General features: G+C 46.9%; 2 protein-coding genes and 1 long non-coding RNA gene across 7 annotated transcripts; 1 reads left to right on the plus strand and 2 right to left on the minus strand.

Annotated features, from left to right (window-relative positions):
• Window positions 1-1,008: 1,008 nt before the first annotated feature.
• PITPNM1 (phosphatidylinositol transfer protein membrane associated 1) lies at window positions 1,009-33,446 on the plus strand. 5 transcript variants are annotated; one of them, XM_028737901.2, is made up of 24 exons: window positions 1,009-1,143; window positions 6,158-6,250; window positions 6,439-6,653; window positions 6,784-6,905; window positions 7,476-7,697; window positions 12,935-13,246; window positions 13,987-14,082; window positions 15,106-15,213; window positions 16,280-16,338; window positions 16,511-16,752; window positions 17,443-17,632; window positions 18,081-18,188; window positions 18,540-18,721; window positions 19,769-19,968; window positions 20,059-20,229; window positions 22,643-22,795; window positions 24,584-24,732; window positions 26,027-26,137; window positions 28,225-28,341; window positions 28,812-28,960; window positions 30,678-30,827; window positions 31,634-31,817; window positions 31,998-32,126; window positions 32,275-33,446. In XM_028737901.2, exons 2-24 carry the CDS (start codon window positions 6,173-6,175, stop codon window positions 32,527-32,529), a joined length of 3,702 nt encoding a protein of 1,233 aa, XP_028593734.2. In that variant the 5' UTR covers window positions 1,009-1,143; window positions 6,158-6,172; the 3' UTR covers window positions 32,530-33,446. The 5 variants fall into 5 exon arrangements, with proteins under 5 accessions (XP_028593734.2, XP_028593714.2, XP_028593724.2 ...); XM_028737881.2 differs by lacking the exon at window positions 1,009-1,143 and adding an exon at window positions 1,198-1,718; XM_028737891.2 differs by lacking the exon at window positions 1,009-1,143 and adding an exon at window positions 1,856-2,086.
• Window positions 33,447-34,345: 899 nt separating this feature from the next.
• Window positions 34,346-46,578, minus strand: LOC114600990 (uncharacterized). The gene is made up of 7 exons (XR_013393875.1): window positions 46,074-46,578; window positions 44,768-44,888; window positions 41,207-43,233; window positions 40,084-40,284; window positions 38,631-38,705; window positions 36,794-36,915; window positions 34,346-35,636 (listed from the first exon to the last, which is right to left on the minus strand). It is a non-coding gene; the product is annotated as an uncharacterized LOC114600990 (long non-coding RNA).
• A 785-nt stretch (window positions 46,579-47,363) lies between these two features.
• On the minus strand, window positions 47,364-51,894 carry LOC144327809 (uncharacterized). The gene is made up of 4 exons (XM_077929016.1): window positions 51,758-51,894; window positions 51,495-51,699; window positions 48,490-48,618; window positions 47,364-47,823 (listed from the first exon to the last, which is right to left on the minus strand). Exons 1-3 carry the CDS (start codon window positions 51,892-51,894, stop codon window positions 48,511-48,513), a joined length of 450 nt encoding a protein of 149 aa, XP_077785142.1. The 3' UTR covers window positions 47,364-47,823; window positions 48,490-48,510.
• Window positions 51,895-52,842: the final 948 nt, after the last annotated feature.

Raw genomic sequence — 52,842 nt, forward strand, 5'->3', positions numbered from 1 at the left:
TACTAAATATGCAAAAGGCTGGATCTAAATTGAACCATGCCTAGAAATGTAAGTGTATTTATTCTGAGAAGGGACTTGCTGTTAAAAGAGTTGCCCATTACCAAACTGGAATGCTGTAGTTCTGAAATCAGCTGAACCGGCATTCAGCGGAGGTTAAAATAATGTGCTTTTGTTCTCTATTGTCCCCAACAATAATAGGAAGGTGACTGAGAAGAATATAGGCTTGTTATTTTTCTTTTTAAATAATTGCAAAAAAGAAAAAGAAAAAAGCTGTACTATATGGTGGGAAATATGACAGTAAGTTGTATGGCAGCCTGTTCCTTCATCTGGCATAAACACTGGGGACATGGGATATATTGGACATGGGATCTATGTCTGAATGCTGGATTAATTTTGTCCTATGGAAAAAGTGATATTTCTGTTACTTACACAACAGTATGTGTAATGCTTGTTTTGCTAATCTTCTACAACCTCTCATACACATAAACGCTGCAAGGCTTATTGGAGACCTTCAGTGCACTCAGTGGGATGGAGGGGCGCTGTGATTCTAAGCAGGCAAGGGGGTGTGCGGGGCTTTGTCAGAGCGATGAAAGCTGCATCTAAAAGTCAGCGAGAGAGACAATCTGCTGGCGATCAATTCCGTTTTGACAGTTCGAATGTGGGTCTAACGCAAAAGTCTTCCAGAGCTGAGTGCGGCTTAAAAAAAATAAGCCATGGGGTTTTTTTAAAAAAATATAATGTCGATCATTGGGGAACTTGCGCACAAATATGTTCTGGAGCCTTCTTTAGCCGCGACGCCGCTCCACAGCTGCCCGTTCCTTTGGGTTATTGACGTCACCAGCATCTTGACGTCACTGGCGTTTCCCGGGTAATGAGCTGTGATGTCACAGGAGGAGGAGTGGGAGAGAAGAACGCGCGCGCCGAGTCCCCCCCCGCCCCGCCTTCCGAGCTACGGGGCGCAGTTTCTATGGAAACCTCCGCCTGTGCTAAAAAAGGACTGGGTTGGCAAGCGGCCTCGCTCGCTCCTACGAGTCTTGAATCCAAAGGCTGGAGGGAACCCCGGGGCTTAGGCATCCTCCCGCGGCCCCCGCCTGCGCGCTGCTGGATTGCATTGCTGCTTCGCGACACCTCCTCGGCTGCGCGGTGTGTGCTTGCATCCCAAGCTCTGCGCATAATAAACGTGACTCTACCGCCGCCGGCCCCGTCCCCTCTACCTGGAAAGATCCCCGCCCTCGAGGCGCCACACTGCAACTGCTCCCCCCCCCCCCCGCTTCTCCGCCGCCTTGCACGGAGCCTGCCTCCTCCCGCTGCCCCCACCACCTCTGCACTCCTTCACACGAGCCGCGTTTCCTTCCCCTCCCAGTCACGCTTTCTCCTCCCCCCTCCTCCCCAAGCAAGGACGGCGAGACTGCGGCTGAGCGGGCGCGCTTCTCTGCTGCGGCGACGCGGACGGCTCGGCTAGCTTCGCCTGTCCCTGCCCGGACGAGACCCCCGCCTGCCTCCCGGGCCGCCCCCATCGCCCGCCCAGCCCCACACCATGATCCCGCCGCGGGAGCCGATGCTCGGCCGCGCGCGAGTAGCGCGGGGCAGCGCGAGGATGGGAGCGGGGGGGCAGACTCTGTGAGGCCGGCGCTCCCGGCTCCTTCGCCCCCCGAGCCCCGTCGCAGGCAGCATACCGCTGCTCACCCCGCCGCCGGCAGCCCTCCAAGGAGCCACAGGTCTGGTCCCGGGAGCGGGTGGCGGCCGTGTGGGTCCACGCAGGGCAGGGAGGCGAGGGAGCGGGGCTGGGAGCCCGGGGAGAGGCGTGTGCATGATTGGGGTGCAGAAGGAGCGCGGGGAGCTGCAGAAGGCGTCATGGGGGGCCCCGCAGGGAGAAGTGGGCGCGTTGCCTCCTGGGCCCCTGAAAGTGAAACCATGTGGCCCAGCGCGTCTTCCCCACATCTGGAAACCGCTGTAGGGTAGGATTGGAACTCAGTGCCGACCGCTGTGTGGGGCTTAGGTGGCTCCGTTCTCCCGCGTCTGGGAGGATATCTGCCCTGCGTGAAAGGATGTGGCGCTAAACGACGTACATTCTCTGGCTCTCCCTGTGAGTTTGTGGGCTTTGCTGAGGCTTGCCTCGAGCCTTGGTTCAAATGTTTGCTGGAGTTTCGCCACACGAAGCCTAGGCTTAACGGAATCTTGGCTGCTGGGCGGGGATGCGCTTGAACTGCTGCCTCTTGAGTTGCTCTGTCAGGTTGCCATCATGTGCCAAACCAGCAGGGCTCCTGTGCCTTGTATGTCGTAAAATGAACGGAGGAGCTGAAGGCTTCGCAAGCGGTTGGGTAAACAGCACCTTCTAACTTCGACTGTGCTAGGATTACTGAAGGTGTCGCGGGAAAGGGATAGCAACACTTTATTTTTTTGGTCAGGGCAAGCATATTGAAAACCCGGCTGTTAGGTGGGAGTGAGCTCAGTGTTTCTTGAGGCGAGTGTGCTTTGTGGCAGCTTTGCTTCCGTTTTCCTTCATGAGGAGAAAAAACATCAATTCGGAGCTTAATACGCCAAGAGGCAAACAAAAATTCATAGTGTCCTGAGTTTAGGGCTAAACTACTGGAGACCCTGCAATAAAATCCTGCATATGTTTACTCAGAAGTATGTCAGATGGATGCTAGTGTAGACTTTCCCCCAGCAAATGTGCTTAGTAAAACTCTGCAGTTCTGCAGCTGAATCCCAATGCATAAGTAATGTTGCAGTCCTAACCCCTAACTCCACTTACCTGGGTGTATACTGCTCGGGATTGAGCGGACAGGGTGAAGATGGCACTCCAAGTGTACCTAGGATTGAACCTTAAACATATTCCATCCTGTTATCTATCATCTTTCTACTCACCATTTAAATGCTGACAGTTATTTGGTCTGGATAAAAAGAGCATGTTCCCAACAAGTGTGTGTGTGCATATGTGCATGTGTAGGCTGGAATTCGAACTGCTGAGGCTGGGAGATTTGCAGAAGAAAACAAGATGCATATTAAATGCGTAGCTGGCCAAGGGGATTGCTTGCATCTGAGACATGAGAGTGCTTGGGCATGAAGTTATTGCTGGACATGACTTTATAAGGGAATATGAAATTCAGTTAAGAGGCATGCTGGTACAATTCGTGGGAACAAACCAACTTCATATGAAACATGAATAGGGCACTGTGTTCACTCTTTAATCTTTTGACTCAGGCATGGTTCCACCCCATTGTCCCCCAAAACAATAATTTCTCTCCAAGGTCTCAAGTGATCACAACTGGAGATGAGAATATTGTGTGAGATGCACATGAAGAAGTTTCTCTGGTGATACTTCAGTGGAAGGGTTTTGTTTTCAAGCTCAGAATCTTACATACTGAGCCTTGGAAGAAGCACGCTTGCAAATGATTATTGGGTAGTGAAGGAGCCTGGGGTAGGATGTCACCTCCCCTTGGAGCGAGCGACACAGCAGGCATGCAGGGATGCCTTTGAGCTGCCTCCGTGTGTTATGCTCAGCCCACCTTTTCCCATACAGACATCTCTGGCAATGGTACAAGTTGCTGACTAGTGCTTATTGCCCATGCTGCGTTATTTTGAATACGATGGTGGGCAGTCTTCTGACAACTCACAGCGCTGTTTTCAGGATCTGGAGTGCAAGGATTTGTGAGGACTGATGTAGTGTAGCAGTTAAAGTGTGAGATGTGAGTCAAACACCTCTTCCTGCAGCCTCAACTCTTCGTATGCATGGGGATTATAACACTGGACAGCCTTGCAGGGCTGTTGCTTAGATTACTGAGATAATTTATGTTATATTTTGAAAGCTTTAAATGTGCTACATGAATGTTTAAGTATTCTTAAGGAAAGCTGAGTGTTGGTGCAAAGTGCAAGGGCCAAGAGGCAGAGCAGGAGGATGTGTGGGCATGGCAGGGAACATACAGGAGACCTGTCCACTATTAAAGTTGCAGACTTTTTTTCCTGGCAGGACTCCTGTGCCTTTAAAGGTTTCATGCTAGGCAGAGATTCAGGCAGCACACACACCCCTGCCAAGAATCATGGGAACTTAGTTTGTTAAGGGTGCTGAGAATTGTAGCTCTGTGAGAGGTAAACTATAGTGCCTGGGATTCTTTGGAGGGGGAGGGATGTGATTAGAACAGGGGTCAGCAAACTTTTTAAAGAGGGAGCCGTTTCACCTCCCCTCAGACCTTGTGGTGGGCGGACTGTGTGCACACACTCGTGCATGCGATGGAGGGAGGCATCTCTCTCCCCCCTCCCCTCCCCCTGCTTTCCTACCTCCTCCGCCACTCTGCCTGCGGTTGGGAGCCAGTGGTGGTGGCGGCACCCCTCCTTTCCAGGCCAGATTTCCCAGGTGCCTGGTGCGGGGCCAGCTACACCTGTTTTATTTCTGCCTGCCATGCGGTTGTAAAAGGCATAGGAGGAGACAAAAAGATGGCGATTCTAAGTCTTTGCCAAGGTGGTTTACAACGTGCCACAAAGCAAGAACTTGAAGTGAAAGGTCTGGATTTGTAGGGCAGTCCTATACATGTTTTAACACCACTGGGATAGTTCAGTCAGTAGAGCATGAGACTTTTAATCTCAGGTCATGGTTTTGAGCTCCACTTTGGGCAACTCTACAATTCTATGATTCTAAGATTTGCTCCATAATGAACATGTTTACAAGGTACATTTATGACTTGAGCAGCTCCATACTGAGTGGGACCCCACTTTCTCTAAGACCCCAGCCTTAGAGAAACAAGCAGTTTGAAGTTTGCTGATGTAGTAACAGAGGTAAACGTAAGTGTAAGGGCAGTGTGGGGATGCATAGGTGGGAGGAGTGGAGAGTGTGTTGGATCTGCCTGTTGCATAGGCAGGGTAGAGCAAGTTAGGTGGACTTCAAACCTATGGGATCTGCTGTGTTTTTTACTAGAACCCCAAGATCCACCAACCAGTGCCAGGTACAACTAGTGGCTCAGCCAGGTGGACATATGCTAAGGATGGAGGAATAGGGTGGTTTGTCTGAACGCATGCTCAGCATAGGAATTAGCAATCAGTACCAAAACCTAGCACAGAAGTCCTTTCACACAAAATTCCACCCCTCGGTCCCCACATAAACAACTACCTGACTTTTAGAAGACATCTGAAGGCAGCCCTGTATAGGTTTTTAATGTTTGATGTTTTACTGTGCTTTTATCATTTGTTGAATGCTGCCCAGAGTGGCTGGGGCAACCCAGTCAGATGGGCAGCACATAAAATTATTATTATTAACATTAATATCCAAGAACCTAATGTAAGGGTGAGATGAGGGACTTTTTACTTCTTGCTATTATTAGACAACTGTGAGTCAGAAACCTTTGCCAGTCAACCACAGAACTGGCAAGTGCTGCTGATATGCTCTCTGCTCACCCTGGGGTTAAAGGACTCCAGAGTCCAGCAAGGAGTGGAGCATCAAAATGGTGGCACTTCTCTCTGGCTCCCCACTGCATTTCCTTTCCAGTGTGTTGAAACTCCCTAGCCTCTCATTGGCCTACAGTTACTATGGAAACCTACCCAGTGGGTTGTAGTTTGGAATAAGGTCAAATGGGGATTTCTTTCAGGCTTCTCTCCTTCTGAGGAAGCGAGAACATAGTTAAGCGCTGCCACCTTTTGTCAGAGAATCCTTGTCACCCTCATATGTAGGTAGTAATTCATCTCAACACATGCCTGTTTCCTCACAGGCTGAACTGAAGCAAAACAAAGCTCCTGTGTGGGGTTCATAAAATTATTCAGATAGGTGAAAAAGCAAAAACATTGACACAGTGCATGGGACAAAATGTCCCCTCAAAAGAAAAAAGATCCCTGTGGTAGATGTTCTGGGAGGCACTATTGTTCACATCTCAGTTGCCTTCAGCTGCCTTAACCTCACCTTCCCAGTTGAACCACACCTCCTCTATAGGAAGCTGCCATACCTTGAGTCAGATCATCAGACCATTGCTCCATCTAGTTCAGTATTGTCAACACTGACTGGCAGAAGCTCTCCAGGGTTTCAGGGAGGCCTCCGAGCCCTACCTGGAGCTGCTGGGAATTGAACCTGGGACCGTAAATAGATCCCTCAGTGCACAGTGGCCACTCACATAGCTCTCCCATCTCTGTCCTGGCTGCGTGTACTTATTCCCTGCTCTGCTTCGACTCACAGGGCCTGACTGCCAATATGTTGATCAAGGAATATCACATTCTGCTGCCCATGAGCCTGACAGAGTACCAAGTGGCTCAGCTCTACATGATTCAGGTAACCTCGGTGTTGAATGAGGTGGTGGGTGCCTGCGCCAGATGGGTGTGGCTCAAGCCCTGGGATCAACAGGGCTGCGTGGGTGGGAGTCAGAAGCTGAGCAGGACTGAGGGATGTGAGAGTGGGGTTGCAGGGTGAGGGACATTGTGGGGCACAGGCTGAGCAGAGCTGGCTCTCGTGCTCCCTAGAAGAAGAGCCGTGAGGAGTCGAGCGGCGAGGGCAGTGGGGTGGAGATCCTGTCCAACCGGCCCTACAGCGATGGCCCAGGCGGCAGCGGTCAGTATACACACAAGATCTACCATGTGGGCTCTCACATCCCTAGCTGGTTCCGTGCCCTCCTACCCAAGGCAGCTCTGCAGGTGGAGGAAGAGTCCTGGAATGCCTATCCCTACACGCGCACCAGGTAAAATGGGGGCGAACCTTGGCAGGGGAGGGGGAAAGCTGAGGGGGCTGTATCCTGACCAGAGGCTGGGGCCTGAGAGCTCAAGGCAGGTGGGGGCAAGGCTGCCAGTTTCACCGCCTTCCCCCTGCAGATACACCTGCCCCTTTGTGGAGAAGTTTTCTATTGAGATTGAGACCTATTACCGACCAGACGCCGGGAAACAGAACAATGTCTTCAACCTGAGTGCTGTGGAGCGCAGGCAAAGGATTCTGGGTGAGTGTTCAAAGACGGGGCGTCCCCTCCCCTTTTTGTGTTACGGAGGATGTTGCGGGACATGTTGGTGCTGCCATGCGGAGTACCTGGGGCAGGTTAGGTGGGTGAGGCTAGTGAGGGATCTCTGGTGATGTTTTGTGGTGAGGCGATTCTGGTTCAGGTTTAGGTCATCACATGTAGTGTGTCTTTCCTGTAGGGCGTGGGTGGGGAACCTCCCCTGCCTCGCCCCACCAGGTTTGCTTGGGGGAAGGTGGTCAGCACGTACAAGCAGAAGACAGGGCTAAATGCATACGCAAGTGCACACTCCGTTCTCACTGGCTCTCACACTCACACGCCCCATTCATGTGCACACATGTTAAGAATTCAGGACCGGAGGGGGGGAAACGGGACTCCTAACAGAAGGTGTACAGGAGGAAGAGGCAAAGAAATGTCTTTGCTAGGGGTCTGAGCAGACTCTGGGACTTGGGAGGGAAGGGCAGGCTCCACATCAGAAGGAAAGCTGTCTTACTTTCTGACGGAGGCCAGGGGCTTGCTTCCAGCTCACCCCCCCCCCACTCTGCTTACCCACAGACACAATTGACATTGTGCGGGACCCCATCTCACCCGGCGAATACAAGGCGGAGGAAGACCCACGGCTTTACCACTCAGCCAAAACAGGACGTGGGCCTCTGGGAGATGACTGGCTGGAGAATGCAGCCGCGGGACCACTCATGTGCGCCTACAAGCTTTGCAAGGTGGAGTTTCGCTACTGGGGCATGCAGTCCAAGATTGAGCAGTTCATCCATGATGTAGGTAAGCTTATGAGGATGCTCCCCACGTTTCCGTCTGCTGCAGACTTTTTCAAACGAGTGGGTTGGGCTAGGGCAGCAGTGGGGAACCTGTGGACCTCTTGAGGTTGCTGAACTCCCATCACCCCTGACCATTGGTACCATTTCCTCACACTGGCAGCATTCAGTCAGTACTTCTCAGCTGAACTGTCCCTTCTGTTCACACTGTTTTGGTGTGAAATTAGGTTTAATAACTGCCCAAAGATCCAGCAGCAATTCCAAGCGTCTCTTGGAAAACTTGCAATGAAGGAGCAATTTGGGATGTTTCAATATTCAGCGTAATTTTGTTTATCTGATGTGAAAAGGAACGATTGGATTGCCTGTTCTTTTCAAAGGCAGCATCCTCTCCATATTCCTCTACTAGTTGCAAGGGATAATGCAAGTGTTTATTTGTGGCCCACACCTTCTAAACCAGGCTTCCTCAACCTCGGTCCTCCAGATGTTTTTGGCCTACAACTCCCATGATTCCTAGCTAGCAGGACCAGTGGTCAGGGATGCTGGGAACTGTAGTCTCAAAACATCTGGAGGGCCGAGGTTGAGGAAGCCTGTTCTAGACAAGTGGGAACCATAACTGCAATACCTGTGGTCTCCGTTGAGATGGGCTGCCTTTCTTCACATCACTGCCACAAGTACTGGCCAGTCAGCCTCTGCCAAAGCTCTGGAGTTAGCCTCAAGATCTGGCTGAACTAAGTGCCAAGCGAGGGATCTGATTTGTTCGCTCTTTGGTGTGTGGGATGCACTTCCTGATGCTGCTGTTCTCCAAGTGTTGTGCAGCCCCAGCCCTCAACAAATTGGATGTGGTATCCCAGTGAGCTGCTCATGTCCTGGGAGAAAGCAGGCAGGTAGTTGAAGAAGGACATTGTGAGAGAGGCAGCAAGAGTACCGGTGACTTGGAGAGGGAGAGAGAGAGAGAGAGAGAGAGAGAGAGAGAGAGAGAGAGAAAGAAAGAAAGCCATGCTGACAAAAGAGGGACTGGTGCCAAGAGCACAATTAAAGTAGGTCTCAAAGTGCAAAAGTCTCCAGGAAAGGTGGCGGGACAGAGGTGCCATAAAATAGTAATTGGCTATTAAGCTCAGACACAGTTTGTGGGACCCTTGCTTAGGTCATGCTATGGGATATGCTATAGGAAATCTCATCAAAACTGTGTGGTAGGCTCATAAAGGAAAACTGTGCGTAACAAATTAAGCAGAGTTAGAATCTGCCCTTTTTTAGAAACACTGTGCGAATTAGTTCCTGGCGTGTCCTGAATTTGAATTTGTGTTGAATCTTGCACCAGCAACTTCCAGCTTTGAAGTGGTGCCTAATCTTGCGCCAGCAAACACCCCTCTGCTTGCTTGCTTAGCTTGGTCCCTGCATGCTACAATGATGTTAGTGGTGTGAAGAATTATGAGGGAGGCAAACTGTCTCCATGGACTGCGTATAGATTTTTCACTTCTTGGTTTGGAGCGCAGAGCTCTGAATTTCTGAGACAGAGACTTCAGATTGAAATAATTATCTGTGAGAAATTTTGTTCACTCTAAATGTGAAGCTGGATTGCCAGAAGTTTTATCTCATTTGAACTTAAATGAAACTTTTTGCATTACGATTTTCAAACAGTACAAATACAATTAATACTCAAACGAAAACTAAAAGGGGAAAATTAAAATAGGGAAAGGGGACACGAGGAAGATAGATGGGTTAAAGTGCTTGACCATACAAATGGGAAAGATAAATAGTAAAGAACCGCTGGCTACAATGCATAAGTCTCAAGAAAAGCTGACTAAATGTTCTTGTATTTATCTTCTTTGCATTCGGTGTTGATAAATTGCCGGTTCATAGGAGGGCAGGGGAGTGTTAATCCATTGTTATGTGAAAAGCAGCAACTTCTTCCCATGTTAAAGCACTATGTACCATATTTTTCGCCCTATAAGACGCACTTTTCCCCCTCCAAAAATGAAGGGGAAATGTGTGTGCGTCTTATGGGGCGAATGCAGACTCCTTGGCTTCAGCGATAGCAACGCGAAGCCTCCGAAGCCTGCACTCCGGAGGCTTCGCGTTGCTTCCGCTGAAGCCAGGAGAGCCTGCTCTTTGAGGCTGGCGGTGGGGAAAGCAGTGCTTCCCCCATCGCCAGCCCCAGAGGATGGGGGGCAGCAGGAAGGCGCGCGACGCCTTGCCGCTACTCTCCAACCCGGGTTTGAGGCTGGCGGTGGGGAAAGCAGTGCTTCCTCCATCGCCAGCCCCAGAGGATGGGGGGCAGCAGGAAGGTGCGTGACGCCTTGCCGCTACTTTCCAACCCGGCTTCGAGGCTAGCGGTGGGGAAAGCAGCGTTTCCCCCATCACCAGCCCCAGAGGATGGGGGGCAGCAGGAAGGCACGCCACGCCTTCCATCTACTCTCCAACCCTCCTTTGGGCTTTTGCGGGAGATGGGGGAATTCCCCCACCTCCCACAAAAGCAGGCAAAAGCTGCACGCTCTTTAAAGGGGCTCCGTGGCTTCTGCTGGCTTTTCTAGGAGGTGGGGGAATCCCCCCACCTCCTAGAAAAGCCTGCAGGAGCTGCGCACCCTTTAAAGAGCGAGCGGCTCTTGGGGGCTTTTCCCCAAGGAGGGAGAAGGGACTGACTGGCAGTCAGTCCCTTCTCCCTCCTGCTGGGTTTTGCGGGAGATGGGGGAATTCCCCCACCTCCCGCAAAAGCAGGCAAAAGCCGCGCGCTCTTTAAAGGGGCTCCGCGGCTTCTGCTGGCTTTTCTACGAGGGGGGGGGGGAATTCCCCCATCTCCTAGAAAAGCCCGCAGGAGCCGCGCACCATTTAAAGAGCGCACCGCTCTTGGGGGCTTTTCCCCGAGGAGGGAGAAGGGACTGACTGGCCGTTTCAGTCCCTTCTCCTTCCTGGTCGAAAAGCCCGCAGGAGTCACGTGGGGCTCCTGTGGGCTTTTGCGGGAGGTGGGGGAATTCGGCCACCTCCCGCAAAAGCAGGGAGAAGGTTTTGGAGTAGCGCACAGGCTGTGTGCAGCCTGTCCACTGCTCCCAGAGCTGCGGGGGGGGGGGGGAATCATATTTTCCCCCTTGATTTCCCCCCCCTGAAAACTAGGTGCGTCCTATGGGCTGGTGCGTCCTATAGGACGAAAAATACGGTACTTGGCTGACTCTAATGTATGCATGATCCATAGTCCATGGCATAATAATAAATTCTAAGATGTGTGGATGTTATTCCTGAGGAGTAGCTGGGTTAGCCTGTTGCAACAAAAACAACAGAGTCGTGTGGCATCTTTTTGGAGGGTGGGGAGTCCAAAGGCTTTCCATTTGATTTGGTGGAATGCCTTCTCTGCATCTATCGACAAAATTGCTTCTTTTTTATGTTCTTAGCAAAGGGTTATCAGATCTTTTAGCAGCTTTATGTTGTCTGTGCCTTGGCATTACAGTGGTACCTCGGGTTAAGTACTTAATTCGTTCCGGAGGTCCGTACTTAACCTGAAACTGTTCTTAACCTGAAGCACCACTTTAGCTAATGGGGCCTTCTGCTGCTGCCGCGCCGACAGAGGACAATATCTGTTCTCATCCTGAAGCAAAGTTCTTAACCTGAAGCACTATTTCTGGGCTAGCAGAGTCTGTAACCTGAAGCGTATGTAACCCGAGGTACCACTGTACAGATTGCTTGCTTCTTCAGGGGGGACTGAAAGTAGAAGCAGCCTGCTGCAGGCGTTTAGCTAAGAAGTCAAGGTTTTATTTATTAAAGAAATAGACTGATAATTCACATATGACAATAGATCCTTCGTGACTTGATGAAGCACCAAAATATAAGCTTCTCCGAGTGATGGTTCCTTTATGAACCATCCGACCAGATGGTTCCTTGCCAGAAGCAGTATGCTTAATTTGCTTTTGCATTGTTTATTAATTGCCTCCAGGGAAATGTTGGGTGAGGTGATAGGGTGGTGAAAAGGAAGGCATGGCATTGTCAGATAAGAGTTTCTTCCAGTATGACAGACAGGATTCCTGCCTGCTTTTACCCATAGATATTTCCTGCAAAAACTGTGTGGGTATTGGATTTTGGCTTAGGCTTATTCCTTTTTCAGACTCACTACTGAACTCAGAATTGGGATTGGGCTGTGAGGGTTATGCATGCCTTCTCCCTTCCCTGCATTTTACTAGCTAAGGCTGAGGCAAGTTGAGATATCATTCACACAGTTAACAATTGCATAAATGGTTTTTAAAACGTGAGTTGCAAGTGCAGGAAGCCCAATCCAGAATGGAGCCCTCGTTCTCGGTGGGGTGGTGACAGCGGCAGGAGTATACCTTTGACCCTTGTTGCAGTCCAGAGTGGGGCACCCATGCCTGCTATTTACATTGGTATGGGAATTTCCTCCCCCCCCCAATGCAAATTGCTGGCCTAGAACCCCCCCACCCCCAATTCAGATTGCGGCTTTAGCCAGGGACAAAGGGTTATAGCCCCACCTAGTCTCCATGCCAGAGTTCTGATCTGGAGGGAACCCCCCCCCCCCCAATTTACTTAAAAAATAAATTCACAGTTGGAGATTGCATGGATGGTTCGACATCTAACTTGGCACTTAACTTTGTGTGTTTTGGGGTTTGGTTTTAAAACCAGCCTTTCAAAGGGAGTGCAGATTCATTCCTAGTCACAGTTTTAACCAGGGTTGATGATGGCTGAAATATAATGGCAGGATGAGATAGAGAAGGTTAGGTGCGTGCAGCGCTGGTCTGCCCATGAGGTTGAGTGAAGCAGCCACCTTGGGCACCGGAAACCCCTGGTGGAGTGGTTCCCATGCACCCCTGGAAAAGTGGTGCCAGCATTGGTGCTGATTTCTGGCAAGATCTCATCAATCTCGCTGGCGACATGCAACCTAGGAAAGGGATGCTTTGGCGCGAGCAGAGCAGCAGTGGCGGCAGCAGGTCAGGCCAGCACTTCCTGTTTGGCTTCAAGCAGCGAAGCTGGATGTGTGAGTGGGATCCACACACAAGCAGGGATGGGGCATTTAATCCAATGGCCTCCCAATTCTCTAAATTTGGTTTATCTTGTTAATCTGAACTGGACCTTAATGCTTTCCTTAGCTTTGAGGGAAATGGGCGATGGAAACATTTAAAGGTATAATATCTCATGCCGGTATTGTCCCATAATGCACTGGGAGCTGGAGCTAGGCCTGATGATAGGCCTGATTCTTCCTGGGGGGAGAAGAGCAAGTGGCCCCATGGTTTGTGGCATCCCCTGCAGGTCTGCGGAAGGTGATGCTCCGGGCCCACCGCCAGGCCTGGTGCTGGCAGGATGAATGGATAGATCTCACCATGGACGACATCCGGAGGCTGGAGGAAGAGACGGCACTCATGCTGGCTCAGAAAATGGCCAAGTGCATCGAGCCCGACACAGGGCCTGCAGTGCCCAGCCCTGAGAGCCCGGCTGAGCTGGGTGGCTGCGAGAAGCAGGACCGAGTCGACAACCTAAGGGCTCCGGATTCCTCTCCAGATGATCCATTTGCCAAGCAGTGGTCGTCGTCTTCTCGGTCATCGTATTCTTCTCAGCATGCTGGTGAGCAGTCATTTCCAGCAAATGGAGGCATCAAACGGCAGTGTAGCGGGAAGGTGTGAGGAGGATATAGAGGGTTTCCCCTCCTGCCCCTTCTTTTGGGTGTAAAAGAGTTATACTGCTGCTGGAGTTAGGCTTTTGGATGGGCATATTGGAGAGTGTCCATTTTAGTGACACACTTTTTCTCTCTCCTTTCCTTTCCTCTCCTCTCCCTCATCCCTCAAACACCCCAATACTGCGTGTGCGTGTGTGTTCACACCCTGAAAGTATGGGGGGACATATCTCCATATGCACGCTTGTACATTTTAAAAGGAAAAAAGTGTAACGGTTCCCTTCTTAAATAAATTTTACCTGCCGTTGTTTGTAATTAAGCTTAATCAATTTCATGGCTCGTTCTCTTGTACTAGATGAACAGTAGCTGCTGCTGCTGCTTTTTTAAATTAGAAAAACAGAGAGGGCAGACTTCCCATTGTGAAACTTCCTCTTCTTAGTCATACAGTAGTAAGCAACCGATGTTGAGTGCCGGAGCTGCAGTAAGGGTGAAGTTGCCCCCATTGTTCCACATACATAATCTCCTGTATATACCCTAGGATAAGAAGCTAACTGTTGCTTTCATGGGGAAAACTTTGGGGTTATTTTATAATGTCAGCATTGGGAGCAAGTTAAGCTTGCTTTAGATATGAGGATAGTTTTTGAGTTTTTTTACCTCTTGATCATAAACTCTATGCTTGATGCCCCTACAGCTGGAGTATCTCCTCACAGCTTATCGGAGTGGCGGATGCAAAATATTGCACGGGATTCTGAAAACAGCTCTGAAGAGGAATTCTTTGATGCTCATGGTATGCAGTGCTGGGTACAGAAGGGTTCTGTGCATGCATCTGTTTTTGAGAGGGCTGAGAGCTATGGGTGCCTGTTGCTGTTGGTTCTGACAGTTGCCACTGCAAGCATGTGGAGGCTGGTTTACAGGGACCTGTGTGAACCAGCCCTCTGTGGGCTTGGAGTTGTGCTTGTTTAGTTTTATCTTTCAACCATCTCCCCAGATTCATCCGATTTGTGTGGATTGGGGAAGATAAAAATCTCTGTTTTTTTTACTCTCTGTACAGAGGAATGCACACACATGCAAAGGCAGACCTTTTTGGTCATAGGAAAAGTGTATGCTTTGCATGTGTAATGCTCCAAGTTTATAGGAAACATAGGAAGCTCCCTTACACTGAGACACAGCATTGGCCCATCTTGCTCAGTATTTACACCAGAGATTTTCAACCTTTTTGAGTCCACGGTTCCCTTGACCAACTACCTTCTTTCTGCAGCACCCCTGTGGGGCTCAGGAGCCCAGTTATGTCATCCTTTGCCTGCAGAGCTGGCAGCCTCTAACCCTTTTTCAAACACCCTCCCTTGCGGAGTCTTCCCTCAGCCTCCTCTCCTCTCCCCTCTCATTGGGATTCCTCTGCCACTGGTCTCTGAGCTGCCCCCCGCCCCAAAGAGAGGTGCCTTCTCACACTGCCCCACAGGGCCCTGGGAAGCACCCCTTGGCCAGCCCCAGAAGCACCATTTGCTTGGGGAGCTTGTAGCCAGGGCTGCTGTAACAAACAGCCACGCAAGCCTTTGGGAGGCAGAGACATGAGAGGGCATCAGCGGAGAGAGGGAAGGAAAAAGGAACAGAGGGCAGTGTTTCCTGCTGCATCCCTGGGTGGCACCCTGGGTGGCACCCTAGGGTGTCACGGCACACTGATTGAAAACCTCTGGTCTACCCTGATGGGCGCAGATCTCCTGTTCGTGAACTTTGGTGCAGTCCTGTTAAACATGGCAGTTTGTTCAGTGTCTGCAGTGCACTTGCCTCTCAATGAGTTTTCCTTTCCTAGAAGACTTCTCCGACAGTGATGATGTTTTTGCCAAGGAAATCACCAAGTGGAACTCAAATGACTTTCTCGACACTCTAGAGCGACCCATTGAGCCAGATGATGTTCTTGGTAAGAGAGCGGTTCAAGTGTTCCATGCAGAATAGAGTCTGCTCGTTGTGTGAGTGAATTTGTGCATGGAGGAATATCCAGCTGGTCTTTGGTAGTGCTTCTGGAGATGCTAAGAAATCTCAGACTCTATAACTGCACATCTCAGATTCTGAAAATGGCCTATGTTCTACACCAAGAGTCTCCAACTTCTATGGGGCTGGGGTCATATGCGAAAATCTAAGAAACTGCCATAGTTACCACAGAATATTCATTTCACAGAGCAAAATCTGGAGCTTTTCAGAACCCCCTCCCCCAAAAAACAACAGGCAGAACACACACAAACACTTGAAAACAAATAAAGAACAAGCAAAAAAAAAGCACATCCTCCACACACAAAAAACATCCAACCCACACCCCCTCAAACCAACCAAACCAATAAAACCTAATTTGAAAAAATAATACCAGGGTGGTATTGCAGCATAATCATTTTCATGCAGAGCTCTAGACTTCTCTGCTTATAGCTACAAGATCATGGGGCACTGGCAGCATAATTCTGTCCCTTGAAGTACAGGTAACTCAGAGCTTATGCAAGTTTTCAGTTCTAGGGGGTCCACTTGTAAAAATGAAATTGTGTAAAGTCAGGACCCCAGGAACTGGCCTCCCTGCAAGGTGGAGCACTGCTTACCAGGCTTTGGGAAGGAGGCACAAGGGCTCTGGATTGCTTCTAGTGCCCTCACACCACTTTCCCAAAATTTGATAAGTGAAGTGCTTTGCTTACCGGCCTTTGGGAGCTTCACAGGGCCATCCTGTGACTTTCCCAGAGCCCAGTAAGCAAGGAAAACCCACTGGATGTGTGGACAATGAATAAATGGAAAATGGGGAACAGTGGGTTCCCCCTCCATTTATTTATGTATTCCCCCTCATGAGTGCATAGCTGCAATCTTGTAAGTGAAAGCAGCACAAGTTGCCAATTACCTGTGAAGGCTATTCCTGTTCCATTTGTGATTTCTATCCTTTGTGCCTCCCATTGCTTTCTCTCTTCCTTCTCTGCCTGGTGCCATTAACTAAAACACTGTTGTCTTTGCAGTTGATGCTGTGGCGGCCAAACCAGACAGTGATGGTGTTGTGGCACCTGGCCCACCAGAGGTGAGTGAGCCCCTCCTCATCATACTGCCTTCCCATGTGGGTACCTTCAGAACCATAGCGCCAAAACATGGGAGAGGGTTGTGGTTACAGGACCATTGTTGTTGCCTCCCAAGTCACTTTTCCAGAACCCCAACTTGACACCAGACCCAGTTCTACATGTCTCTTTCCATAGGCTGGCTCAGAAGGCAACTCCGGGACGTGCCGTATCCATGCGCTTTTCCTGATCCTCCACAGCGGCAACATCCTGGACCAGGGCGTGGGAGAGCCGGGCTCCAAACAAGCCGATGTGCACACGCTCAGCGCCACCTTGGACACAGTCACCCGCCTACACTTCCCCGAGGCACTGGGGCACATTGCGCTGCGCCTGGTGCCTTGCCCTCCTATCTGTGCTGCTGCCTACGCCCTCGTCTCCAAGTAGGAAGCATGTTCTGTCAGGCTCAAGAGCGCTTGGTGGGAGCAGGACTGTTCCCTTCTGACTCAGGGCTTTGGGCAGTTGATTGTGCAGGAGCTCAAGGAGAGCGCTGGTACCTTCTCCAAGCACTAGTCTTTTATTCGGGGTGGGTGGGTGTTTTGTAGAAATGGGTGAGGTGTGTGGTAGTGTATGGTGCCTAGCGACATGCAAGGGGCTCAGTGTGAATAATGTGCTACTGTGGATAAGTGCAAACCTAGGGATTGTGGTTTGGGTGAAGTATTGAGACTTTGACGAGAGATCTTAGAGCAGGATTTTCATGAGGTAATTCTGTTCCCTTTTTTCATAGGCCACCATTGTATATATATTAGGGTAGAACACAATAATTAAAAAGTATGTGCGTGTGTATATATATATATATATATATATATATATATATATATATATATATGCTTTTCCCCAAAGTTCCCCACTTGCTGGCAGGACATCAAGGAGAAACCGTTGGCCCAAGATCTCTTTTTAAACTGTGGTCAGAAAAGGGGCCTCCAACTTCCTTAAGTTCTAGCCCTTAAATCCAGAAGGTAATCTGGAGTCACCTCCTGGGCTCAGTACCAAGATCTGGGTGTTGTGAGAATGATCAGGTCCTTGGTCTGAGAGTGTGTCTTGATCGTTTCTCTCATGGTCTCCTTTTCCAGACTCAGCCCCTACAGTCATGACGGCGACAGTCTGTCCAGTAGCCAGGACCACATTCCATTGGCCGCTTTGCCTCTCCTGGCCACCTCCTCAGGCAGCTACCAGAATGCCGTCGCAACCGTCATTTCCCGTACCAACCAGGCCTATGCCAATTTCATCCACTCTCCTGATGGCGCAGGCTTCTGTGGCCAGGTCAGAGGGTCGGGAATCTAAAATAACTGAAGAGGGGAGAATCTGAAATAACTGTGCTCCAGTTGGAACAAGCCTTTTACCCTCCGTGCTATGGTTTTATTTTGCTTTATCATCTTTTAAAAATAGAATTAGGGTCTTTTGGAGGGCGGGGGGGAATACCAGATTTTAAAAAAATTATTTGTTTTGTGAAGGTTCTGAGACTTCTCCGTCACATAACCCCGTTCTTTTATAAAACTGCAACCCCCAATATTCCTTGGCTTTCAACCACAATTGTTAAAGCAGTGCAGTCTCCACTGGATTCACGTCTCAGCTGTAGGAAAGAGGTGGGAATGCAAGGCCTTGTTTAAGAGGCTGGCTTAAGCTTCATGCTTCCTCTGATTAAACAGTGACTGCGGGGACGTTCCTTTCATCAGTGGGGAACTAACTCTGTTCACGTCCCCCTTTATAGGTGCTGCTGATTGGGGACTGTGTTGGTGGAATCCTGGCCTTCGATGCCCTCTGCCACAGCCGTGCTGGTGGGTCAGGGAGTCGTGGGAGCAGTCGCCGTGGCAGCATGGTCAGTTACTGAGCTGTGGTAACACCCCTTCCTTTATGCATTTATAATCAGCTTTTTTCCTTACTTGAGCTCTGAGGGTTCTCAGATATGGGGAGGAACAGGGATTTGACATGAGAGGGATGAGGGTTTCTTCTGATTTGGCTAGCAAGTATTGCTTGCCCAAAAGTTCCTGCCCTAGTATATAGCAGGTCAAGCCCAGCATCCACCCCATTTCCTCTTCGAGGCCTAGTAGGTTCTGTTACCAGAAGAAGGCCCTCCCTCTTTTAACATTCGCTTACAAATAGCAAAGCCTTTTGAATCTCCTCAGTAGAACAGAGATGCACACTTGCTGATCTGTTCCCTTTTCTTCAGAGTACTGAGCTGCTTTCTCCAGAGACTTCTGTTGTGCGAGACCCCCTGCTTGAGAGGGCAGAAGTGTGTGGGGTGGGCCGCGCCAGTCCTGAGCCCGGGGCACTTCCCTCCATCCAGAAACCCAGTGACAACATAACGCAGGAGGGCGATTCCTCACAACAGCAGCAGCAGTTCTTGACCAGGTAAGGCAATGTGGGAATCTGGTCTGCGAAGCAGACTGTCCTGTTAGGTTACAATTAGACTAGTGCCCATCGGGGTTGAAAGTGTGGTCAAATGTGCACCCAAATGTGCCAGTAGCATAGGGCTACTGACATCCAGGACCTGATAAGGAGCTTCCTCTACCCCACCAGAACAGCCTCAGAGCATCTCCTTTTATCCAAAACCCTGCACCCCTCAAGTTAACTCACAGTGCTGCTAAACAAAAGCTAAATCGTTCCCAACACTTACGGCAAATCGTTAAATAATTATAAACAGCCAAAACAATAATAGCAAAAATACAATGCATAAAATGCTACTAACCACAGAAAAAAGGTTGTTGGAGCGTAGATCCTCGTGCCTTATAAAATTAGAAAAGGCACAAATATAACCTACATATTACTAACAAGGATTACTCTTTCCTTCCTATCTTGGTGTTAATCTTCACATGCAACCCTATCATATGCACTTTTTCTGCCCCACAATTGCCCTCTTGGGTCTCCTTAAGATTATTTTATACTAAAATAATGCTAAAGTTGTGTGACTGCACTTAAGTTCATAAACCTTTCCTGATAAATTAGAGGCAGTGTGCCCCCCTGTCTGAAAAGAGAGGAAGGTGAAGTGCTGATCTAAATTAATGAAATAGGGGGGCTCTCAGATATAGAAATATCTGGCTTTGTGTCTGCTAAAAGAAATTCACAAGCTGTCTAAAGCTGAATGGGTGCACACACAAAAATGCCACGTATTCACAACTTTTTTTTTTTTAAAAAAGAGGGAAAATAAAGGTGGCTCTGATTTTGGGTGGTGGGGTGGGTGACGTCTGAGAAGAAGGGACGACACAAGTCCATTTATGCTTCTTTACATGGGGAGAGGAAACAACGAGATCATGTGATCTTTCAGGCAACAGAAAAATGCTAGCCTGATGGAAACCTACATAAAGGTCCTTCACAGGGAAGGTGGTTCTGTTGGGGGAGAGCGTAGGAGCTGTGGGCTGTTTCCTGGCAGTGATGGAAGTCTTCTCCTGCCATCTCCAGCCTGCAGGCTAGCATGCCTGCCTCGGAGGCAGAAGGAGACCCTCGACGTAGCAGCAACTCGTCATCCTCGATGATAGAGACCTTTGAGGGGCCAAGCACGGTTGGGAAGCTGGAGTTCAAGGTGTCTGGTTTCTTCTTGTTTGGCTCACCCCTGGGGCTGGTTCTTGCCCTCCGCAAGACGGTGATGCCGGCACTGGACGGTAAGGGTCCTTTCCCCCTCCCCTGTCTTCCTTTCGCCTTTCCCCTTCTGAAGCAGGATTCCTTACTCTTACCCTCTTTCCCCTCTTCAGTGGCCCAGATGCACCCAGCCTGCGAGCAGGTCTACAACTTGTTTCACGCGGCTGACCCCTGCGCCTCGCGCCTGGAGCCTCTGCTGGCCCGCCAGTTCCACGCTGTGCCTCCCTTTGGCATACCCCGTTACCAGAAATATCCTCTGGGAGATGGATCATCCACGTCACTGGGTGAGAAGAGACGCCAAGACTAGCCTTGGACATGCTTGGGAAATGTGGTGTCCCTTTGGGGGGTATGGGGGAGTGTGGAAGGAAATGCTACAGTATCTGGATCTTCAAATGGTGGGTTGTGGGATCCCCTCCTGGGGTGCAGCCTGATCTGAGATGAGTTGTTGCAGTAGCAGCAGCAGCCCTACCTTAATACAAATGTGTGTATAATTAAGAAGTCGGTCCCGGAATGCACGTTTGGACTAAATATGGGTTCTGGATTGGAAGAGTGCTGCTATAGCAGGAGTGAGATATGGGAGCTCAGCGATGCTGGGACTTTTGGAGATGTGACATTGGGTGGTCTCCCATGTTCATTTGTGTTGAAGAACGCCAGGCTGGATTTGCAGGGGGGCAGTACTGGGGTGGTGGAAAAGTTATTTTTATTTTGAAATATGGGGTGCCCTGGGAGGGTATCTGTTCTAGGGAGCGCTAGCATTCTGTGAAGAAGTAAAGGAAGTCATGCATTCAGCCACGCACAGAATTTCAGCAGGTGCAGCTGTTCGAAAGGCTGGGCAGCAATGGGACAAGTTGCACCCGCCTTGGCCTAAAACTGTTTCAGAGCAGGATGGCTGGATGGTTTGAGTCACGGTAGGGGAGGGTAACATTATTTCAAGCATTTTACTCTGCTGCTTGGCCAAAAAGGCTCCCAGAACTGATCAGCAGTAAACAAGACAGTCTCTGCTTGCAGGAAGGGCTGGCTTGCCACAAAGCAGGCTGAGGTGAGAGCAAGAGGCAGCAGCTGTTGTGGGAGCAGCAGTGGCAGCCGCGGCCCCTGGCTGTTCCTCTTGAGTCCTGCTTTCCACCTGTCCGTCTGCTGCATGCAGTTTGAATGGCTGCTCCTACAGGACAGTTGAGGGATGGAAGGGCCCGATAGAGCTGGTTTCTCAGCGGAGCCAACGGTGCGGTCCCTGCTTCCCACTCCTTCCTTTGCAGCAGCCAGATGGAATGGCTCCATGTTCTCCTACACCAAATGCTCCCTACAAATACAAAACTAGCCTAAAAGCCCAGAAAAGGTGGGCTAGATCCTTTATGTGCTGCATTGGTATTTGCACAGATTTTTGCATGTTTCATTTTTAAATGCATTTTTATACGGTCTGTGGTCTGAAGTGACACGACCCATTCTACGGCTAGTTCCCGCCTCATTTGACTGCATGCATAGACCCAGCCTTAGTCCTCATCCTCAGCATAAAAACATAGTCTTCTACAAGTGGTGTGGTTTACATGCCCATATATGGGTGGCCACCCCTGGCACAGCTAGTGTCTCGAAAGCTTCAACCGTTAGGCTCAAGGAGGAAGTGCCCCTCCCGCCTTGTCGGAGGGGAAGTTCCTCTGTTCCTTTTCAGAGGCAAACCACACAAATTATGAACCTCTGTTCTCCTTCTTCTCTGAGAGCAGTAATATAATGAAGCATATAGGTTTTCTTCAGTCATTCCCCCCCCCCCCCTTTAAGCTTTGAATAATTTTGTTGTTCATCTGTGTTTGTATTATATGCTGGGAGCTATGCCTGTGATCATTCCACTTGTCAACCCCGCTTTGATTTAGCTGCCTACGAGATGGAGCTGAATCCTTCATGATTTATTTTTTAAAATATTCATGGAACAGGGCAAACAGGAATGTGAGAATTGGCAGGATTGAGCACTCAAATGACTGTAAATACACACACACACACACACACACACACACACACACACACACACACACGCTGCTGCTGCTGCTCCCTCTGCTTGCCAATCCCCTGCCATGCCAACGCCTTCTCCTTGCTTATATCCTGCAGCCCCCTTTGTGCACCCCCCCATGATGATATCTTTAAGACAAATAGAATCTGAATACCAAGCCTGTCAGCTTGTTCAGTCGCAGAAGGCGATAAGTTCTGTTGGTGGGTGTTGTGTATGTATGGGTGTTTGCTAGTTAATAAAATAACTGTTCTGAATTAATACAATGAATCCAGAACTTCCAGGAGTGGCATACAATGTGTGGAGGTACTAAGGGATAGTTGAGGGCTCTGCATCCTTTATTTCTGTCACGTGAGGCAGCTGAAGAATGGAAGAGGGAGAAGTTTGAATATAGCAGGAAGAGAGAGGCACCAAAAGGAGAAAAAAAGGGGCTGTTTTAAACAAGGGGAGAAGTTTAAGTGAAGGTGGGGATAGAGAGAGATACTGAGAGGAAAATGGTGGGTTTAAACAACAGCAGAGGTTTTAGTAAAGCAGGGATGAAGCAACTTTGAGAGGGGGGAAATAGTGATTTTAAACAGTGGCAAGTCGGCATTGCTTCAGAGGCACAGTACTTGGAGGGCACCGCACATAAGACCAGTGGAAGGCTGGGAGGGATATGTTATAATTGCCATACTCACCTCTGTTTACCTTTCCATTTGGCCTAGCTGAGGCCTTGCAGAGTCACTCTTCCCTCTTCATGGATGAATTAGACCTTGTGACACCGCCCACTCCAACTGGTGCTTTTGGAGGTTTCTGGAAAGGGAATGAGGCAACCACGTGTGAGACTACTGTAACCAGCACCAATGAAGTTGTGAAGAGTAAGTTACATGTTGCTTGTCCTCCCCGCCACCACCAATTTCTATGCCATCACAGTTAAATTTGGCTCTCTGTCTACTTTTCATCCAAGTGCATTTATGAGGCCATTTGAGGAGGGAAAGTTAGGGCTTTTCTCTCTTTAATGTTTAAAAATCCGTGTTTGTTTGCTTGCTTTTTAAAATGATGCTCATTACTTTTTGCACCAGAAATTAATCAGCTTTTTCTGTTTTAAACACTGCAAACAGTTGATCCTAACAAAGTGTTACACATATCCATTTGGTTGAAGTACTGTACTTGTAACATATTGCCTGTATGGTCACTAACAATCTGTGGGGGTGTCTTTCCTGTGCTCCCCTCATAACTTAAAATGTTGGTGCATAAAGCTGTTCCTTGATGCTCAGCAGCTCAAAAAGTGTATTAGGCAGGCTTTTCTGAATTCATGAACTGAATCCTAACTGCAGATTCAGACTGGAACCCTGAACAATGTTTCTTGTGTCTGTGAGTCAAACGAGTTCATTTTGCAAGGATTGAATATTTGCTGTGCTGCCAAGAAAAGGCTTGTTCTTTGACTGGCCCACCCAAATTTGACATTGCTACCATAGCTTGGGCATATTGTGCCCTTTTGTGTCACATGCAATTCCGCATTCTGAACTGAAGTGCTTTCACACTCTTCTGGCTCTGCCAAGCCACTGAGTTAGTGCCTGACATACTAATAAACCCAAAATCTGAATTATAATGAACAAAGAGTAAAAGGCTGTATTCCTGTGCGCAGCCAGGCTGCTTAAATTCTAGTGAAGTAGAATTGAAAGAGCCCACTGAAATGAATGGAATTTAAAGATTACAGGCCAAGATAGTATTTGCATTTAATGTTCGGGGCTTTTTCTTTTTTAAAATGCAAATAGAATCAGCTCTCAAGGGAGTGGTTGATGATTGGCATTTGCTTTGTAGGGGAAATCCCAATTTCAGAGGAGGGTTTATTTTTAGGACTGCAGCAGTTGAGGAACAAGTTAAATTCACCTGCTGTGATCCCAGTAATTAATTGTGCCCCAAACTGATCCTATTTCTGTTTTTAAAAAAACAAACAAACCTGCATGTTAAATGCAAAGACGAAACATGTGGATAACAAAATATTTTGGCCCTTTGGAAACCTGTTCTCTCCAGTTTCCCTCCTGCGTCCATTGCCTTCCCTTCCTTTGGGGGATGGGGGTGTTATCTAGGGGCAGAGGAATCTACCACCATATCCCAAGCCCTGTTGCCTTGTGCTGGTCAGGGCAGAAAGTCTCTACAGGACAGTTCTTTTTATTTTATTGCTACACGAGCCCCAGGATTGGGATTCTCAGGTCTTTGGACCTCATGTCTGTCCTTGAAAACACCCTGTATCAAGGCTTTTCTCTTGCTACCACTGGCGGGAGAACTGCCAGCAGCAGTTCTTTGCCTGCCTGGGCATAGCTGGGACCTCTGCTGTGGCGCAGGCCCCCCTACCCTACTAGCAGAAACCAGCAGAGAGGCCATCAACGTAGGCAGGCAGGGCTGTGCTCTTAGACTGTGAAGAACTGGTTGATGAGGCAGATGTTGCCATATCCCTAGCAGTGCCAGTGTTCTTATTGTCTGACTGACTTGAGGCCTCAGAGAATGTGACGAGTAGGACTTGTTTATTTGTTGGGGAGGAAGTAAAGGTAACAGGAAATGGGCAGACAAAGTACAAGCAGCTGCATGAGTGTAGTTCACAGCTGAAGTGAGGAGACAAATGGGGCCACCCTAACAACAGTTTCTCTTCCCTCCGTGTCTAGTTCTGGATCGTTGGTGGGGTGCTAAACGCATCGACTACTCTCTCTATTGCCCCGAGGCATTGACGGCCTTCCCCACCATCACCCTCCCTCACCTTTTCCATGCCAGCTATTGGGAAAGTGCTGATGTGGCGGCTTTCATCCTGCGCCAGGTACCAGGGCTGCGGGCAGGTGGTAACGTCCCTGTGCTGGGGAACAGGGTGTGGTGGGCTCTAATTGTTCCTCTAATGGGAAACTGGCATCTAAAAATAGGTTTGCGCAGTAGAGGGGAGGGGCATATAGGAGGAAACCTAACCCAGGCAGGGGACATGGGAGTAGAAATGGAGAGAGACTCGGGTGGATAGGTGAGTGCTACCTTGCATAGTTAAGTGCAACTGCGATGTACATTTTGGAGTGGATGTGGATTTTGAGGAGGATTCTTTTCTTTCGGTACCTGGGTGGATTATGGAACAAGATATTGGATCAGCTGAACACTTCGCAAGGAGATCCTAACAGTGCTGGGCAAAGGCTTGTTTTGTTATGCAGAGCAAAACAGAGCACAGCCCCCATGTGCTAGGGGCAGGCATAGACTCCTTGTTTGGAGAAACCAAACCAAAAACAACACAGGGGTTTGTAGGAGTGGCTCACCAGTAGAGCACAAGCTTCACATGCAGAAGGTCTTGGGTTCGATCCCTGTCATCTCCTAGGCAGAAGGGATCAAATAATGGGAAAGGCCTGTGACTGAGACCCTGAAGAGCTGCTGCCAGCCAGAGTGGACAACACTGGGCTAGATGGACAATTAGGCTAATGATATTTTCGTGTCACATGCCAGCAAATTCAGGTTAATAATAATAATAATAATAATAATAATAATAATAATAATAATACTTTATTATTTATACCCCGCCCATCTGGCTGGGTTTCCCCAGCCACTCTGGGCAGTTTCCAACAGAATGTTAAAATACAATAGTCCTTCAGATATTAAAAGCTTCCCTAAACAGGGCTGCCTTCAGATGTGCAATTAAAGCTTGTGCAATTAAAGCTGATTTGGAGTTCTTGTGCAACAAGCCCACTTCCCCAAAGATCTGACTTTTTGCAATAAGGAAGGTGACAGGAAAATGTGCTGGGAAATGTATCACAATGTAGCCCATCCTTCCCTGAAGCAAATTGGAGGGGAAGGCTCATTAAATAGCCAACACTGTGTATAACCTTCCTTCAAACTAATCAGGATGACTTCTCAGTCAGGATGCCATTTGGAAGTGCCCTTAGTATGCTCTGGTGCGAAGCAGCTATAGGTTCACATTTTGAATCTATTTAGGAAGGATATAACAGATAAGGGGAGCAATGAAACTGTCCACTTTAATCTGCCCAGTGTCTGCATATTATGATTGTGACCGAAACTCTCGGAGTTGGTGCCTGTGAATGGCACTCCTGAAGCCTGGCCCTGATGTTCCTATGTGTTTGCAGGTGATTGAGACAGAGCAGCCCCAAGTGACAGAGAATGAGGAGAGTTCCATCTACAGCCCAGCATTTCCTCGTGAAAAGTGGCAGCGGAAACGAACACAAGTGAAGATCCGGGTATGGAGCTCTGTCCCCCATGGTGGCTACCTTGCCTCTAACTCACACGTGCAAGTGGGAAATGGGACTCTGGCTTGGGCTGGGGCACTGTGTCTTCAGGGAAAGGAATATGAGCTGATCCTATTCCTTCCACAGCTAATAGCCTTCAGGATAACTTCACGGATGCTACCATATCATCACAGCTGTTGTCTCTCTTCCTGCCTCGCCCTTTATCCTCCTCTGCCACTTGCCAAAAACATGGTTGCCGTTTTCATTCACAAATGAAATCACACAATTTTATGTAGACACACATCTTTTTGCAAGATCAGTTTGGAGCATAAGATTTAGGTTTTCTTGCTTTAAAATTGAGGGTGGGGAGGACAACTTTATTAGCTTGTGCTGGTGGTGCTGTGGTCTAAACTACTGAGCTTCTTGGGCTTGCTGATTGGAAGGTTGGTGCTTCGAATCCCTGTGACGGGGTGAGCTCCCGTTGCTCTGTCCCAGCTCCTGCCAACCTAGCAGTTCGAAAGTACACCAGTGCAAATAGATAAATAGGCACCACTGCGTCGGGAAGGTAAACAGTGTTTCCGTGTGCTCTGGCTTCTGTCACTGTGTTCCATGCTGGCCACAAGACCTGGAAAGCAGTGGACAAAAGCCAGCTCCCTCAGCCTGAAAGTGAGATGAGTGCCGCACCCCATAGTCACCTTTGACTGGACTTAACCGCTTTCACAAACACCTGCCTGGCTTGTCATGCTAGGTGATGCTAATGAAGCCTTTGAACAACAAAGAGACGTCTCCTCGTTTTTTGCTCTAGGTCTAGGAGACAAATGCTCCTGCCCTTTTAAAGGTTCAGGTGCTTCTCCCTGACAGTGTAGTGAGAAATGGGCAGGCACCTGTCTGGGTGGGGCTGAGATGGGTTTGGGTACTAGGACTTGGAGGAAGTACAGCAGCTCAGGGCTGTGTAGGTTGCAGAGCTAAATGCAAAACTCTAATAGCAGGTTGTAATGCATAATTCAGAACATGAATGTAGGTGGTATTTGAATGAAGTTTCCCTCAAGCAATTGTGATGATTTTGAAGGTTTGACAATTGTTCCAGGGAACAAGATCATTCAATAAGAAGCAGGCAAGCCTAGCCAGACTTCTAGATGTTGACATGCTTTAATTTATTTTACTGTTGATTTTAATTACCTTACTGGTTGTAATTCAACATTGTGCTCTTCCAGGTTGTTCCATCTGGACCAGCATTTCAGCTTACCAGATGGAACGATCCCCATTTCCTCCCTCCATGTGTTGTTCTCTGAACTCCCTCCCAGAGCCAATTTGTGGGGGACGACACAGGGGTGAGGGGGGAAGCCGCATTGTAGAAGTCAAAATCCTCGTGTAGGGTTTCCACTGATGGCACTGGTTAGGTGAATCCTGCCTTCAACGTTTTTAATTTTTTTAACCGTTTTTTATTGATAATTTTAGTATTTTGTAAACCACTTAGATGTTTTACTGCAATCAAGTGGTATATAAATTGTGTTAAATAATAATAAAAAACACCTCACAGAGGAAGGGTGATTGCTGCCTTCTGTCAAGTACAGTGTAAGGTGGTTTTGTTTTTAATATGGCAACCTCAACACAAGAAAAAATTGTGGTTTTTGTTACTGGTTTCTACAAATGCACACCCACATTGCCTAGAAGACACCCCAACCAGGGAAAAGGGCACTGTCCCACAGTTGTATTTCTGATTCACTATGTAGGAATGCATGCAGAGCAGGGTGGGGAACCTGTATCCCTCCAGATGTTGTTGAACTCCAGGCAGCTCCCATCAGGCCCAGCTAGAACAACCAGTGGCTAAGGATGATGGGAGTTGTAGTCCCAGCATTTGGAGGGCTGCAGGTTCTCCGTCCTTGTTCTATAGGAACAGATAGCCATCATATGGTGAGATTTCCCTGCCCCCTCAAAAGCAATGTAAACTCCACAAATTTCCTCTCATGAATTCATGTTAGAATTGCTGCGTTCTCTAGCCAGCCCTGTTCTCTAGCCCAGATCCAATTCCTGTGTTTTAATGTCCCCTTTTGCTGAGGTGTAATTAGTAAAAACTGCTTTACCCCTTTGGTTTTCAGAATGTGACAGCAAACCACCGCGCCAGTGATGTCATCGTGTGTGAGGGGCGACCCCAGGTCTTTAGCGGGCGCTTCATGTATGGCCCACTGGATGTGGTGACACTGACTGGGGAGAAGGTAACAAAAAGCGTAGCTAAATGGGGGTTCGGGGACATTTTGAAGACATCAGCAGTAAAAGCAGTAGGGGGCAGCAGACCAGAATGGAGCAGGCCATATGGGTGAAAATTATAGAGGAGGAGCAAGTACAGGCCACATGAGGGCCATGGGCCATGTCACAATGAGTCCTGAGGAGGCAAGGCATGGATGTTTCCCACAGGGGCTGAGGAGCTGTAAGGAAAAGGGGATAAAATTAGTGTTAAATCAAAATGAAGCAGGGAACTTTCAGATGGGGTGTGTGGGATGAAGGATATGAACAGCACCTGCTGTCAGGAATTAAGGGGGAAATCATGCCTCTCCCCCTTCAGACTCGGAAAAGGTAATGACTCACCAACCCTTAGAGATTAGCTGAGCTTGGGGACAGGTAACGCAGTATAAGAGGTATGTGCAGTGAAGTGAACATTGCTGCTGCCCTTGATCTCTCCCCAAAGGTGGATATCTACATCATGGCACAGCCACTGTCAGGAAAATGGGTGCACTATGGCACAGAGGTGACAAGTGGCAGTGGCAGACTCTCCTACACCCTCCCTGAGGAGAAGATGCTGGGCATTGGCATGTATCCTGTCCGAATGGTAGTGAGGTGAGTGTGTGGTGAACCCTGTCATGTGGTTGACCTTTTTGAGCAGAAATCCTATCTTCAGTCCTGCCTGGCTTATGACCACAAGACCTCAAGGACAGCCTCTCTCCATATGAACCAACCTGGAACCTGTGGTCATCATCGGAGGCCCTTCTTCACATGCCTCCTCGGTGAGAGGTCCAGAGGGTGGCAACTCGAGTACAGGCCTTTTCTGCAGTGGCTCCCCACTTGTGCAATGCTCTCCCCAGGGAGGGTCATCTGGCACCTTCATTTCATATATTTAGGCAACAAGCAAAAACATTCCTCTTGTCCCAGGCCGTTGGCTAATTAAACCATCTATGGCCTTTTAAACTGGGGTGTGTGTGTGTGTGTGTGTGTGTGTGTGTGTGTGTGTTGTTTATCACTATGCTATGTATTTTTGTGTCTTTATATTGTCAACCACCCAGTGATCCTTGGATGAAGGGCGGTCTAGCAATTTAATAATAATAATAGAGATTCTGGCTCTGAGACCAAGTGGAACACCATTTGTTTCTGGCAGAGGCCTTATACATGGGTCATATTGTTTTTTTTAATAAAGATATTTATTAAAATTTTCAAAATATTACAAAATGAAAAAAAGAAAAAGAAAAAATACAAAATAAAAATAGTTAAAAAACAGTTCCATCTTTCCATCACTTATCTTTCATTTGCTTGTTTCCCGGACCTCCTCATACCTCCCTTTTTGTATTCCAATTCAACTTATTAGTTCAGCAAATCCTTTCCCTCTTTGTTTATCCTAGTCTTTAATCTTAAAATATTGTAACATTAAATTTTTACCTATTAATAATCCATTTTTTCATATTCCTTATAGCGTTATAGCTAAAAACCACTTAACTTTTTATCCAACATCATTCTAACATTCATTAATTTTACAATATTTCTGTAGATAGTCTTTAAATTTCTTCCAATCTTCTTCCACCGACTCTTCTCCCTGGTCTCGGATTCTGCCGGTCATATTTGATGTTAGGATTTGAGCCCTTTTAAAAACGTCTTTCAGAGTTCTAGCTCACAGTCTCTTTGCTTTGTTCTATATACAAGAAACGGGAGGCGGACTTCCTGTTTATACCTCCCCGTTTCGGTGCCAAATTGACTCTTTTCCTTTAGTTAAATCCAATTTTTTCCTACTCACGGGTAGCTGCTTTTCGTAGCCAAATTGTCCCAGGAAAAAGTCAGCGCTCTCCGATAACGGCTGTGCGGCTTCGCTCCGCGGAAGAAGCAGTCCACTCACAGCACCGCGCCACTCACCCTGCTTTGCTCCGGAGCCCAGAAAAGGGGTTCCTTTGCAGATTGGGGGGGGGCGCTGAAGGTGCCCGCTGAGTCCCACGCTCACAGGCTTCACCCGCCTGTGATTTTTAGAGGGGTCCCCGCTTCGCCGCAGCGGTCAGACCCGATCCCGCGGAGCTGGTCCCTCAGAAAGACAGAGGGAATCCGCCATTACCGATGGTGCTAACCCGGAAGTCCTATACATGGTTCATATTGATAGGATGTCTCATTTGCCATAGTTGAACTGCTTGACCTGCCCCTTCCTTGGTTTTCCGAAGCTATAGGGAGAAGCCCCACCAGCCTTCTGGTGGCAGTCATATACCTGTATAGGGTCTTTGAGTGTGGTGGCCATGCACTGGCGATTCTGAGAGGAGGGGCACTTGCTGGTGGATTTCCTTCATTGTGCTTCTCTCCACAGGGGTGACCACACCTATGCCGAGTGCTTCTTAACTGTGGTAGCGAAGTCCACACCTTGTGTTGTTTTTAGTATTGATGGCTCCTTCACGGCCAGTGTCTCTATTATGGGCAGCGACCCCAAGGTGCGCGCTGGTGCTGTTGATGTAGTAAGGTAGGTAATAGCCCTTCCTGGGGACCCCATACCTTTCCCTGACCCGGTTGTCACTTCCCCCTTCCTATTGACTCTGAAGTGTGTGGGGGTGGGGGAATGTTGATGATAATCTCGCCACAGCTCTGTCTCCTGCTGGATTGATTTATAAATTTCTTCAAAATTCACGTTATCACAATTCATCAAGAATTTTGAGCTGCAGAGACTGGTATGTGACTGCTCAGCAGAGTAAGAAATCAAACTTGCCAGCATTCACGTCCTCCACCACCATCCTTGAGTCTGCTTAACTGTGGAAGTTCAGTTTTCTCAGCAGAGTGAAAATGTGTAAAATAAATTTAAAATCCTCACTCTTCAAGACTTAATAAAAGCTTGAAGCACCAATTATGGAAACAACTCTACTCCCCGCCCCCAAATTGTCATATCTACATCTATATATCTCAGTGCCAAAATGCTGTCAAGGTGGATTTATTGAAAGAAGGTTTTGTCGGATGACTGGATTTTATTTTGATACTCACATTTGTCTAAACTAGAGTTGATGTCTGATAGATGAAGAAGTTTATAAGATCACATTGGCTGCATCCCTTCAGAATGCATCTGGTACAGAGTGCCACTTCACTCTTAACAACCACCTTGTTGTACAAAAGGAAATCACTTTTTCATGCAGCAAGCAACATGGGAAGTGGAGAGGGCTACTTGACATTAAAAAAATAGAGTGAGCTTAGTCTTACACCCCAGAAGGCACCCTGAATGAATGAATGAATGAGCCACCCAACTGCCACAAATACGGTAATCCCTCTTTGCCCCTTTAGGCATTGGCAGGACTCCGGTTACATGATCATCTACGTGACAGGGCGTCCAGACATGCAGAAGCACCGTGTGGTGGCCTGGCTTACCCAGCACAACTTCCCCCATGGGGCCATCTCTTTCTGTGATGGCCTCACGCATGACCCTCTTCGACAGAAGGCTGCCTTTCTACAGGGCCTTCAGCAGGAGGTACGTAAGCATTCACCAAGGGTTCAGATATAATTGTGGGAAGGGCTGCAGCACAACTGAGAGAGGCCCATGTGTGTGGCTCTGACGTACCTTGCAGTGCCTCTGAGTGCAGCAGAAAGAGCACCACAGGAGAAAAAATGTGGGAGAGAAGTCACCGATGTCTTCATCCATTTATTGCAGGCAGAGGTGACCATAGTGGCTGGCTATGGATCCACCAAGGATATCTCAGTCTACAGTTCTCTAGGGCTTCCCGCATCTCAAATCTACATTGTGGGCCGGGCTGTGAAAAAACTGCAAAGCCAGTGCCAGGTATGGAGTTTTGTTTCACAAAAAGCGTTGCCTCAGCTGCAGGCTGGGGGCTCCTCAGGCTCTGAGGCCTACAGAGCTTGTTGCTCCCTCAGGGAGGGGAGGTGAAGAACAGGGCAAGCATCAGCTCCATTCTCCTTTCTCCTTGCAGTTCCTGTCAGACGGCTATGTCGCACACCTGGCACAGCTGGAAGCGTCATCTCTCGCCCACTCGCCGAAGGGGACGACAAGGCCCACGCTGGGCAAAGGCAGCTACGGCTGCCCTGCTCCCGTCGACTTCCTGCGCAAGCAGAGCCAGCTGCTGCGTTCGAGGGGGCAGAGTCAGGCCGAGCGAGAGGGGCAAGGGAACGCCCAGCCCCGAGCCAAGACGCGCAGCGTCAGTCTGAAGTTGGAGAGTGAGGAGTGAGCCCGCCGTGGGGTAGTCTCTGCATTTTCTGACTCGCAGTGGCTGGTGCCAGGGCTGGGCCTGTGAGAGGCCACAGTTGTGAGAGAAGGGGGCCAAGAATACTAGGTATGGTTGGTCAGGGGGAAGAGTGAGAGAGGGGGCTCTGCCCAGCAGAGGCGGCAAGCTGGCATACAGTGCCACAAGGATATGGAGGAGAGAACTTCTATATAATCCCAGAGATTGCTTCCATTCCCATTAGTTCCAACTCCTGCCTGTTCTGTTTTGTGGTCTCTTCTGACCTGCAGTTCAGCCAGTGTCCCTCAAGTCATACCCTCTGGGGATTGGGGAGGGGGGAGGGACAAATGGGGGTGGGGGTGTTCATATTACCCTGACTTAAAAGTGTGCTACGTTGCTTGTGAATTGACTGTTCACATTCCTCCCCCTTTTCAAATGATTGAGGTCTGGGATATATAGTATTCCACTCTCCCCATTTGATGCCACGTGAGGCAGTAGTGGGTCCAGCCCCAACCATCTCCCAGGTCTTCCTATATCCCTCTGTGGCTAAGGTTAGGGTGGGTGGTTAGGGAAATATATACATCAGGGATCCCAGCTGCCCCTTTCCTGCAGAGGTTGAGCGCCTTGCTCCAGTCCCTAGTGCCGTTTCTCAGTCCAATCCTGCCTGTGCCCCGGTCTTTGGGTGTCTGCATGATACTGCCCTCCTGTGCATGTATTGTGTCCAGTGTGAGAGCACAGGATAGCCATGAATAAGGATGAATCCATACTTCCTTCCTGACAAAGGAGGGCTTGGTATTTATTTCATTGTGTCAGAGTTGCCGGGAAGTCGAATCCTGTTTTGGAGGATTTGTGGGGGTTTTACATTTATCTTTAAATGTGTTATAAAACTGAAAAAATAAAATAAAATAAAAACAAAAATTGAAGAGTGAATGTGTGCTTTGAGGTAGCAGTTGAGGGATGGGTTAGTTTGGTACAGTTATGTGCCACCCACATATCCGAGCGGTGTGGGATTCCAGGGGTACCAGGATCATTTACCAGGGTCTGTGTTACCTTTTGGAACAATGAGGCAAACCAGAGCTTGTGGTGTCTTTAGGTTGTATGGTTTATTTACACATATGTACAACCTTTGCCTAGATGAGAGAGTGCAGAGCATTTACATCCCAAGAGGGTCCTGTTCCTCCCATTGCTGCAGCCTCTGATTCCAGGAGACCCCAAACATCATTTCTGACCCTCTCTGCAGCACCTCATGCTCCGCCCCCATCCTCTCTGGCTTGCAAAAGTGACACTTTTTCCTGTTCACTTATCTCACCACCTACTGCAGTTTTGCCCCTCCCTCCTGAAACTCCGACTTTTTGTCTCTGCTATCTCTCACCTGAAGGAAGGACTTTCCCCATTTTCTATATGACCCAGAGAGTCTCTGTTAATGACCTTCTTAATGGGTTAATGACTGGCCATCATCAGCCTTTATTCTCCCAATGACTCCCATCCAGCCATCTCTGCTGAGCTGGCCTGGGTTGTTAGCAGAAACTAAATGGGGGAGATGGCGTGTTTGGCATAGTTTAATCAAAACTTGATTAATTTTAACTTTCACTAAATCCAAGAATTTTGGGTCACTCTGGCACTCAGCACTTATAACAGTCCTCTGAGGAGGGGGGGCAGGCTTGACAGCTGATGCGTACACAAGGCCAGTTGCAAAGTCATGGTCACACCATGAGTGTAGGATCTGCTCTGACAACTGCTCTGTGGGTCTTGATCTTAAGGATACTGATCAAGCTAAATCCTAGAAGAAAGTGTTGTGGAAAAGAGGACCTGTGATTAGCATTTCAGTCAATGTAGGACATTTTATTTTATCTGGTGCTGGAGTGACTTCAAAGCAATCCATTAAAATCTATTGCAGCCTTCGATAATTATAAAAAATAATACATAATGTCATCACTTTAAAAAAAAAAAAAATCTATTGCAGTCTAACAGGATGGCCCCTCTGGAATTTGTCACACACACACAAATTTGTAAATCTGTCTGTGCTTGGCTACCCAGAGCTTAAATAAATGACGTTTCACACACCTTTTCAAACACATGCATTTGGAGCGATTCTCTAACTTGGCAGAGAGAGAGAGAGGACCTGAAATACAGGTCAAACTGTATCAATACAGGACATAGCATTTTACATTGAAATACGGGGAGAACCCGAATTATACAAGACAGGTGGCAACTCTAAAGGTAAAAAAAAGGTAAAGGACCCCTGGACGGTTAAGTCCAGTCAAAGGCGACTATGAGGTTGTGGCTCTCATCTTGCTTTCAGGCCGAGGTAGCTGGTGTTTGTCCACAAATAGCTTTCTGGGTCATGTGGCCAGCATGACTAAACCGCTTCTGGCGCAATGGAACACCGTGACAGAAACCAGAGCGCATGGAAATGCCGTTTACCTTCCTGCCACAGCAGTACCTATTTATCTATACTTGCCTCGGTATGTTTTCGAACTGCTAAGTTGGCAGGAACTGGAACAGAGCAACGGGAGCTCACCCCATTGTGGGGATTTGAACCTCCGACCTTCTGATCAGCAAGCCCAAGAGGCTCAGTGGTTTAGATCACAGTGCCACCTGTGACCTACTTACAACTGAACCCCAGGCACTATTACATGGTACTGAAAAGATGTGACGGTGATTTACTGTCTTTCACAACCATTTTCTAACAATTTGCTTTATTAGCAGAGTAAGGCACTAGAAAGCTGTACAGCTCTAATTTTTCCATAACAGCATAATACAGTGGAAATAAGGGAAGTCCAGGTTTCTAAAGAACACAAGAACCCACATCCAGCCTCCCTGTTCTCTCTCCTCTGCCTCCACCATGTTCTTCAAGCAAAAGGCAGCCATCTTTCAAGGTGGTTTGCACTGCTTTATTGGTGCATCAGTGATAAATAATAATGGATATGGCAGATCAAGATGGTAGATAATGATAAATACTGTGAATTCTTAATGTAGCCACGCATTACAAAAACCCAAAACAAAATGCTTGAAACCTTACAATCAAACATCCACAAAGCAAAAAAGAGTGGCGACGATTAAAAATCCAACTTTATCCAGTGTATGGCTCATAACCGGCAGCATAGCGGGGCCTACAGACAGAGAAAGAAGAAAGGAATGTGTAAGAGGGTGTCAAATGGGATGTGGGGGTGGGGATAAGAGCCCTGGGTTTTGGTGGAAAAACCAAAATGGAAGCAATGAAATAATATATACAGTATAGGGGAAGGCAATAACTCAGTGGTAGAGCACATGCTCTGCAATCCAAAGGTTCCAAGATGAATCCCCAGCATATGCAGGGTAGGTCTGGGAAGGACCTGAGTGTGAAACCCCAAACAGCTACAGCAAGTCAGTGTAGGGTGGTACACTTTCTAAAGGGGAAAAGTAAAACACTGCAGGTGTTCAGAAAATACATCAAGAAACAGGAAGGAAGAGGAGCAGTGTGGTCAGGAGGCCCTGGAGGAGGAATAGGCAATGTAAATGTTGTTGAACTATAACTCCCGTCATCCCTGACCAGTGGCCATGTTGGCTAGGGTTGATGGGAGTTGGAGTGCAACCACACTGGAGAGCTGCAAGTTCCTCATCCTTGGTGTAGAGACTGATAGAGCCACCCCCCCCCCCCCAGTGCACATAGGGCTTGGCAGGTGCCCAACAATTTGAGCCCTGCCTAAACTCTTATTCACAACGGAGAATGAGCTCCACTTCCTTCACTCTTGCAAAGGACTCACCAGTCTGTATGTGTGTTTCCAGGGATGCTGTCAGGAAGCTGTGAGTTTCTACAAAATGAAGGTTCAAAAGAGTGACCCAAGTTTTGTTCATCATGAGATTGCTAATTTCCCCCTTTTAAACTGGCCCTGCTCCTGTCCCCTTAACAACATCCTGATAACACAGAAAAGAAGCAGGTGGAACTTTGCCATCTACAGAGAGATACACATACGAGGGTGGGGACAAAGTGGGGACAAGAACTCAGAAAGCATCTGCTTGGAGCAGAATGCACAGCTCCCCTCTGATGCATCACCCAGGGCTTGCAAAACAAAATAGCTCCCCGCGTTGCTTAGGACTGGAAGTTGAAGGCTGGATTTATCTTCTAGTTCAGGCTTCCTCAATCTTGGCCCTCCAGATGTTTTTGGCCTACAACTCCCATGATCCCTAGCTAGCAGGACCAGTGGTCAGGGATGATGGGAATTGTAGTCTCAAAACTTCTGGAGGGCCATGGTTGAGGAAGCCTGTTCTAGTTTGACAGGATTCTCACCTGTTTGCTTCTGTTGCAGTGTACTGTGGTGGGTCAGGAACTCCGTCTGCATAGTGTGGCTGTGGGAGTGATGTCAACGCAACATTTTGTTCTTCGTTGTCTGATCTGTGCTTCTTTTTGTCCTGAAAGAAAATGTGCCACCCATCAGTTTCCATGCCTGTTCGTTCTCCCTTCACCACTGCTCCCCGGGTGTTTGAATTGCTATTTACCAGCCACACACGCTCCCAGTTAGCAAACCCGAGTATTTTTCCTTCCACCCTAACTATTGTGGTTCCCTGGTTCAATGTGCAAAGCCGCAGGATTGAGATAAGTGAACCAACTTAAAAAATGGAGGGCAGTGACCTCATGTGCCCTTGCTTCCTTCTTTTGTTGCATTGATTTTGTAAAATTTGTGCAACTAGGGTCAGGGCTTGGTTTGCCCCTTTCCCTAGCACTCAATAAGTTGGAGTTCTTGTTATTAAATATACCAAGAAAAAAGCACACTAAGCTTCCCCCCCCTAGCACAGCATTTCCCTACTCCAGCTGTGTACCTCCTCTTAAGTCATCTGGGATCCACATAAGTGAAAAATGCAACTCTGGGCCAAGGCTTGGATAGGGCTCCAAATTTGCAACTGCACTGCCCAACCATTTCCCTCTTCTAGTTGGAGGCTGGCTGCTGTTACTTGGTGCCTGCGCTCTGGGGAAACTACCTCATTTGGTCCATCTAAATCCGTGGTTCCCAACGTGGGACACATGCCCCACAGGGGGGCAAATAGATTTTTAAGGGGGGCAATTTGAGAATGAGTTATTAACAGTTAATGGCCCTTTAAGCTTCCTCCATGTGAATAGGACTTCACTTTTTGAATAATAAGAATTATATGTCACCAGAGGGGGGGATCAAAATATTAGAGATGCTTAGGTGGGGCATGGCCAAAAAAAGAGATTGGGAACCACTGATCTAGATTAGTGTCTGCACTGGCTGGCAGTGGCTCTCCAAGGGTCTCTGGCAGGAGTCTTTTCCAGTCCTACCTGACCAAAATGGTCAAAGGCCTGGAAACGATGCCTTATGAAGAACGGCTAAGGGAGCTGGGCATGTTTAGCCTGGAGAAGAGGAGGTTAAGGGGTGATATGATAGCCATGTTCAAATATATGAAAGGATGTCATATAGAGGAGGGAGAAAGGTTGTTTTCTGCTGCTCCAGAGAAGCGGACACGGAGCAATGGATCCAAACTACAAGAAAGAAGATTCCACCTAAACATTAGGAAGAACTTCCTGACAGTAAGAGCTGTTTGACAGTGGGATTTGCTGCCAAGGAGTGTGGTGGAGTCTCCTTCTTTGGAGGTCTTTAAGCAGAGGCTTGACAACCATATGTCAGGAGTGCTCTGATGGTGTTTCCTGCTTGGCAGGGGGTTGGACTCGATGGCCCTTGTGGTCTATTCCAACTCTATGATTCTATGAATCTATGATTCTAAGATGTTGAGATGTTGAATCTGGGGCCTCCTGAAGGCAAGGAAGATGCTCTGCCACTGAACTATAGCCCTTCCCAAGGGGGTTTCCAAGAGGTGCCCCTAGAAAGGATTATTTATTCTGGGATAAGACATGTAGAACTATAACTGGTTTCTGGCTGGGTTTCCCACTTGTTCCATGTTCTGTTTCATTTCATACCTACATGCTATCATGGGAGACTAAAGTCATCATGAGATAAACATGAATGTGTGAATTCAGCCTAGTGAGCCTAGTAAGCCAGTCTTATTTTGCAGGCCACTTAGCATACCACTAAATAAATATACAACAAAAGGACGGGAGGCAGAATACTCTGTTATATTTTTGCTTATATTATGAGCTACTGGATCCTCACCCTGCTATTGCAGAGAACTGAAAAAGTAGTTGTAGCCTCGAGGAAAGAGAAGAAAAGCATCACACACAGAATTCCCTGCAAAAAACAACAACCAGCCAGTTAAAAATATCAAACATTAATGCAAGGAGAATGATCTCATTCTCAGCTTTAGGGTGACACTCACACAAGAAGCTTTGTGCAGGAGAATACAACACAAGGAATTTAAGATTAAGTCACTTTCAGAGCTCAGAATAACAGTCCTATAACAATATATTCTATATTTTGTCCAATCAAGGGCTTATCCACACTTCTGCGGATTATCCCATGCCTAGAAAGCATGGGTCCAAGAGGTTTCCCACTTGTCCTGTGCTTTCTAGGCATGGGTCTGAGCGCTTTCTTGTTTGCCCCACTGTTTTCCCTGGGAAAACTTCCTCTTTACTGCTTAATTGGAGCAAACAGCACTTGGTTGAAAATCTTATTACTGCTTGTTCCTATTCAGCAGTAAAGAGTGTATTCTCCCAGGGGAAAGCTGAGGGGCAAACAGAAGTGTGGATGAGCCCTAATATTAGGTTTTTAACTTGCTTGACATCCAGCAAGTCATAAATGACACCAATCAGTTATGACTGACACCAGTCATAAATCTCCCCCTGCAAAAGAAGTGAGGAGATCTATGCCACAAGAGTGGGGTTGCATTTCTCTCCATCCTGCCTTTTCAACTCTGTGTATGCTTGGTGGTCTGTCAAAGTTCAGCAACCTTGCCTGGTGCTGGTGGATCTGTATCAAAGGGAAAGGAATAATGGGGAGAGGAGAATGTGTCAGGAGGAGGAGGGCAAGAGGATCAGTGGGACCGGATGCAGGAGGGTCAAAGAGAGGTCAGGATGGGTCACCAGTGGCCCTTAGGATGTGTGTAGCGCTGTGTAAAGCTGTAGAGGCCAGCCTCTCTCTCCAGGCACTTAAAGGATTGAGACACAGGGCCAGACTGGATGTGATGGGTAGCCACATTTGTTGCCACACAGTCTATCCCATTCAAATATAATGCAGAGGGTGAGAAGGGAATTGCTATTTTCATTGCAGCAGCAGCAGCAGCAGCAGCAGCAGCAAGGAGATGAATTCTATCCCTTTCCCCTCCTTACCTCCCCACGAACATTTTCTCAGGCACTTCTCTCCACCTTCACCACCGCGTGAACAGAACTTGGTGCTTTGCTGCTACCTGTCTCATCCCTTTAAAATATTCTGGCCTACCACTCCTAGTAGCTCTAGGTGGCTGGATTTAGCCCCCTGTTTGGTTTCCTGCCTTGGCATCGTTGAGAGGCACTCTGGGAAATTTAAAGGTATGGCATTGGTTGGCATGCTGTTGCCACAGTGACGTAAGCCTGGGAGGGCCAACTAACAGAGGAAGGGAACCACCAAAGAACACCTTGGCCAGGGCCTCCTTAAACCTGGAACTAGCCTTGTATGGAATCCAGGAACTTACCATTTCATATGCCCCAGTGGTCTTGCAATAGTTTGAAATATTAGGAATTTGTGGAAGAAGAAATTTGGATACAAAGTGAGATGTCTCCGTAACTGCAGAAAAGTTTCTCTCTCTATTTTTTATTACATCAGTCAGCAAAAGACACATTCCAGCGATTGCACCGAGGCCACTAAGAGTGTTAAAGAGGTAACTGAATGCTCCCTGGAAGAGAAAGAGAAAGTTTTGCTTAATTAATTTATGGGTTGGGTGGGGATATGGGTGAGACGGGGAGAATGATCTTGGGAACCAAACCTGACCCTCGCCTTTGCCACCTCTGACTATGGGAGCACGAGGGAGGGGACTGATTCTGGTAAGAATGAGGCACCCTACATACTGTTGCTTGTCTAAGCGGCTTTCAGAACATCAAAGACCCAGCAGAAATGCAAAATGTGGGAGATTCAGGGTTACAGAGTTATAGACGGTTTCAGTAACATATCACGTCATGCAGGGGAAAAACAGGGCAAGTATAGGGGACAACTAGTATAAATTAACCTAGCCAAAGCAGCCACCAAGCCACCAGAGGAATGTGTGGAAAAGCTCATGGGGCCATTTCCTGTAAACCACAGCAATCTGTCAATCAGTTGGTGTCACTTGGAATAGCGTTTGGCAGGGTTCCCCTCTCCATCCTGCTTGGTTTGGCCGCACGCATTAATTATGTCTGAGGGACTAGTATGTGCAATTGATCCCTGAGAAAAAGGAGCTCGATTTGGTTGTGTGGGGGAGTCCCCTGCAGGGAGTTCCCTTGCATACCCACAGCCTGCAGAAAGCAGGATTGAACCCATCCCAGTGCTGTGTGCAGAGTTCAATCCTGCTCGCTATCTTCCCCCACATCTGTAGTCCAACTTTGACAGATGGGTGTGACCAGCTACCTGTCAATCAACTGGCATCGTCTGCCCGTGAGATGATTGATGGGTAGGTGTCATGGTTGGCTGGATGCAGGTGACAAAGATCTGGCTTCCCAGGTCAAAAAAGTTTACCTAATTCTGGGCTATGGAAACAAACGGTACCTTTTCATCTGATAGTCCTGGATTGTTGGTTGTTGTAACAAGTAAAAACACACCAGGGTTAAGTCACATCAACCTACCAGACCTGCAACTGATTTTCTTGTTGCTGCTGATGAAAGGCATCCTGAAATTAAGAACTGGAGAGAGAAAAACCAAAAACAGTAGACAGTAAGAAGTATGTTACTTACATTATCAGGCTCTTTAAAACAGAAACAAACAAAAATCACCCTCCATTTAGACCAGTGGTGTCCAAACTTTTTTCAAAGAGGGCCAGATTTGATGAAGTGAAGGGCCATGAGGGCCCACCAAAGGGCCAACCAAAGTTGTTGATTAAACAGACCGGTGGGCAGGATGAGGCCCCTGAAACAGACTTTGGACATGCCTGACTTAGACATTTCTACATATTTAATACCATTCAACATTGCCTTTCCACCCAATTTTGGGTCAAGTGCAACACAATCCTATGCATGCCTACTCAGAAGTAATTCGCAGTACGCTTCAAAATACCCTGTTAAATATTCACTTTGCACGAAAGGTTTCAGAAGTAAAGGAATGTGTTTGGAATGGTGGCAAGTGCGACCTGGTTTTATACCATTCTGGGACAAAACCATTTAAAAAATATCTACACTCATAACATCTCATTTTTCTTTTTCTTTTAGCAATATGAAAATTTGCTTCATTATTAATCAAGCTATACTTTTCAAAGGGCTTTACCTCAGTTTTCTCATTGAGTCTTATGACAGTCCCGTGAGGCAAAGGCATTAGTATTCCTAATTAACCGATGGAGGACAGAGGATGCCTCCAGGCTGTCAGTATTTTGTGAGAGTGATTCCATCACATACCAGAACTTTTGAGTTTGGGCACTGAAAGTGGAAAGCTGTGCTGCCTAGTGCGATACCCACTTTTGCTGTTTGGAAACTGATGAAGAAATTCACTGAAATGTTTGGGATGAACAAACGACTAGCGAGGAAGACATGTAAACACTCTGCAAGCAAGTCAGGGTGAACCTGGGATTGTCATTGTTATCCAACAACTGGTGTATGGCAGTGTTTCTCAAACATTGGTTTGGGACCCACCAGCGGGTCTTGGGCCACTTTCATGGGGGCCTCTCTCTTCTATGGAGAAACAGCCAGTTGAAGGAAATAAAAGAGTGAAATAAATTGTTGTTCTTGAGAATAACTGAGAATAGAAAGGAAGGGCATAAAAAGGGGAAACTGTTATAGGTGGAAGAACTGGGTGTTAAAGGGTCGGGGATCAAAAAAATAGGAGAAATCAGGTACAAATGGAGTGTGAAAGGAGAACAGGAGAATATATTACAGGAGATGGATAAAATGCTTTGAGGGTCACACGGGTGTGTGTGTGAAGGGAGAAGTACATCAGAAAGAGGAGTATATCAGAAAAAGAGCTCCAGAGCCAATGTATGTACTTATCTTGAGGAAAGATGATCTATGGAACGTCTTGCCACAATGCTGTGACAAAGAATGCAGCAATTTCCAAAGATGGATCTGATATCAGTAGAAAATGTTAGTAACTGTCATGGGTGTAGCCAGGATTTTTGTTAAGGGGATGGACAGGCCTTTTGTTGCGGGGGGGGGGGGGATGGGAGCTCAGCTATGCATTTTTATTGATTTTTATCAATGGGGGGGGGAGCTGTCCCTCCCTGCCCATCTTTGGCTATGTCCATGGTAACTGCTGATTATGCCAAACTCTCCCTGTATCGGCCGCCATCTTGTGAATGGTTTTCTGAATGGTGGACCTCAATAACTTTTAACCATCTCAAGTAGGCCCTGGAAGCAGAAAGTTTGAAAACCCCTGCTGGCATAAGCAAATCAGGATGAATGCTCAATAAATAATTGTTTGAAGGGGCGATGAATGATTTGTCCCCCAAAAGGAATTTGACACAGACAACACTATTCTATAGCCACACTCTCTTCAAGAAAACATGATATTGCGATGAATCAACAACAATACTATTCATTCTACTTACAAGGGTACCCCCCCAGAAGGGATACCAGACAGTCATGATCCATGTGTCACAATCCTTTGATGAAAAGAGCAAAATGCCTCCAAGACCAAGATGTATCAGAGCAATAACCACCTGCATAGCCTTTAGGAAGATGACAAAATTAGAAAAAGATTAAATAAAACAGCTGGCTTAGAGACCATGTCATATGCACACTATTAACTGAACTTCACAAGCCCCATATAATCCATATTGTCCTCCTCAAAACCACAGCACTATCATAAAATCACAAATGACTATACAGTATAGAACAGTGGAGGGAACCTTTCCACATTGATGGACCTGTGAGAATACGTAGTATTTAATAAACGAAAGCTACCACCAATGTTTCAAAGGGAAGGGCATATTCAGTGTTCTTTTCCCTCCCATTCTCTATTACAACACACACCAGAATCTAAATAGCCTTAATGAAATGAAATTGTCTTTAAATCTCAGCACAACACACATGAGAGTTCAAGTTGATTAATCATACAGTTAAATCTGTGAAAGAGACACCTCACTACAAAGCTTTCTCAGCAGAAAGAGAACCCACTGTTTCTTAAAAATTGATTTATACTCTTCATCTGCCGCCTTAGAAGGAAAAAGGAAAGTCTCCTGGCAGAGCGCTCTGGGTTGAGATTGAGTTTGAGACTTGGAGTGTGGCCCTTATCTGCAGCCAGAAGGAGGAAAATTGCAATCCATCTAAGGCTGGATCTACACCCACATTTTAAACATTATTAAACATTCAGTTCACTTTAATTTAGACATGAAGGTGTTGGTTTCCTTGTCCACAAGGTCTACCTGGTTTTTAGAAGGGGGTAGCTCTGCAATGCTCTCTGGTGTCACATTTTAATAACACATTATTAATGTTTAGAAAGAACGTCATATGGCTATACGCAGTGCTTTTTTCTCTTAAAAAATGTTTAGGGGTACTTTCATTTTGTCTCAAGAAAACCACCATTTTATAGATCAAATTGGGAAAAATAAATACAGTAAATGGACACAAGTACAAAGATTCACAAAATGTTTAGGGGTATGCGTAACCCTGCGTCCCATCAGAAAAAAGCACCGGCTATACGGTTATCAGAAACTCATTTTTAATGTTAGTGTTTAGAGTATAGATCCGCCCTAAGAGAAGAAGGATGGTGCTAAAGAGGCCCAGGGATCCCACAGAGATACAAAAATTAAACAAGTACTTGTCATAGCACCCTCTGCAAAAATTGGGGAAACCAAAATTGAGAGAAAATGCTGGGAATCCTTCTGCCCTTGATGGAACTACTAGTTCCTTGGTTAGCATGCCATTATATAGACCATATCTTACATTGGCCCAAGAGGGTGAATCCTGAAAGGAAGGGTCATAGCTCAGTGGTAGAGTTCAAACACTGCCTGCTGGAAGTCCCAGGCTCAATCCCCCAGCAGCTCCAGTCACGGCTGGAAAAGACTAGACAGCTACTGCCCCTCCGTGTAGACAATACTGAGCCTGATGGATCAATAGACACAGTGCAAGGCAGCTTCTTATGTTCCTGAGATGATGTTTGTATATATTTTTCTATGGTGTTTTGTACCCATATGCCACATTCACAGCCTTCCCCTTAGCATAGCCCAAGCATACAGGTATTTAGGGAAAATGCAATCTTACCCCCAGAGCATCATTTTCCTCTATGAGTTTCTTCTGTCCTGCACCAACATGGCTTGGAGGGACAACCACCACAACGTTGCCAGGGTAGGGTGCTTGTGGAGCCAGCCTGTATTGATCCATTCTGCAGATAAATCAATAGTGAGAAATTATGGCTGCAGTGTTGCATGCACTTTTGATCCTTTCTGCAGCAGGGCTCTTCGTTGCTGCTTAGGCATTGCCTCCGCTCAGAATAAGTTATTAAAATGTAAAATTAAATGAGATAGCCTAGCAAAAGCACTTATACCAACAGGTGGCCAGGTTGAGGCCACATGAAAGAATTCTAAAAGCTTCTTGACATCATATATTCCAGTGCAGTTGTATTACAGCATGCTGCTGAGGAGTGAAAAATACGCCACTCTTTCACCTGCCTTCTGGCGTCAATGGGATGGCTTATTCTAGCCAAAGCTAAGCACATTTTTAAGTTCATCACAATCACGTTAAGGATGCACCACAACTTTGTGGGTAGTTCTCTAGGTACACACCACTAAGTTTCCTCTAGCAGATACACCGTCTGTTCCCACCCAACTTCCTGTGAAATAAATTCACTGTAAATGGTCTGTCGTGGGACCAGAGCCACTGTAAGACATTGCTGTCCCCAATTCCTATTTCTGTCCAAGGAAGAAACCATGGCCAATTGCATCCAAAGTTGCAGAGAGACTGAGAAGCAGGAGCAAACTCCCACTTCCTTTGTCTTCCACACTCCCAAGGCCTCCTGAAGCTGTACCATTCTTCCATCTCATAAAAATCGCTTCCTGCTCATTTCCTCCTTATACTTCCTAGCATTTAAAAAGTGATACCCTATAGCTTTTGATATAGGTTAAGAATGGAATGGAAGCAACAGCATTTTATGAGATAAAAATAAGTCAGGCTTTTTCTCCTGGTTGCAGAAAAGAAGCCGTCTGAGAACACACTGATCCATTTCAAACTGTGTGTGTTTTATAGCACTAAAGATTCAGAAAAAGCATTATTTTGCTTTCCAGAACAGTAGCTCAACAGTTTTGTTCTGTTGTAATAATACAAAATAACTGTATAGTTCTTTGAGAGCAACACTCTCAAACCCACTTACTTACTTCCAAGAAAACATGCATAGGATTCAGACTTTTAATCCAATACAGCACTGGTTAATCCAGAACACTTGTGATCCACTTGAAAGCCTATATTGGCATTAAATTCATATATCATCACTATCACCATCTCTGACACTGCCTATGCAGCTGCATTTGATGTATCAATGTGGAGTCACCCTCGCTTGCCCAAGCATTCTTACCGTGGATAGAAAAGAGAGCCAGGTGTAGTCTCTATAGATGGCACTTCTGCTTCGAGCTGACTGAGGAGGGCTTAAAGAAAACAGGTGGCTGTGGTGAAAGGGATACTGTGTTTGGGAACTGCAGAAGAATGAAGAACAGGCCTGCAGAACGGAGCTACGCAGCTACATCCTTTTCAGACTTAGCTTCCTCCCCTTAGCTAGCGCATAGCCAATTATGTTGTGGTTATATGTGGTCACCTGATTTCTGAGAAATGTCAGCAAGCAAATAAGAGAATTTCGGTTTCTAGAAACCGAAAGAAAAGGCATTTGATGAGGTGAAACACAACATGTTTTCAGCAGCGCCCTAAATACCCCATCTAACTTGCCAGTGCCAAGATCTCCCTAGGACAACCCAACCTCTAAGGGGTGTTGCACGACACCCCAGTCTCCCAGGGTGCAAGATTCCAGGGGTTCCAGACAGTCTTAGCCATGGTCCATGTTTTCTTTTGGAAATGAGGCACAATGGAGTCTGTGGTGTCTTTCTGAGGCTCACAGCATTAACACTCCAAGAGGGTCTTGCTTCTCCCATAGCAGCTGCCTTTTATGAGGCTTATAGGTTAGAGCTATGGCTTACCGATGAAAAAGGATGCTTGTATAATTCCTTTTATTAGACTCTGCCCAGAAGAGAGTTTTCTCTTTGTAGTCCCTGGAAGATGAATCTGTATAAGTTCACATCAGCCCCAGGAACATAGACAGAAGTGGCTCAGAGGAAGCAAAAATTGTTTTACTATAATTGAGGCCTCAGAATGTTGGCAAGGCAGAGCAGGGCAGAGACATGTACCATGGACTCCAAATGTGGTATTTTAAGAATTAGAAGAAAGATAGCACCACTCAGTTATTTTTATCTGAAAAGGGAATTCTGAATGGCAAGGAAATTAATGGCTTGCAGGCAATTGCATTTTTGTTACAGAATAATGAGTTTGTTCTTCAACTTCATTTCCATTTCCATGCTCTCATCTGTATAACTTTAAATCACCATTATTACCATTAGAGTAGTGTGAGCTATTACTGTGAGGTGCCAGAGGTGTCTGTCCCTCTCTTTGGGCTGCATTGAGATAGAAATGTGTGGACATCACAAGATCACATTGTTATAATAACAACAATAACAGTTATTTATTATTTATACCCCGTCCATCTGGCTGGGTTTCTGGGCGGCTCCAACAGAATTAATGATAATAATAATAATATAAAAAGCGATAAAACATCAGACATCAAAAACTTCCCTAGGATAGGTTCTTGGTTTACAAGACATTTAGGAAAACAACACAGGACCAGGGGGAAAACACCTTTTTTATTAGGACCAACCAAAGTTCACAGTGAGGTATGCAAAGTTTCAGATTTCATAGAACTCTTCCTTAGGCTGGTGTTTGAAACTAAACTTAATAGAGATATTTTTTTAAAAGGATGATATTTCTTGGTGAGAACATAGTGTCTGCTGTTTGTTTCAAGATTAAGAGAGTAATGACAGAAGTTATTACAACCAAAAAGTTTAGAATGGTATTCTATGCGAAAGAGGAAGGACGACACAGAGCTATGCTGGAACTTGTCATTGGAAATACAAAAGAAGCAATTAGATAATGGAAATTATATATGACATTTAAAGGTAAAGGACCCCTGACTCAAAGAGTTGCAGCTCTCTGTTTGACTTCAATGGAACTGAGGAAATGCCAGGCAACCCTTCAATTCCATTAATGCCTCAGGAGGCAATGGGCTGTGAAGGAAAACAGAAGCTCAGGTTCTTCTCATAAGCAGTCAGCAGTCAGCCTTGCTCTACCAGCCTTTTTGCATCTCCTCCTCCCTTCCCCCTTCATGTCTGATTTAAATGCTAGAGCCTGCCTAAAAATGCCTTATCTGTGGCCACCACACCATGGGTGTAACCTTTAAGCATATTTACTTCCCAAACAGGGCCATTGTACTGAGAGGGGGATACACATCTACATTTTCCTTCCTTCCTTCCTTCCTTCCTTCCTTCCTTCCTTCCTTCCTTCCTTCCTTCCTTCCTTGTAAGTCAATTGGGCTCTTATAAAGAAAGTTATAAAGGAAAATGTGCAGGCAAGCCTTAACCTTCTAAGTCAGATAGGTCAGCCTAGACTGTTTTTCTTTTTCAATCTCTGTAGGGTTTCCCCCCTACAGAAATGCAGCAGTACAGTGCAGTCCCCCACCTGTGTTCACAGTTAATCAAATTTTATTATATTTCATCACTTGTATGAGTCTGGGATGTGATGGTGTTTGGTGCAGGGCATTAGTGACCAAAATAGCATGTGCCTCTATCACTGTCTCCAGCCTCCTCTTCTCCAAGTCACGAATCTCTGACCTTGCTATTTCCTACATCACTTGGCACCCGCTTCCTCCCGTAATAGAAGACTAGCAAACTTACCGCATCCTAATCAGCAGTGGTCTATCTACGACACACAACTTTGCATCCAAAGGCTGCCATGGAGATGCAAATAAAGAGTCCTAGGGAAGTTAAAACCAGGAGATTGCTATGCGTGACTGTACAACACTCCTGCAAAATAGAGCATGAGACAGTGAATGAGATGGTCGTTCTGTTACTCTCTGCTCAAAGGAGAGCCTTATTGACAGCTGACTCTGAGGTACAGTACATTTACTTAGATGTGAGTCCCATTGATTTTAAGGTATTGGAAGCACAGGTCTGCAGGCCTTGCAATTCTAGATCATAGGAACAACACAGGAAACCATGGTTCATCTAGTTTAATATTGTTTACATTGACTGGCAGAGTCACTCCAGGGATTCAATGTAGGGGAAAAATCACACAGAAGCATATTGCAGCCAGAAAAGGCAAAAGAAACAAAAAACATATGGCAAAGTAGCCGAGGCTCATGCAGCTTCTGTGGCTGAAGATATTCATACAGTACAGACTTAAACAGTACAATTCCAGGGAAGCTGAAAAGTGCAATTCTGGAGGGGAGCTAGGCATCTCTATAGGAGAATTCCTAGGACAGTGGTACCTCAGGTTACATACGCTTCAGGTTACATACGCTTCAGGTCATAGACTCCGCTAACCCAGAAATAGTGCTTCAGGTTAAGAACTTTGCTTCAGGATGAGAACAGAAATCCTGCTCCGGCGGCGCGGCGGCAGCAGGAGGCCCCATTGGCTAAAGTGGTGCTTCAGGTTAAGAACAGTTTCAGGTTAAGAACGGACCTCCGGAACAAATTAGGTACGTAACCAGAGGTACCACTGTATGGTTGCTTCCAGATGGGTGGTTCCTAGTGCTACTCTATTTCTTTTCCATTGTAAGCTACCAGCAGAGTTGTAAATGACAGCATCAGGAGCACTGCATTTTTTCTAGGTGTGCATCCTGCTTTGTTATGTTCACACCAGTAGGCACAGCATGACATATCTGCTATGGGTGGGGCATTTGCAGCTCAGCACATGTTCATTGCAATCCTTGCAGTGGGTGACATTCTATGACCCCGTTTTACTTTTTTTAAAAAAATCAATCTTTTAATTGTTGCAAAATTATTTTCAGGACTTCTAAACAGAGGTATAATGCTACAACACCATATTACTATAATGCTGTAGTGTTATAAGACTATACTTAAATAAAAGAACAAAACCAGGGTTATAAAATTGTGCTCACCACAAATGTTATAAGGAATGTATGAAGAATGGTGATAGGTTCACTTTCCCTATACTTCGGTGCCTATCTTTTGAAAAAAGCCAGACTTTCTGTGGTTTGAGAAGAAATGAAACAAGCAAAAGGAAAATACAGGGCCAACAGCACCATATGGGCGCACTGTAAAAAAATGAATGCAGTATGGCAATTCCACACTAGGGTCTCATCTGCACCACCACTGAATACCTGCAAAGTAGACCTCTGAACTTCCCTACCTATCTGGCTTGTTCACTGTTCCCATGAATTGTTCTACAAGGCCCAGACATCTGTTTACTTTTTGTCGTGCATTTTGTGTAACATTGCCTGGTTCGAATATCCTGTTCATGACTTTGTATGAGCAACCCATAAAGCCCCCAAGAATATTCCACCCTGCACCATTTCTGGTGGAAAGAAGGGAAATTCATGCACTGTGCTGAGGTGCTTCTTTTCTTTTCTTTTTTGTATTTCTGGTGTTTCATCACATTATTTCTTCATTCTTACTAGACTATGTTGCATCTTGCTGCTTTAAGTGCCTTATGGCAAGTACCCACCCACCAATGGGAGGAAAGGAATAAGAGTAAAAGAAATAGGGAAAGCTTTTTTCAGGCTGAAGGAGAAGGGAGAGAGGACCAGGCTTTGGGCTTGTTGGCATGCTAGACTATACAGAGGTACCTTGCGTTACAGGTGCTTCAGGTTACAGACTCCGCTAACCCAGAAATAGTACCTCAGGTTAAGAACTTTTCCTCAGGATGAGAACAGAAATCGTGCGGCGGCGGCATGGCGGCAGTGGGAGGTGCCATTAGCTAAAGTGGTACCTCAGGTTAAGAACAGTTTCAGCTTAAGAATGGACCTCCAGAACAAATTAAGTTCTCAACCTGAGGTACCACTGTAGTTTGGAGAAAACTGATATACCACCCAGGTAGTAGAAATATCATATAGTTCCTAGCATGAGAGAGAAATGTCAGATTGAACAATAGGAGTCCAACAAGTCACTACAATTGGAATTGAGTAGGTACAGTGGTACCTTGGTTCTCAAATGCCTTGGTACTCAAACAACTTGGAACCCAAACACTGCAAACCCAGAAGTGTTCCGGTTTGCAATCTTTTTTCAGAAGCCGAACATGCTGTTTTGAGTGTTATGCTTCCAATTTGAGTGCCACACTTCCATTTTGAGTGTTACACTCAGGTCTGTTGTTTTTGCTATTTATTTTGCATTTTTGTTTTTGCAACCTTTTTTGTTTTGTTTTTGTGAGTGTGTGGAACCCAGTTCAGCTACTGACTGGATTGTGTGACTGCAGTACATTGTTTATTGCTTTCATTTTATGGATCAATGGTCTCACTGGATAATAAAAGTCATGTTAACTTGCCGTTTTAGGGGTTGTTTTTAAAAGTCTGGAATGGATGAATCCATGTTGCATTAATTTCTATGGGAAAGTGTGCCTTGGTTTTGGAATGCTTTGGTTTTGGAACGGACTTCTGGAACAGATTAAGTTCAAGGACCACTGTAGTGCATTTGCACCTAGATGCTTTGACCCCAGAAAATGAATTTTCTTCTTGTAGAATGTAACTTGTGGGTGCGCGCATGCTATTTATTGTATGCATCTAAACAAGAGAGGGTGCCCAGCATTATACTGGCAATTAATAACTCCCTACCCACCACCCCTCTGATGCAGTTTCCACATCTGTATGTCAGTAGCACTGTTTATTCTAAAGTAGTTTTCATGGAGGAAACAGAGACCTAGCTTGGTCCCAGGAAGTACTCACTGCAACCTGATGCCCCATTTCACAGTACTCCTCAGTTCTACTGCACCTCAAGTTCCCATAACAGGGACTGAACAGTATGTCTTCCAAGTAGAAAACATTGATCACAGCCACCACTATTGTGCAGGTAATGTAAAAGACAAGACAGGCTCTCACCTGAAAGAGAAGGGCGAATGGTGCCCCTTCTAGGAATGTGGTTACCCAAGAACTTTATTGACTCCCGCCCACCCCCACCAGACCTATGTGTGGCCTGAGTGAAGCAGTACTGCCACACAGTGGCGATGCTGGTGCTGAGCAAGCCAAGAAGGAAGCGCAGGCAGGGATTTCTGCTGCTGGCACAGGGCGTGTTCCCAGCACCCAGCGCCGGTGCTTTTCTGCCCAGCGTAAAAAGAGGTTCCACCATGGGTGGTGGGTCAGCACCAGCGGAGCAACACCAAAGGGCACGGATCTTTTACCTTTTACCTTTACCTACCCTATAGTTCCTTGAGAAATACTGCTATTGGATGCCTTCTTCCCCTCAAACTAGCTTCCATCCGAAGGTAAGGCACATTCGTGTCACAATTAAGCACCTTTGAGATAGTCATTGCATATGCACATCAAAAGCAGAGTAAGTTGGGACAAGGAACTTCCTTGTCACAGGCAATCCTGCTGTTATTATTCTGTGCCTCTCTGCTGCCACCTGTTCCTCAAGCTGTTTATCCAAAGTAACCTCAGATGACACATTTTGTGGTTTGGAAGCATAAAATTAAACCGCTTACTCAGAGTGGTTTTGTTTTATTTACAATGATAAAGAAAATAGGGGGGGGGGGTTGCTTTATTTATTATGAAAGACATTTGAACAAGAGAAGGAAGTGAGATAGCAACAGACAGGCAGAAAGGGATGGGTGAGGAGTGATTTGCAAATCCTCTCCTGTAGCACCAGTAACTTCTATTCCTGAGGCTTCTCAAAGCATTAGCGTGTTGCTGTTTTTCCTCAGCTGGTCTTCACAGGGGGGAAGGCTCATTTTAAAGTGAGAAAGGACTGCAGAGGAACAGCATTCCCACCCTACCAATATCTCCTGACTGCTACCCCACAGTAGTGTTGCATGACAAAGGCAGGTTGGGAACTCCTCTTATTAGTCCCCCTAATTTGTAGTTATTCTGTCCTGATTAGCTGACTCAGAGGAAGAGGGCAGGAAGCTAGGAACTTAAACAGTTTACAAGAGCAAGTGGCCATGTTTCTTTCTTGTGGCAAAGATCCTGTGGGTCTGCCAGCGGCGTAGCGTGGGTTATCAGCACCCGGGGCAAGGCAAGTAATTTGCGCCCCCTAACCCGGGGCAAGGCAAGTACAGTAATTTACTCTCCCAAGCAG

Source organism: Podarcis muralis, chromosome 1 (assembly GCF_964188315.1).
Source record: "Podarcis muralis chromosome 1, rPodMur119.hap1.1, whole genome shotgun sequence".
Lineage (NCBI taxonomy): Eukaryota > Metazoa > Chordata > Lepidosauria > Squamata > Lacertidae > Podarcis > Podarcis muralis.

Bases quoted from the DNA above. Each gene is read 5' to 3' on its own strand.
- PITPNM1 (XM_028737865.2), top strand. From the start codon at position 2,286: ATGAACGGAGGAGCTGAAGGCTTCGCAAGCGGTTGG. The intron at 2,322-6,157 runs GTAAACAGCACC...TTCGACTCACAG, and splicing joins AAGGCTTCGCAAGCGGTTGG to GGCCTGACTGCCAATATGTT. The intron at 32,127-32,274 runs GTATGGAGTTTT...TTCTCCTTGCAG, and splicing joins AACTGCAAAGCCAGTGCCAG to TTCCTGTCAGACGGCTATGT.
- LOC144327809 (XM_077929016.1), bottom strand. From the start codon at position 51,894: ATGGTGGAACCTCTTTTTACGCTGGGCAGAAAAGCACCGGCGCTGGGT. The intron at 51,700-51,757 runs GTACTGCTTCAC...GAGTCAATAAAG, and splicing joins AGCATCGCCACTGTGTGGCA to TTCTTGGGTAACCACATTCC. The intron at 48,619-51,494 runs GTGAGTACTTCC...TCTATTTTGCAG, and splicing joins AAATGGGGCATCAGGTTGCA to GAGTGTTGTACAGTCACGCA.